Genomic DNA, 72,089 nt, shown 5'->3' on the forward strand with positions numbered 1-72,089 from the left:
TAGTCAATAGTATAGATCAGCTATCACTAAGTAAAGGTACTAACTGTAGTCAATAGTATAGATCAGCTATACCTAAGTAAAGGTACTAACTGTAGTCAATAGTATAGATCAGCGATCACTAAGTAAAGGTACTAACTGTAGTCAATAGTATAGATCACCTATCACTAAGTAAAGGTACTAACTGTAGTCAATAGTATAGATCAGCTATCACTAAGTAAAGGTACTAACTGTAGTCAATAGTATAGATCAGCTATCACTAAGGAAAGATACTAACTGTAGTCAATAGTATAGATCAGCGATCACTAAGTAAAGGTACTAACTGTAGTCAATAGTATAGATCAGCTATCACTAAGGAAAGATACTAACTGTAGTCAATAGTATAGATCAGCTATCACTAAGTAAAGGTACTAACTGTAGTCAATAGTATAGATCAGCTGTTAACATTGCTCTCAGCGTCCTCAGGGATTTTGGCCCCTTATATGCCCCAAAGCCAGTGCAATAAAGTTTAAAAATAAAAACGTGAAGTAATGTTAAATAAAAAAAAAAGGCGCGCATTTTTTACAATAAACATTAAAATAAGTCTCAATACATAAAATATTCACATATTCGGTATCGTCGGGAACGTAATATCACATTTATAGCATCATTCATGTTTACGCTGGTTTATAAAATAAACTTTCTTTCACTTATTAATGTTGGGCACGAGGTGTGATGAATTTTGAACCTCCATGTGCCTCACATTAATAGTAATTGACCCCATCATGTACCTCACACATTAACGCAATGTTGCCCATTATGACTGTGAGAAACATGATGGGGTTAATTACTATTAATGTGAGGCACATGGAGGTTCAAAATTCATCACACCTCGTGCCTCACAACAGAAACGTTTTCTGATTGTTGGAAAAGTATAGTTTTGCTATCGACTATCGCAATACTACACCAAGTATCCGTATCGAAGTCCAAATTCTGGTATCGTGACAACCCTGGACCACACATGTGCACTACTCTCTCCATTCACTTGTTTGGGAGTTCCAGAAACAGCCGAGCACGACCGGAGGTGGAGCCGCATCCATCAGACATTTCTGGCATATCCTGGGGAGAAATATCCATGTTGGGAATACCCCTTTATTCCATGTGGTGACGGCTCTGAGAAGATGTTTCTCTCAATGATGAATAAGTGAGGTTCTGTATGTCACACATGATGTTGTCCCCTGTATGATTTCCATCTTCTCCTTTCTTCATAAAGACGTCTGCAGTACTAGATCCTCCAGTTCCTCCAGTTTTCTCATCTTCTCCTCCACAACGTTCCTTCTCCTGAATGACCCACCAAGGATGGACAAGGACAGGAATGAGACGAGCAGAAGAATATTAGACTTCACTTTGGAGATCATCTACCTGTTGTGCGGAGAGGTAAACTTTTCTACATTATAGAACAAGTCCCACATAGGGAAGGGACAATACATAATAGGAAGAATCCAGTGTCCTGTATAACAGCGTCCAGACCTTCCAAGTGACGTCACGAAGCCACCAGCAGAAAAGCTGAAGATCGGCCACCAATATGGTCAGTTATGTGTCATGTCACCAATGCAGCAATAGTAATGTTGTAGAGCAATGAGAATGACCAGGAACAGGAGGATCAGGATGACATCGATATAGAAACATAGAAGATGACGGCAGGAGGAGAACACATGGTCCATCTAGTCCCCCCAATATTATTTCCTTTTTAGTTTTGGCCTCGTTCTATTTTCTCAATGTCTTTTTGTAGGTGAGGTCTCCAGTGTTACAGATGTGGGGTCACTAGAGCTCTATACAGCGGGGTCACAATCTCCCTCTCTCTACTGAGGGGGGAATACTGTGTTCACTTCTCTAAGTGTCTCTCTCCATACACAGGAGTACACAATAGTGAAGAAGACATCGGGTGACTGTACGACTCCCATCATCCATGAGTCAGGAGGATGGAGCAGTAGTCAGAGCCCCATCACAGAGCCTCCCCCTCACTCCCGGATACATGAGAGGAAGATCTTAGAACTGATCTACAAGATGACTGAGCTGCTGACTGGAGAGGTGACACTGCTGGGAAATTCTACAGTAACAGCACTGGAGGTGTCTGGGTGATGACTGTATCATTGTGTGTGTCAGGTTCCTATAAGGTGTCAGGATGTCACTGTCTATTTTTCGATGGAGGAGTGGGAGTATCTAGAAGGACACAAGGATCTGTACGAGGAGGTCATGATGAAGGACTACCGGCCGCTCACATCACAAGGTGGGAAGAGACAGATATGTTTTTCCCCTAATGAGACAATTGTCATCCACCTCATGGGGGGGGGGGGGGTGGGTTCTCTTCCTCTGGATCAACACGGGATTATAGGTTGGACTTGATGGACTGTCTTTTTTCATCCTTAGTAACTATGTAACACAGAATGTATGGACCAAAATTTACCACTAACATAAAGTACAATGTGTTCCCGAAAAACAATCTCACAATGACTTGGATAAGTAAAATCTTATTCCCGCTTATGTTACGTCCACACACGGCGTAATTCGTCTGATCGCTGATGATCCAGCTTCTGTGTATAGAGGAGACGTAACAGCTGTATCGTAAAAACGAAAAAAAAATGTTTATCATCACCTAAAAGAATATATGTATTAATAAAAAACAATTAAAAAAAAAATATTGCCTACGAAGGTGTACACAGCCTTTAAGAGGCTAATAATCAGGTGACGCCCCAATATTTTTTTTTTTTGTGTCCCGCCACTTTCAAGTGTATGTTCACACTATGGCGGAGCAGGGAGATGTTGGCATCTTGCCATTCGCTCTGTTAGGCCACAGTCTACTTTAAACCTGTGACTTACAAGGCGCAGGAACATCGACACAGGGAGTGAGGACCTCAACATTGTATTTTCGGCTGTGATCAGTAAACCTAGAAGTGTAGAGAGAAGTGTCTGATATATAGACAGATATACAGTAGTCATGTATTCAGTCACTGTGTGTTTCCTACAGATGGATCCAGTAGGAGAAATCCACCAGAGAGATGTCCCAGTCCTCTGTATTCCCAGGACTGTCCAGAGGAAAATCACAATGTGCCAGAGAATCATCAGGTAGATGCGCTAAAGTCTCATCAAAATATGGCTATAAAGTAATTAACCGGAAGTTCATGCTATATTTATTTTTCTTGTTTGATTAGGGAAAAAATCTGATTGATATTAAGGTTGAGGTTAAAGATGAAGCAGAAGAGGAGACGGATGTAGTGGCCGATCAGCAGTGTAAGGAGGGGGAGACTTTCATTAGTTGTAAAAAAAAAAAAAAAAAAAACTGTCATGAGGGTCACATAGATACAACTCCCATCATCTCATTATCCCATGTAAATAATCTATTCCATCACTGTGTGTTTCCCACAGATGGATCCAGTAGGAGAAATCCACCAGAGAGATGTCCCAGTCCTCTGTATTCCCAGGACTGTCCAGAGGAAAATCACAATGTCCCAGACAATCATCAGGTAGATGAAGCTGAGCCCTATACCAGATCTATATAGGGGGGTGTGGAGATTTTTGGTCCTGCGGTCATAGATGTGGTTATAGATTTTGGTGGTTTCTTATGTTGATCTGTTAGATTCTTCGCACTCTCTGCTGTATTGTACTGAATTGTTACATATGTGAAATCAGGGGGAAGATCTCACTAATAATAAAGCGGAGGATGAAGAAGAGCGGGTGAGGGGCGATCAACCGTGTAAAAGTGAAGTGGCGGAGGAAATTCCAGGAGGTGTTACCAGAGGTCAGTAATGCTAATTTGCATAAATGTAATAAAGGCTTTTTCTCTTCAAAGGAGGCGCTCTGTGGAAAGACCTAATACACGTCAGAATCAGGTCAGCCTAATCTATAATACCCTCTTTGTAGTTCAGTACGGACATCTGGTGACAGACTCTCGTTAAAGAGGCTCTGTCACCAGATTATAACTGCTCTATCTCCTACATAATGTGATCGGCGCTGTAATGTAGATAACAGTGGTTTTTATTTTGAAAAACGATCATTTTTGAGCAAGTTATGAGCAATTTTAGATTTATGATAATTAGTTCCTTAATAGACAACTGGGCGTGTTTTTACTTTTTACCAACTGGGCGTTGTACAGAGGAGTGTATGACGCTGACCAATCAGCGACCAATCAGCGTCATACACTGCGTTCCAAATTATTATGCAAATGTTATTTTTCGCCGATTTTCCTAAATAGTCGATGCAAATGACAGTCAGTATAATCTTCAAGCCATCAACCGTTGGAGTATAATACGAATTTTATTGAACAAATCTCCTAATGATAAGATTTTTTTTTTTTAGAAGTAAAAGACTCAAAATGCTTCACATTATTATGCACAACAGAGATCAAAACATTTTAAAGGTTGTAAAGAGAACTAAAATGGTCATTCGTTGAATTTGCAGCATCAGGAGGTCATATTTACAGAAATCAAAAGCTCTTTCAATCAAAAATCAACTTAACAGGCCAAGTTACATGTTAACATAGGACCCCTTCTCTGATATCACCTTCACAATTCTGGCATCCATTGAATTTGTGAGTATTTGGACAGTTTCTGCTTGAATATCTTTGCAGGATGTCAGAATAGCCTCCCAGAGCTTCTGTTTTGATGTGAACTGCCTCCCACCCTCATAGATATTTTGCTTGAGGATGCTCCAAAGGTTCTCAATAGGGTTAAGGTCAGGGGAACATGGGGGCCACACCATGAATTTCTCTCCTTTTATGCCCATAGCAGCCAATGACACAGAGGTATTCTTTGCAGCATGAGATGGTGCATTGTCATGCATGAAGATAATTTTGCTATGGAAGGCACAGTTCTTCTTTTTGTACCACGGAAGAAAGTAGTTAGTCATAAACTCTATGTACTTTGCAGAGGTCATTTTCACACCGTCAGGGACCCTAAATGGGCCTACCAGCTCTCTCCCCATGCTTCCAGCCCAAAACATGACTCCGCCACCTCCTTGCTGACGTCGCAGTCTTGTTGGGACATGGTAGCCGTTCACCAACCATCCACTACTCCATCCATCTGGACCATCCAGGGTTGCACGGCACTCATCAGTAAACACGGTTTCAAAATTAGTCTTCATGTATTTCTGAGCCCACTGCAACCGTTTCTGCTTGTGAGCATTGTTTAGGGGTAGCCGAATAATAGCTTTATGCACACTTGCAAACCTCTGGAGGGTCCTACACCTTGAAGTTCGTGGGACTCCAGAGGCACCAGCGGCTTCAAATACCTGTTTGCTGCTTTGCAATGGCATTTTAGCAGCTGCTCTCCTAATCCTATTAATTTGTCTGGCAGAAACCTTCGTCATTATGCCTTTATCTGATCGAACCCGTCTGTGCTCTGAGTCGGCCACAAATCTTTTCACAGTACGATGATCACGCTTAAGTTTTCTTGAAATATACTATGTTTTCATACCTTGTCCAAGGTATTGCACTATTTCACGCTTTTCGGCAGCAGAGAGATCCTTTTTCTTTCCCATATTGCTTGAAACCTGTGGCCTGCTTAATAATGTGGAACGTCCTTCTTAAGTAGTTTTCGTTTGATTGGGCACACCTGGCAAACTAATTATCACAGGTGTCTGAGATTGATTGCAATGATCCAAAGAGCCCTAAGACACATTACCATCCATGAGTTTAATTGGAAAACTAATAATTAAATGTTTGACACTTAAATCCAATGTGCATAATAATTTGGAACACGGTGTACACTTCTCATTGTTCAGTGAAAGAGGCTGGCCTGGAACAATCACACTAATAATGGGCTGGAACAATGAGAAGTGTATGACACTGATTGGTCACTCATTAGTCTGATCGGATTATGTAGGAGATAGGGCACTTAAAATCTGGTGACAGAGCCTCTTTAAAGGGAACGTGTCGCTAGAAATGTTTTATTTTTTTAGTTTAACAGTTAGTATATACATGATTAGACATTGTTCTAATTGTTTTCATTTTTTCACAAGTCAGGAAATATTATAAATTAGATTCTAATTTATAACATTTCCATGTGCTGGTCACTAGAGGGAGCAATTCCCAAAATTGCAGCATTGGCATGTGGTAAAGCAACCTCATTGCTTTATGCTGCAAAATTGGAGAAGACACAAACTCAATGAATCCCCTTCCTTTATCCTGGCTAGTGCCAGGAGAAAGGAGGGGTTTGTATGTTCAAACCTCCTACACTGTGTGCCGCCATTTTTTTGAGCGAATGCACAGTGTAGTAGGCTTACATACAGTGGTAATCTCACAGTAAAACACAAACATAACTTACCTGCTCCTGCCGCCGCTCTGTCCGCTCGCTCCTAGTACTTCTGATCACATGTCCGGAAGCCGCGTCTGGAAGTAGTCATCTTACTGTCCGGCCGCGGCTTCCGGTCCACATGAAAATGGCGCCGGATGTCGCTCGGCCGAAGACCTTCCTTTTGGACTGTGTGGGAGCAGCGCATGCGCCGTTCCCACACAGACGGCGTACACCATAATGAATGGAACGGCTCCCGTTCGCATTCTCTATGGGGATGTATATGCCGTATTCCATCTCTGTATGTGTCGTTAATCGACACATACAGAGAAGAAAAAAAAAAATGGCAGCCCCCATAGCGAAGTAAAAGTTAGAAAAAATAAAAAAGTAAAACACAAACACACAAATAAATAAAATGTATTTAAATAACACAATAAAAGCAAATTGATATAGAATTTTTTTTTTTCGCAACACCTGTCCTTTAACCCCTTCAGGACGTAGCCACTTTTGGACCAAATGACAGAGCCTCATTTTTTTAAATTTGACGTGTTACTTTATGTGGTAATAACTTGGGAATGCTTTTACCTATCCAAGCGATTCTGAGATTGTTTTCTCGTGACATATTGGGTAAATTACGGACTATAGGTTTAGAAAATATAGTTTGTAATTGGATTGAGAATTGGCTCAAGGACCGTATCCAGAGAGTTGTGGTCAATGATTCCTTCTCTGAATGGTCACCGGTTATAAGTGGTGTACCCCAGGGTTCAGTGCTGGGACCACTATTATTCAACTTATTTATTAATGATATAGAGGATGGGATTAATAGCACTATTTCTATTTTTGCAGATGACACCAAGCTATGCAATATAATTCAATCTATGGAAGATGTTCATGAATTACAGGCAGATTTAAACAAACTAAGTGTTTGGGCGTCCACTTGGCAGATGAAGTTTAATGTAGATAAATGTAAAGTTATGCATCTGGGTACCAACAACCTGCATGCATCATATGTCCTAGGGGGAGCTACACTGGCGGATTCACTTGTTGAGAAGGATCTGGGTGTTCTTGTAAATCATAAACTCAATAACAGCATGCAGTGTCAATCAGCTGCTTCAAAGGCCAGCAAGATATTGTCGTGTATTAAAAGAGGCATGGACTCGCGGGACAGAGATGTAATATTGCCACTTTACAAAGCATTAGTGAGGCCCCATCTAGAATATGCAGTTCAGTTCTGGGCTCCAGTTCATAGAAAGGATGCCCTGGAGTTGGAAAAAATACAAAGAAGAGCAACGAAGCTAATAAGGGGCATGGAGAATTTAAGTTATGAGAAAAGATTGAAAGAATTAAACCTATTTAGCCTTGAAAAAAGACGACTAAGGGGGGACATGATTAACTTATATAAATATATTAAAGGCACATACAAAAAATATGGTGATATCCTGTTCCTTTTAAAACCCCCTCAAAAAACAAGGGGGCACTCCCTCCGTCTGGAGAAAAAAAGGTTCAAGCTGCAGAGGCGACAAGGCTTCTTTACAGTAAGAACGGTGAATTTATGGAATAGCCTACCGCAGGAGCTGGTCACAGCAGGGACAGTAGATGGCTTTAAAAAAGGGTTAGATAATTTCCTAGAACAAAAAAATATTAGCTCCTATGTGTAGAAATTTTTCCTTCCCTTTTCCCTTCCCTTGGTTGGACTTGATGGACATGTGTCTTTTTTCAGCCGTACTAACTATGTAACTATGTAACTATGTAACTTTATGTTAGTGAAAGAACGTGGTCGATATATTCAATAGTTTTGTGTGAAAAACACCAAAATTTAGAGAAAATTTGCAAAAAATTAGCATTTTCTAAATTCAAATGTATCTGCTTGTAAGACAGATAGTTATACCACACAAAATAGTTACTAGCTAACTTTTCCAATATGTCTACTTTAGATTGGCATCATTTTTTGAACATGTTTTTATTTTTCTAGGACTTTACAAGGCTTATAAGTTTAGCAGCAATTTCTCCCATTTTCAAGAAAATTTCAAAAGCCCATTTTTTTAGGGAACAGTTCAGTTTTGTAGTGGCTTTGAGGGCCTTATATATTAGAAACCCCCACAAATCACCCCACTTTAAAAACTGCACCCCTCAAAGTATTCAAAACAGCATTCAGAAAGTTTTTTTTAACCCTTTTGGCGTTTCACAGGAATTAAAGCAAAGTAGCGGGGAAATTTACAAATTTCACTTTTTTTGCAGAAATTCCATTTTAATCCATTTTTCCTGTAATACTGAAGGTTTTTACCGGAGAAGCACAACTGAATATTTACTGCCCTGATTCTGCAGTTTTTTAGATATATCCCACATGTGGCCCTAGTGTGCTACTGGACTGAAATACCGGCCTCAGAAGCAAAGGAGCACCTAGAGGATTTTAGGGCCTTCCTTTTCTTAGATTATATTTCAGGCACCATGTCCGGTTAGAAGAGGTCTTGTGGTGCCGAAACAAGGAAACACCCCAAAAAATACCCCGTTTTGGAAACCACACCCCTTGAGGAATTCATCTAGGGGTGCAGTGAGCATTTTGACCCCACAGGTGTTTCATAGATTTCATTATAATTGGGCAGTGAAAATGAAAAATGGAATTATTTTCCAATACCATGTAGCTTTACCTCAAAATTAAAAATTTTGTTCAACAAATAAATGAGGAAAAGCACCCCAACGTTTGTAAAGCAACTTCTCCAGAGTACGGAAATACCAAACATGTGGTCATAAACTGCTGTTTGGGCAAGCGGCAGGACTCGGAAGGGAAGGCATGCCATTTAGCTTTTGGAGTGCTGGATTGATTTCTCTGCACCATGTCGCATTTGTAAAGGTACCAGTGCAGTGGAAAACCCCCAAAAGTGACTCCATTTGGGAAACTACACCCCTCAAGGAATTTTTCAAGTGATGTAGTGAGCATTTTGACCCCACAGGTGTTTCATACACTGGGCAGTAAAAAAATAAAATGTAGATTTTTTTTTTCAAAAAAAATGTTGCTTTAGCCCCAAATTCAACATTTTCACAAAGGGTTAAAAGAGGAAAAAGCACCCACAGTTTGTTACGTAATCTCTACTGAATACGGCAATACCCCATTTGTGGATATAAACTGCTGTTTGAGCACATGGCAGGGCTCAGAAGGTAAAGAGCACCATGCAACATCTGAGGCCTAGTACGATGGCATTTACTCCTCTGTGTCATGAAAACAGAGGATCTGGGGTATCAAAACATTAGAAACCCAGAAAAGTGACCCCCATTTCGGAAACTAAACCCCTCAAAGAATTCAACTAGCGGTGTAGTAAGAAGATTTAGATTGTAATTTAACACCTTTCAAGGTATTCATCTAGGGGTATATTGAGAATTTTTTAATTGTGAAGTGACAACCCTCTAGGTATTCATCTAGGGGTATAGTAAGAATTTTTAAATTGTGAAGTGACAACCCTCTAGGTATTCGTCTAGGGGTATAATAAGAAATACGTTAATTTTAGTAACTAAGGAGGGCAACCTGGAAAACCCGCTATGGAGGGAGAGGGAATGGCAGGTCCCACTACCAACCTACCCACCATTCCATAAAATCCAGCCCAAAAAATAAATCAAAGGCCTCAGCAAAAAACGGATGTGAGCCCGTAATCGCTGTCTTAAGCTAACATTTCGAAGTAGATGACGGTTGCGAGTAGTGACTATGAACCAAATGTTCCCGTAGATTCTTCCCCCTCCTATATGTAACACTAGGGACTGGGGAAATCCGGTCATGTAGGTCAGGATCTGCTCTTAGAATAGGCCAGTGTTTCTCCAGGATCTTTCGAAGTGGGTACATCAGAATTAGCATTTTTGATAGATACCGATCCACATAGGAGATCCTGTCTTTTTGTCGCCCTGGCCCTGGCATAGGCCCTATGTAAATGTTTTTTAGGGTAACCACGGGCTGTGAATTTCTGAAAATGACCATCACACTCAGTCTCAAAGGATGCTTCATCGGAGCAGTTCCTTCTAGCTCTCAAGTACTGACCCACTGGGATACCCCTTTTCAAAGCCGGGGGATGATGACTCTCCCAGTGGAGAAGACTGTTAGTGGCCGTAGGCTTACGGCTAATCTTGGTCTGGATACTACCATCAGGGTCCAGAGATATCCGAAGATCAAGAAATATGATTTCTTTTTGGTGAATCTCATACGTGTACCAATAGCATTGTTGTTCAGTATAGACATGAAGTCCAGAAAGGTGGTGGAATCTCCCTCCCAGAGTATAAATATGTAGTTTATGTAACGACCCCAAAATAATATGGCTTAAGACAGCGATTACGGGCTCACATCCGTGTGGCAGATGTTCATTCTGCCCCTATATGCCCGTCACAAAAAACTTTTTGAACACCTCTGATGGTAAGACCTATCAGATAAAACAATTTATGAACTGTCAGAGCAGTGGTCTAGTGTATGCGGCTCAATGCCCATGTCCGAAACTGTACATAGGAAAGACTATTCAGGAGCTTAGGAGGAGAATCTCTCGACACTGTTTTTCCATCACCGGGAAGGAGGATACGCCACTGTCGAGACATGTCCGCTCTCTGCATGGTGGTGATACCCGGGTACTGAAATTTTGGGGAGTGTCTTTGATCAGGATGGGCCCACGTTCGGGCAATCTTGACCGCAGATTATTGCAGGAAGAGGCTAGATGGATATATCGCCTCAATACTTTGAGTCCCACTGGACTCAATGAGGGCTTTAACTTTGCAGCTTTCATCTGATGGAAGGACTTTTGTCTACTTTGGATACGTATGACACATGTGGATGGACGTATTCGTAGGCAGTGTGGTTGGGCTGACCACCATATTATACATTATACGTATTTACTAATTTTATTGGAGGGTATAGTGCTTCATAGCACACCTTCCTGTTCGGGGAGGAGGGGGCGGGGACTGTGTCTCTTCCCCCTTGCGTGGCGCTGAGTGTAGGCACAGGCTTCCCTCCTATTGGCCTTCGGTGTCGTATCACCGATTGACCAGTTAATTTGTCAATCACGGCGTCATGGGGGCCCGGCTATGATGATGCCTTGTGATTGGTGGCAGTGATTCTCCGGCGGTTCCGTTATGACAGCTTAAAACAACGTGTCTTTTTCGGCGCGATCTCATTAAGCCCCTGAAGACGCTGTATAGCAAAGCGAAACATGTCGGGGGGGCTCTAACACATACTTTTTAACCTAAATACTTACCTCCATTGCTTACCAATAACGCAGAGTGTCTGACTCGCTGGGCTGCAGCCAGGAGCAGCACTGCAACTGATATATACATATGTGGTGCACAGCCAATTCAATTTCAAATGGAGGTGATATTTCTCATTTTAAACAAACTAAGTGTAGTTAGTCCTTTCTTGCTCCAAGAAGCATAATAAAATGCAAATTTATTTAGTTTATCTGTTCACACATTCATCATTGGCAGTTGATATTAGAGGAATTGCTCTGCTGGTAGCAGCTCTTTGTAAATATATGGTCAATAATTCCTACCAACTGCCGGGGTCTTCTTTTGTTCATATAATATAAAATATCAGGGGACCAATAGTCTCTAATACTGGGCTTTTTTATGAGCCCAAAACTTAAAAATAAGCCCCAAAACTTCCGCAATTCCACTGCGTTTGTGGGGGTCCAATTTTGGCCTCTCCCATAAAATGAGTCGGGATTCTGGGCGATAAATTGTTCCGCATAAATGTTGGTCTGCTGGTCCATTAACTCTAAAAGGGTGTCTGAATTTTTATTTTTTTTAAAGTAATCAATGGGGCTAAAATCCGTAGTGTCAATTTGAATGCCTGAGGGGGCTGTAAACTCGGGCACCTGGGGGGTATAATTGTCAGCAGCTACCCATGCCATATCAGGCAGAGCAGGACCTACGGCTGTTCTGCGCCGACTGGGGGGTGCAGACTCAGAGTCACTGGATTCAGAGGAAGATGGAAGCACGAACTGCTCTTCACCCTCACTCGCGCTGTCCATATCAGAACACATCATTTGATACGCTTCCTCGGCTGTGAAGACTCTTTTGGCCATAATTTTGTTCAGCTACTAACTAACTAACTTTTTTTGTAACTTTTTTAAAAAAAAAATTTTTTTAACAAAAAATAAACAGCGCTACTCTCAACTGCGCAATGAGAACAGCAACCCTGCTGTATTCAAACAGTAAGCGTACCCTACCTACCAGGGGGAAAACTAAATGAGGAGTGGCATTGCTACCTAACAGGGAACTTGGGCAGTGGGCAATCTAGCGACACAGCAGGGTGATGGCGACCAGGTACTGCGACAGGTGATCGCTGGGCACAGATCACACTGCAGAAGGACACTGTGGGTGACTGAAATTATATAATTATATATCTTACAACCAGTGGGCACCAAAGGTGGTGATCACTCGTTAGTGGGCACAAAAGGGCAGAAAAGGGGCAGATCGCTGGGTTTTTTGGTTCTTTTTTTCACTTTTACACTGTATTTCTTCTTGTCTCCGACTCTGACAAGCTCTCGGACCGGAATGAGCTTGTCAGAGACGGAGATGCCGGCAAACCACTGCTCCTGCGCTGTGATTGGCCTGTCAGTACTGACTGGCCAATCACCGCTCGTACCGGCACGGGACCACTCTGATTGGTTCTGTGCCCGCGAGTCCTGCTCGGCAACTGTCTATGACAGTTGCGATCGGGACACTGTCACCATGTCTGTTGACGTGGTGACAGTTTGAAGCTTAGGCGCAACTGTACGCACTATTGCGGGAAATCACTTTGATTTCGGACGTACAGTCACGCCCAATCGCGGGAAGGGGTTAAACACTGAATCAATGCTGACGGGGCTCGCTGTGACTTTTCCAGCCTTTACACTATAAGGCCGGATTCACACGAGCGTGTGCGTTTATAACAGCTCCGTGTGTCAGCAGCATATGATGCGTGGCTGCGCAGCCGGCATCATTATGACACTCTGTTTGCATGTTTGAAGGAAAACAGAAAAGCACCACGTGCTTTTCTGTTTACATAGTTTTGACTACTGTAGCGCGCATCGCGCGCGGCACATGGAAGTTCTTCCGTGCGCGGTTTTCACGCACCCATTGACTTCAATGGGTGCGTGATGTGTTAAAAACGCACAAATATAGGACATGTCGTGAGTTTTACGCAGCGGACACGCTGTGTGAAAATCACGGACAGTCTGAATGGCCCCATTGACTAATATAGGTCTGTTCTCTGTAAAGACCACTCTACTGTCTTCTCACAAGTGATATGTAAGCTGGTGTTGTTTTAACCCCTTAATGACCGGGTCTGAAAAGACCTTAATGACCAGCTAAATTTTTCTGTTTTTGCCTCTCTGCGTTTTCGGCAGCCATAACTTTTTTCATTGACGTGGCTGTATGAGGCCTTGTTTTATGCGAGAGAAATAGTTTTTACGGCGTGAATATAGGAAAAAGCGATTCTCTGAATAGTTTTTGGGTTTATTTTTTATCCCGTCCACGTTTCACGCTAAATAACCCATTAGATTCATTCTTCAGGTTATTACGGGCGTGTAGATACCTAATATGTGTAGGTTTTTTGTTTTTATTTAGTGTAGGGGCAATAAAATGTATTTTATGCAAAATAAAGACTCTTTTTGGGACTTTTTTTATTTATTTGTTTTGTTACTTGTTTTTTTTTTTAATCCCATCAAGTGATAACTTTATTTGTAACTTTTTTTTACTTGTAATGTATTAGCATACTCCTGTACCCTAATACATTACACTGTGTCACTATGACACAGGCTGCTGATCGGGCAGCACATAGTGTGCCCGAACAGCAGGCAAACGGAACAGACAGCCCTGGTGTCCTTTGTAGGTCCCCAGGGCTGACTGCAGAGGGATTCCCCGGTGTTTGATCTCATCACCGGAATCCCGGTGATGCAATCAAAGAGGGAAATTCCCTTTTGATCATGCCACAGTCACGGACCGCGGTGATCAAAGGGTTAAAAAGCTGGGGTCCGAATGTTTGCCGACCCCCAGCTGTGTTCAGGAGGCTGCTCTAGGATCAGGAGCTGTAAGTTACAGCTCCTGCTTAGAGGATGAGCACTCACATGAGCGCTCATCAGCCTCTCCTACAGTGACGCCAAAAGACGTCCCTGTAAACTAAGCACCTGCACCGCCTGACGTCAAAAGACAGTGGGCGGTTGGGAAGGTGTTAAACTTGTTTTGTTTATTTTTGTACTGCTGTTCATGTGCTCATTTTACATTTTCTGAAAGTACTTATAAAGGTCGGAATATTCCACCCTGGCGACCAGTACACAAGATGGTAACGGATAATTGACCTGTCTTGATATATGTTGATTTAGGACAATGCACATTTCTTTGTTTGTTCATTATTCTGTAAAATCCTAATAAAAATCATTGAAACGAAAATCACGCGCATTGCACGGACGTATTTTACGTTCTTCTGAATAAGCCCTAAGAGTGGTTTCACGGTTTTTCCTTGCATGTAATAGGCAGGGCTGTACAAGCCCTGGGGCACTTTCCATTTCTCTCCTATCTTCCTCCATTAGTTAGATGTCGGTGCTGTTATATTTGGCGCCCGATATTTAAATAACCCCCTGAACTGTCAATGGGGCATGTAATTGGCAAGGGGGCGTGTAATATCGCTGTGACACTGTTCAATCAGCTACGCACAGTGTCACAGTAAGAGCTGGAGAGAGGAGACCATGTGCGCACAACTCCGATGCCGCTGCCGAAGATACTCCCGCCGCCATGGAACAGAAGAAGAAGCATTCACCTTCTCTCCTGTTCCGTGGCGGCGGCGGAGCTGCGAGTGCACACGCTCTCGCTCTCCTCTCTCCAGCTCTTGCTGTGAGAGTTTGTAGCTGATTGGACAGTGTCACAGCGATGTTCAGGCCCTGCCGGGTTAAGAGCTTAATAGGAATACAAAGATGGCAGTCGCATTGTAGGGGGCCGATGGGCCGTCGGAGGGGGCTGCCCCCTCTTTCTAACTTTTTAGATGCCCCGATCGCGATTCACCTCAGCATTTAAAGGGTGGTACGGGTGGAATCAAAGTGTTCTTTGATTCCGTCTGTTGCAGTGACCCGTCACCCACTAAGTATGGAGCGAGCTCAGCCTGTGAGCCTGCTCCATACTTCTCTTTAACGTTTATCATGTACAGTTACGTGATAATGCTTTACGGGGTTAAATGAGTTTTACATACAAAGATGTTTCCAGTGATGATAACCTGCCACTTCACTAGGTCCACCTTATTAGTACGTGATAGGACACATGGCCTGCGGTAAAAGTTTTTATTGACCTAGTGAGTGTTGATATACTCACTACAGCAGCAGGGAATACAGTACAACACCTCAAGTGATGAGTACAGGGCATTACTAGAGCTTCGTTCTTGGAAGGATGTTGTTTACAAACAATCTGATAAAGGGGGGAATGTGGTTATCTGGCCGAAGGATCAATACATACATGAAGCAAAAAGACAATTGCTTGATAAAAGATGTTACAAACCCCTGTAGGGGGACCCCACTGCACAATTTTTACAGGAGTACACAAACATGGTTGAAGAAGTGTTTTCATTGAGTGAGAGCCCCCTGTGTAAAAAAAAAATTCTATCAGTGACGGAGCCCAGAGTTTCCACATTTTATATGCTCCCGAAAATCCACAAGAATCTTGTAAATCCACCAGGCAGGCCTATTGTCTCTGGTGTAGGAAACTTAACGGAGAAATGCAACAAATGTTTGGATCAACATCTCCGAGAAATAGTCTACCAGGTCCCTTCCTACACCAGAGACACTATGCAGATTCTGAAGGAATTGGATGGGATTCATTTGAGTAAGAGTGAGACACTGGTCACCTGTGATGTGGAAAGCCTTTACACCAGCATTGACCACAATAAAGGTTGTGCAGCGGTGAACTTTTTTCTATCTAGAACTGAGGATCTCAATCACATCAAGAAAGATTTCATACTCAGAGTTCTAGAGATTCATCCTGACGTGGAACTATTTCCTTTTTGATGGTCGATATTATCTTCAGGTTGGAGGCACAGTTATGGGGGCGGCTGTGGCTCTCACATTTGCCAATATATACCTAGGATGGTGGGAAGAAGAGAGTTTTTAGTGACAATATGAACAAATACACTGATAATGTGAGCCTCTGGCGGCGCTACATTGATGATATTCTTTAATCTGGAGCGGCACTGTACCTGATCTGCAAAAATTCATTGGGGCATTAAACAACAATGACTTCAATCTCAGGCTGACTCTTACCTATGACCACCATCTTATTCCATTTAAAAGGCACTGCGGCCACTGTCTGGACTATCCAGGTACCCTTGTGCGGGACTTTATACTTCTGATAATCCCTGTTGTTTGGCCAGCTGCCTCCCTGCTACGGCGGTGTGGCCTAGTGGGTTCACATACCCACAAACCGTGACGTACGTTCAGGCCATGGACTCCGCTGGTCAACCTGAGACCTTGACGACACAAGCCATGCTGGCCGAGATGGAGGATCTCCAAGAACACCATTGCCCATCGGCTGCTTGCTCCAACCACAGTCATCACCGTACCCATTCCTGCTGTTCCTCCGGCTACACTTCCTGTCTGTACCAGTGCCGACCCCCTGTGCTTCTTGCCGCTACCTCCACGCTATGACGGAGACCCGAGGTCCTGCAGGGGATTTTTGAATCCGTGCCTGATCCACTTCAGACTACATGCCAGGTCATTCTCTTCGGATGACGTCAAGATCGCCTTCATCATCTCTCTCCTTACTGGCAAAGCCCTGGCATGGGCTAATCCTCTGTGGGACATCAGGGACCAGAGACCCGTGACTTGCAGTGCTTCTTACGGACCTTCCCCTCGATCTTTGAGGAACCTGGGAGAGTTTCTTTGGCTGCTGCATCTCTGCTGATCCTACACCAGGGAGACCTCTCTGTGGGCGAGTATGCCATTCAGTTCCGTATCCTGGCTGCTGAGTTAACCTGGAACAATGAGGTGTTGGTGGCCACATTCTGGCAGGGACTGTCTTCGGGGATTAAGGGCAAGCTGGCCGCTCCCGATCTGCCATCTACCCTGGACGATCTTATCCTACTTGCCACCTGGGTTGACATGAGGATCCAGGAGCGTTCCCAAGAGGTTCTCCGGGAGAGAGAACTTCTTAGGCTGGATTCTACTTTCTAGCAATCGTTACTATCTTCCTCAGTAGTCCCACCAGAGGATCCTATGTAGATGAACCATGTCAAATTGTCTATCCTGGAGAGACAACGCAGACGCACTTCTGGACTTTGTCCGTATTGCGGCCTCGGAGGCCATATTGTGAATCTGTGTCCCCAAAGGCCAGAGAGACCCCATTGCCTAGGATTGGTTGGAGAGACCACCCTAGGTGGAACGGTACCTAATAAAGCATTCTGTTCCAAGCTGACTATTCCTGTGACCCTAGTATCCGGCGAGAGGACGCATCGGGTTTCTGCCTATCTTGACTCTGGGTCTGCGGCAAACTTCATCCAAAAGGAGCTAGTGGATCATCTTCATTTACCCACAGTTCCCCTGGAGACATCTTTAGCTTTTGCCTCAGTGAATGGACTGCCTCTGCCTGATCCCATCGTTTCTAAAACCCATGCCGTTGAGGCTCCAGGTTGGAGTCCTTCATTCTGATCTAATTTCTTTCCTTGTTTTGCCCAATGCCATCAATCCTGTTCTGCTGGGCCTGCCTTGGCTTCGACTGCATGCCCCAGTCCTGGACTGGAATTCCAGAGATGTTCTCCAATAGGGCTCCAATTGCCTTGGTCGTTGTCTGTTGCAGATCCATCCTGTCCAGCCTCCTCTACCTCAGTCATTGGCGGGACTGCCCCGCCAGTTTGCTCAGTTTGCAGATGTCTTCAGTAAAAGGGAGGCTGAGATGCCTCCACATCGGACTTATGACTGCGCCATTGAACTGGTTCCTAATGACTCTCTCCCCCGTGGCCGAGTATGTTCTCTCTCCTTGCCAGAGTCTCTATCCATGTCGGCCTATATCAAGGAGAATTTGGAGAGGGGTTTCATACGAAAGTCTTCCTCCCCGACCGGGGCTGTGTTCTTCTTCGTTAAAAAGAGGGATGGATCTCTTCTACCCTGCATTGACTACCGTGGTCTCAACCAGATCATGGTCAAGAACAGATACCCATTGCCACTTATATCTGAACTGTTTGACCATATACGAGGAGCTAGAATTTTTGCATGGGGCTTATAATTTGATCCGAATTCGTCAAGGGGATGTGTGGAAGACGGCGTTCAACACTCGAAACGGGCACTATGAATACCTGGTGATGCCATTTGGACTGTGTAACGCTCCCGCAGTGTTTTAGGAATTCGTTAATGATCTCTTCCAAGATCTCCTCTATATCTGTGTTGTTGTTTATCTCGATGATGTTTTGATTTTCTCCCCAGATCCGATGACTCATCGGAGGCATGTCTGTCAGGTTCTACTACGATTAAGGGAGAATCGTTTATACGCCAAGCTGGAGAAGTGTGTCTTTGAGAGGAGTTCTCTGCCCTTCCTGGGCTACATCATCTTGGATCAAGGTCTCAAGATGGATGCTGAGGAAGTGAGAGCTGTCCTGGAGTGGCCACGTCCTCAAGGTCTGAGGTCCATACAGCGTTTCCTGGGATTCGCCAATTTGTTCTGGCAGTTTATCCCAAACTTCTCATCACTGACATCTCCTATTTCCACCCTTACCAAGAAGGATGTGAACACCAAGGTGTGGACCCCAGAGGCAGAGTCTGCATTTATTAGTCTCAAAAAAGCCTTCACTTCAGCCTCGATCCTCCATCATCCTGACGTATCTGCAGTTTTCCATTGGAGGTGGACGCCTCTTCTGTTGGTGCAGAGGCACTTCTGTTCCAGAGGAACTCCAAGAGAAAGGCAGTAGTATGTGGCTACTACTCTAGACTTTTTTTCTTCTGCAGAGCGCAATTACTCTATTGGGGATCGGGAGCTACTGGCCATCAAATTGGCTCTGGAGGAGTGGAGACATCTGCTGGAGGGCGCAGCTCACCCCATCCTGATCTACACGACCACAAAAACTTCACCTACCTTGAGTCCGCTCAACGACTAAATCCCGTCAAGCCAGGTGGACGCTGTTCTTCACCCGTTTCCAATTGTGCTCCACTACCGTCCCGCTGACAAGAATGTGGGAGCCGATGCCCTGTCCAGGTCATTTGAGACAGATGACACGGTGGAGTCCCTTCAAACTATCATAGACCCGTCCTGCATTGTCACTGCCAATCCTTTTCAGGTTAGTGACATCCCTCCGGCGAGGACTTTTGTTCGGTTGGCAGACAGGAGAAGAATTCTCCGATGGGGACACAGTTCTAAACTGGCTGGGCACCCTGGTGTTCGTAAAAACCTGAGACCTGATTGCTCGTCACTTATGGTGGCCCACGCTGCCCAAGGATGTTGTGGACATTGTCTCTTCTTGCATGGTGTGTGCCTCTAACAAGGTTACTCACTCCAAGCCTGCCGGTCTGCTTCAACCTCTGCCTGTACCCAATGCCCCCTGGCCGCATATTGCGATGGACTTAGTCACAGACCTTCCCCCTTCAGCAGGATGCAACACTGTCTGGGTGGTGGACCGGTTCTCAAAGATGGCACATTTTATCCCGCTGACCGGCCTGCCTTCTGCTCCCCAACTGGCGAGTCTCTTCATTCAGCACATCTTCCGCTTGCATTGCTTGCCCCTTCATATTGTGTCCGATCGGGGGGTTCCGTTTACTTCGAAATTCGGGAGGGCTCTCTGTAAACTCCTGGATGTGAGATTGGAATTTTACTCAGCGTATCACCCCCAGTCCAATGGGCAAGTTGAGAGGATCAACCAGATCATGGAGAATTATCTCCGTCACTTCATCTCTTTACAACATGATAACTGGGTGCTACTTCTTCCATTGGCCAAGTTCTCGTACATCAACCACACAAGCGAGTCCACCACTCCGTTTTATATTGTGTATGTTCAACATCCTAGAGTCCCTGTTCCAGTGTCTACTACTTCTCAGGTACCTGCTGCTGACTCTGCATTTGGGGACTTTTTGCAAATCTGGCAACCGACCTGGTCCTCTATTTTGCTGGCTGTCAATTGCATGAAGCGAGAATCGGAAACAAAAATAAGAGAGCCGCCTCAGTATCTTCCAGGTACCAAAGTCTGGCTGTCCTCACGGAACATTCGTTTGAAGGTACCTTAATACAAGTTTTCTCCCAGGTTCCTCGGTGCTTTTGAGATTCTACAACCGGTTAACCCCGTCTCCTATAAACTGCGGCTGCCTCCTACCCTCAGAATCCCCAACTCCTTTCATGTGTCCCTCCTGAAACTAGTGGTCCTGAACCACTACATCAGGACTTCCTGTTCCACAACTGCTCCCAGCGGTTCTTCTGATGTGTTCGAGGTGAGTGAGATCCTGGACTGCAAGAGGGTAGGAGGAAGGACTTTCTATTTGGTGGACTAGAGAGGGTTTGGTCTTGGGAGCCGGTGGAGAACCTCGATGCCTCTATCATCGTTAAGAAGTTCCTCTCTCTGGTCCCAAGAAGAGGGGGCGTAAGAGGGGGGATACTGTAGCGTCCATGGCCGCGTGCCGTCGGGTCTACTCCCTTCCTGACGCCCGCAGCCATGGATCTGTTTCCCAGGAGACTCCAGCGCTCACTTCCGCTCCGGTCCGCTGTGTCTCGTAGGAAATCATCATCATCAACACACATGATTTCCTGGGCTATAAGAAGGCCCCAGCCCGTCTGACCCTTGCCTGAGGGTTGTTAGTATATCCCAAGTCTGTCTTGCAAATGGTCCCTTAGTGTTTCCCGTTCCAGTTGTTACCCGTGACCTGTTCCTGTATCCCGTGCTGTGTTCCTGTGCCTACTAGTTGGAGTCGTATCTACTGCACCTTCTGTTGCTTTGCCACGTCCTGTGTCATCTGCCACGTCCAGAGGGATTCACCATGTCTGGCGCGACCTGCGGCACCTGCTGTCATCTGCCACGTCTGGCGTTACCTGCTGCACCCACGTCCATCCGTGCCAGAGCTGCGGCTACTGTCTGAACTAACCAGGTACCCTTGTGCGGGACTTTGTATTTTCTGGGGTTCCCTGTTTGGCCAGCTGCCTCCCTGCTACGGCGGTGCGGCCTTGTGGGTCCACATACCCACAAACCGTGACAATTGGCATGTTCTTAAATCGGACTTGGACCTCAAGAATATTCTAGGTGACGGTGCAAACTGGCTATCGAAAAGGGAAAAGCATTTCTAATCTCTTGGTTTCAAGCCATTATCCTAAAAAGGACATAAAATGGAACACCTCCACCCCAGGATTCTATTCATGTAAATTTTGTAAAGCCTGTAGATTCCTGAGTACCACAAAAGAATTTGTCGATGGATTTGGGAATACATTTTCTATTCGAGACCATATCCAATGTACGTCAGAAGGAGTTGTATACTGTTTGCAATGGCCCTGTGGTCTGAGATATGTGGGCAAAACAAGGAGGGAACTTAGGATCCACAGAGAGCATAGAGGAACCATCATCAATTTTGACAAAAATGAGAAAGAGACCCAGAATAAGCCATTCACTTCCACCCCAATTGCCAGGCACTTCAAGAGAAAACACAATCTGAATTGGACCACCCTCAATGACTGGGGCATATGTAAGATCAGTCTGGGCATTAGGGGTGGCAATCTAAACAAAGCTCTCTTGAAGAGGGAGAGCCAATGTATCTTTCGTATGAACTCTGTCAACCCCCATGGCCTCAATGAGCGCTTCACTTTTGGCTGTTTTTTTGTAATTATAGAAAACTTTTTGAAAAATTGTTTTTACTTTGGACCGTTAGTAGGGTCATATATGTCTCTTGTTTAACTGATTTTGCCTACTTTCAACAACAAAGGGTGATGCAGCGATATTTACATCACATAGTATTGTCAGCTCCCATATATTGATACTGCTTTGTTTAAAATACAATACTATTATACTGTTCCTCGCTGTACATTCTCTGTATTATCATCAATTAAGGAACATATAAATATAGGTGAGATCTGTGACTGATAGTGAAAAGCACATTTGGCATTGTATTCTGGTATACAATTTATGAACGCCATTGGCAAAAGTCATATGCAAGGTACTTTTTTACACTGTCATTCATTGATTCTATTCTGATTGGCCTGTTATCCTGTCAGTCAATTAGTCCAGTTACGTAGAACACTGTCACATTGCACTTTGTTTACAGTTTATTTGATTTGTTTGAAATTCTGTCAATCAATTCAACCTATTTGAAGACCGCTTGTCAGGCGGTCACCACCCGTAGAAGAAGCCGGAAATGCCGGCGATACGTGTGTCGGGTGTTTAAGACGCGGTTTTAGTTGGTCCAATGTCCGTTTCCAAATAACTGCAATAATTCGTTATATTGTCTAACCCTGACCTGGACACATGCCTGGCCTTAGACATACTAGTGTAGCTCGCAGCCGCCTTTGTGAACCACTTGGGTTCACTGGCACATGTGCTCACCGTCCTCCACATTCACTCTGCCTGGGTCTTGTGGAATTACGGTGGAGCCGTTGAGGCTGCTTGTACCACCACCTAGAGTAATACTCACCATAGGGTCCTCAGTCCGCCACCCTCTGTGTTCACTGTAACACAGACGGCATTGTTGCCTGTTCACATCATACTCCGCTCATACAGCGGCGTCCTTAGCAACATCAATCACGTGGTCCTTGACTTGCTGCCCTCTGTGTCCACTGTGACACAGACGGTACTGCTTCTGGCTGTGCACCTCACTTGTGTAGCGGGGTCCATTCACTGCTGTGCTAATTTACAGCCCGGTGAAGGGACTTAGTTATACAGTCAGCACCAGTAACATTGCTGTCCTTTTGATTTAAAGGCAGCAATTTCACTGATTACTCCCTTATGTGGTGGATACATAAGTACACAAAGTGTCAATTTTCAACACTATGACAAGACTTGATTCATTCGTCATCTTTAGCATGTCATAATTTTGAGCTTTCACTGTCCAACTCATAACGTTGCAGAACACTTTTTATATTGGGACCTTATTGTCCTTAGTGCAGAGTTAGGGGACATCTGCACGCAAACTGTACACAGACATTGGATTTTTTTTTAAAAATACCAATTTATTCACAATTAAGCTTTTTTATTTTGACTTATTAACTTTTGGATACATTCCTATTGGAGCCACACACCTTTCTCTCCCTCCTTCCCCTTTTCCAACCACACAGTAATGTCCGTGGCTTCGGGCCGCCATCTTCAATCTCCTCCTGACAGCCGCAGCCACGAGTCGGCAAGCGCTGGCCTCTGCCTCCTCCTCAGGAGACGCCAGTGCTCGCGTCCACTCACCTCAGCTGGATCCCGTAGGGTGCGTGTGCACGCTCGTATCCGCTCTTAAAGGGGCAGCGCGCAGCGGACTTCTGATGAACTTGAACCCGTGAGTACCCTGGACTATAAGAGTGCTCCAGTCCCCTGCTTGTATGCCTGAGCATTGTTGTTGTTTCCTAAGTTTGTCTATGTGATGGCCTTCTAGTGTTCTCCTGTTCCCTGAATTCCATACTATCCTGGTCGAACACTGTGCTTTGCCAAAATCGTGTCGTGCTGTATCCCTGACCTGCTTCACCTCACCTGACGTCTTACTGCTGCTTAGTCCCAGCCGAGCCTGTCCTGCTGCTGTCCGAGCTGCCACAGGTATCTATATGAACTATAGACCTGCGCCCTGTTGGCCAGCTTTCTTACCGCCAAGGCGGTACGGACAAGTGGGTCCACAGACCCTTCGTGACACAAACTTTATACAATTATCCTAGTGGTGCACACCAAGTGTGGCTCTTTTTGTCATTTATAGTTAAATCATTAAAATCTCAGGGCAGTTGCCCATTCTATCTATTAGGACCCTCTTTCCCCTTAGAACAGCCTGAATTCTTAGTGGAATGATATAACAAGGTACTGGAAACCTTTATTACAGATTATGATTGATAACTTCACTCTGTCTATTCCACTACATCCTAAAGATGTTCTATAAAATTGAGATCGGTGACTGTGCAGCCATTAGGACCTCACTGTCATGTCAGTGACTTCAGCCTGAGATGTGTTCTTTGTCTCATCACACATTATCTTGTTAAATGTAGCCTGTGGCCAATATTAGATTGTCTGTAACATTATTAAGTTGTTGTAATAAAGTGATTCCCAATTGGTATTGAAGGTTCAAATGTGTTGGCAGAGGACAGGCGAGATTGTCAGACAAGAAGATGCTTTTAACATTTTGGGATTTTATCAAGTCAAGATTTATGTAATAAAAGTGACCCAGTGTAGACCAGAATCCTTGATATATTTTTAAGTGTTTCAAAATCTTTAAGTCTGGAATTACACATGCAGTTCTTGGTGCAGTTTTCTAATTCAAAGACTAGAGCGGATTCAAAAGGAATGGCTTATAATTCTCCTTCCTGCTCAATTCACTTTTAGTTTTGACTTCAAGGGGTTGTCCAGGAATACATTTTATGTATATTTTAACTTAATGTGACATATACAATTAACTTCCCAATATAATGTCTGTTTATATCTTGTGGCGTTACTTACTTCTAATGTTCGATCACGTGACCGCACCCAGAGTACATTTTCCACTTCCTCTGACGTTCCGTGTCTTTGCTCATCCAGCACTTCCGGCAGAGCTGAAGCATGGCGCGTCGTTAACTAGGTTTACAGGCAGTGGGACCAGAGGTGGAGCTCTGAAGAGCTCATGAATCATCCGCCCGGCCCCCTGCCTGTAAACCTAGTTGAAGACGCGCCATGTCTCTGCTTAGCCGGAAGTGCTGGCTGAGCAAATACAGGGAATGTCATCTCTGCTAGTACAAGCCCCCACCTCTTCTCTGTCGGAGTTTCCACACTGCCTGCCTGTCCTCTCATCGCCCATGCCGCCCCCTTGTGGCGCCCCTCCCCGGCACCCATCCCTCGCAGCACCCCCTTTGATGGTATATACAGTTATTGCAGGGGTTATATAAATACAGGAATGATGGGGGTTATATAAACACAGGGATGATGGGGGTTTTATAAATACAGGGATGATGGGGGTTATATGCCGGGATAATTGGGTTATATAAAGGAATCATGGGGTCATCATCCCTATATTTAACTCTCATCATCCTCGTGTATTACGCCCATCAACACTATAACCCCCATCATCGCTGTGTATAACCGCCTTCATCCCTGTATAGGATGTTGGGGATAATACACAGGGATGATGGGGGTTATACACAGGGATGATGGGGGTTATACACAGGGATGATGGGGTTATATACAGGGATGATGGGGGTCATATAATGGGGTAATACACAGGGATGATGGGGGTCATATAATGGGGTAATACACAGGGATGATGGGGGTTAAATACAGGGATGATGAGGTAGTACACATGGATGATTGAGGTTATATAATGTGGTAATACACAGGGATGGAGAGGTAATACACTGGGATGATGGGGGTTATAAACAGGGATGATGGGGGTTATAAATGGGGATGATGGGGGTTATAAATGGGGATTATGGGGGATATACACAGGGATGATGGGGGTTATATACAGGGATGATGAGGTAACACGCAGGGATGATGGGAGTTATATACAGGGATGATGCCGATTTTATATACAGGGATGATGGAGGTTAAATACAGGGATGTTGAGGGTAATACACAGGGATGTTAGGGTTATACACACGGATGATGGAGTTATAAACAGGGATGATGAGGTAATACACAGGGATGATGGGGGGTTACATACAGGTTGTATACAGGTATGATGGAGTTATATCATCCCTGTGTATAACCCCCCCCCCCATCCTTCCTGTGTATTACATCATCATCCCTGTGTGATTATTAGTGGGTGTGTGTACCAGTGCAGGGAGCTGGGTGACTGGAATTAGAGCAGGGAATGACCCCGTCAACATAGAGGGGCGTGGCAGTATGCAAATAGATGAGATGCTAAGGGGGAGGGGGAATGTAAGCTGTCTCCTCAGATTCAGCAAGGGATCATGGGTATGGTGGATTACAAGACAGGAAACTGACAGGAGCAGAAGCAAGGGATGTAAACCAACAGAGCAGCAGTGACGATTGAAATAAAACTAAAACTGGTTAGAAGGTTAGTAGGGGGTTTTAGGGATGGCAAACCAAGGCTGGGGGACATATATAATTAACTTTGTAATATAATGTCTATTTACCTGTGGCAGCGTTACTTAGTTGTGATTAGCGGTCACATGACCGCACCCAGAGTACACTTTTCATTTCCTGTGACGTTCCACGTCTTTGCTCAGCCAGCACTTCCATTTATTCAGAGGCATGGCGCGCCATCAACTACGTTTACAGGCAGGGGCAGGGCAGATGTTTCATGAGCTCTTTAAAGCTCCGCCTCTGGTCCCACTGCCTGTAAATGTAGTTGATGATGCGCTGTGCCTCTGAATAGCCGGAAGTGCTGGCTGATCAAAGACATGGAGCGTAGTCTCTGCTAGTCAATGCAAGTGAAACAGACCATCGTTGGGCTGAAAAAAAAAAGAAGAAATCCATCAGAGAGAGAGCACAAATGTTAGGAGTGGCTAAATCAACAGTTTAGTACATTCTTGAAAAAAAGCGCACTGGTGATCTCGTGAACTTCAAAAGGCCTGAACGTCCAAGGAAGACTACAGTGGTGGATGATCGCAGAATCCTTTCCATGGTGAAGAAAAATCCCTTCACAACTACCCAAGTTAAGAACACTCTCCTGGAAGTAGGTGGATCAGCATCTAAGTCTACCATAAAGAGAAGACTTCCTGAGAACAAATACAGAGGGTTCACCACAAGGTGCAAACCATGAATCAGCCTCAAAAATAGAAAGGCCAGGGGCGTGGCTTGGACATGGCGCTGACCAGACGTGCTGCTTGAGAGCTCCGTTCCTGCACTTCTCTAACCCGATCATAAGCACATTAATCAGCAATATTCTACTTACCTGATTGTCAGGAAATCCAAGGCCTCCACGGGGACTCCTTATTGCACGAGGCAGATGTCTTCAGCCGGCTCCATCCAGCGATTCCTCACCGACGCTGCTGCTGGAACGTCTTCTAAGATGGCGCCGCTGGAGGGGAGACGAGATGAAACCGGGACTTCACTTACAGAGGGGCTGTCATCTGCGGCCGGCGCTGCTGCATCAGGTACCGACTGTACCTTCTCCTCGGTCTCGGGTTCTCCGGGGCAGTTTCCCTCCTGCTGGCTGGGGTAGAGCCGTGTTCTTCTGGGGCCATGATGGCACTGCCTGCTCGGGACTGCTCGCCACGTGGTGCCTGTCATGGCGGCCGGGTCTCTCCTTCTTCCTCCCTTCATGTGCTGGGGCCGGCATTGCTGCCTTCTAACTCTCGCAGAGATTTGGCTGTTCATCCCTCCTCTCATATAGGTGGTTCTGCTGTCCTAGGGGATGATTTTCAGGGTCTGAGACTACAGTTATCAGCATTGCCCACTAAACAGGACATGGAGCGTTCTGTAAACCGTCTGGAGACGACATACAAATCAGAGATACAATCTCTTACCAATAATCTCTCAATTGTCCGATAAAGTGCAGCGGATGGAAAGCGATGTTTCCGCTGTTACACAGCAGCAAGTTTCTCATGCCGACTGATTTGGATCAACACTCCCATCAGATTCACGCGCTATTTAACCTTGCTGAGGATCATGAAAATCGGAATCGCCGTAATAATATTCGGCTTCGGGGCATCCCTGAGGATATCTCTCCGGGTCAACTCATCCCTGCTTTATAGTCTCTGTTTAATTCATTACTAGGGCGCCCTGCTGATGATCCTCTGGAGCTTGATAGAGCTCACAGGACTCTAGGCCCTCGTAACCCGGATCCTGATAGGCCTAGAGATGATCTATGCCGTGTCCATTTCTTTTCTCTCAAGGAGCAGATCATGAGGAAGGCCCGGGATAAAGGCGAGGTTTTATTACAGGGGGTCAAGATCCAGCTGCTATCTGATTTGTCCAGGATGACTTTGGACAAACGCAGAGTGCTACGTCCTTTGCTGGATGTCTTGAGAGAACACGAGATCTCCTACTCATGGGGTCACCCCTTTCAGCTGCAGATTCGCAGGGACGGGGCACTGCAGAGTGTTCGGGACCCAGGGGATGTTCCGGATTTCTGCACTGCTCTCCATTTGCCTAGAGTTTCTCTTCCTGATTGGCCTTATGTTCCCGTCCCGCCGCCGCGTCCACAATCACACAGGCGAGGTCGTTCTCCTATGAGGCGTCATGATGGTCGTCCTGCTGAGCCGATGTGATACCTTCCTAATGTCTCCTTATGGCCTGCTGTCAGAGTTTAATTTCAACTGTTACTGTATTATCATATGAGGCGACCGTCTCCTGAGTTTCATGTAGACATTACTGTTTGGGTCTGCCTTTTGTTCTAGGTGATTACTGCTGGAGATCTGGTGGCTACTTGATGGTGGTTGATTGCTGCCGATGCACTACAAACGTGAATGTTTATATATTTTTTTTCCTTTATTGCTAACTGCCTGTATGTACATTTATGCTGACAATGAATGTTTCCAGGGGTGTTCTCTGCTGGGGTTTCTTTAGGTCCCTACTAATGCTGTATACCCTTGCTTAATTATTTTGGGGTATCATGATAAGTACCTTGGTTTTCCTTTCTCTTATGTTATATCGTTATTTGCTATGTAATAATTTGCTGGGTTGGGGGGTGCGGGGCGCTGGCTAGACCTTGTCCTGACACTTCTCCTCTTAGGGACTCACTGGTTGTATCCGGTGTATATTGGATTGTTTCTCCTTGATTATATCAAGGAGTGGGTGCTTGTTTCACCCGCTTGTTTGTCTCTGTTGTCGTGTCTCCCTTCCTTGTCTGTCTTGTCTTTCTCTTCATCGCTGTAGCACATTTATTGGTTTGCTCATTCTGCGTGCGTTGGAGATGGCACAGTTAAAAGTCTGTACCTTTAATGCTAGAGGGCTTAATGTCCCGGAAAAACGCTCGCAGATATTGTACAACATGCACAAAGAGCGTGTAAATATCTTGTTCTTACAGGAGACTCATTTTCAGGTGGGCCATACACCACAGTTTACGAATCGTTATTATCCGGTTTGGTTCCACAGTGCCAACCCAGAATCCAAGTCCAAGGGCGCTAGTATATGTATTCACAAGTCACTTTCACATAAACTGGTAGATGTCCTAGTTGAGCCGGGTGGTCGGTATGTGTTTCTTAAATTGTCCATTCGGAATAAGCTGTTCACATTGGCTAATTTGTACCTCCCCAATCAGGATCAGGCTCGGGTGTGCCGCGCGTATTTGCGGAAATTAGAGGAGTTCACGGAGGGAGTTTTAACTTGACATTCGATTACAGACTTGACACCTCCTCGGGCAGGTCTGCTGTTCCTAAGTCCCACTTGGGAGCCTTGAAGACTGTGATGCATTCCATGCAATTGATTGACGTGTGGAGGATTCTTCATCCTCCGGTAAGAGAATATACTTACTTCTCCCCGCTACACAATATGTACAGTCGGCTGGACGCCTTTCTTGTTAGCCACCATTTGCTTACCTGGCATCCTACTTCTCAGGTGGGCCCTATGGTTTGGTTGGATCATGCCCCCGTATTTCTGTCACTTACATTTCATAACTCGGTACCCAATTTCCAGTCTTGGAAACGTAATGATAATGATAATTTACTGCGTGTGTGTGTGTGTGTCAGCCCTTGAGGACTCGCTTACCAGCTTTTTTGAGGTTTATGTGCATGAATCCACTCCATTACCATTACAATGGGAGGCGCTGAAATGTGTAGTTAGGGGAGTCCTGATACAACATGGGGCACGTTTTAAGCGGGAAAAAGGGGTAGCTATTGCGCGGCTCCTTACTCAGGATTCCAGTTCCCGTATCCGTCATAAGCGCGTTCTTTCCTCACAGATTTTTGTGGAACTTACTACAGCGAGAGAATCATTGCGTTCTCTAATAGACCAGTCGCACGCTCGGTTCCGGGACCGGATGCGAAGGCATTCTTATGAATTTGCGGACAAATGTGGCAGGTCTCTGGCACGGATACTGCATCCTCGAACACAGGCGTCGTACATCCCTAAAATTACATCCCCCTCGGGCGGTAAAGTTCATGATCCGGTGGGCATCACTGAGTGCTTCAGACAATATTACTCGTCCTTGTATAATCTTAAAGGCCATTTTCAGGATATGCAGGCGGATGCGTTGCGGGATAAAATAGATCGTTATGTGCACGACACTGCGTTGCCGTCCTTGGGGGACGGGGAGGCTTTGGGACTTGAGGATTTTTTGGAAACGGAAGTGGAGCGTGCTATTGGAGACTCTCCCTTGGGCAAAAGTCCAGGACCCGATGGGTTTAATAATAAATTCTACAAGACATTCAAAGATCAACTGGCTCCATTCTTGACGAAAGTTTTTAATTCCGTGTCTTCCTCGTGTCCTTTTGCACCTCAGTCCCTTGAGGCCCATATTACCCTTCTACCGAAACCGGGCAAGGATCCGACGTCGTGCGCAAATTTTCATCCAATATCGTTGATAAATGTGGACGTTTAGATTTTCGCGAAGTTGCTTGCCTCTCGACTCTCACCGTTCTTACCTGGCCTGATCACGGATGACCAGGTGGGGTTTGTACGTGGTAGAGAAGCGCGGGATAACACTAATAAGACCCTTCTTTTAACATCATACTGCCAAACCCGTAAGATACCGATGTGTTTACTTTCGGTCGATGCCGAAAAGGCTTTTGACAGGGTGCATTGGGTGTTTCTCCGCAGTGTCCTGACACAGGTTGGCCTTGGCGCCACGATGGTGGATAGGATTATGGCATTATATCATGGGCCTACGGCCCGTGTTCGAGTTAATGGTAAGTTATCTGACTCTTTGTCTATTACTAATGGCACGAGACAGGGGTGCCCACTCTCACCTCTGCTATATGTTCTGGTCATGGAACACCTGGTCGTGGCACTGCGGAGCAACCCTAATATCAATGGCGTATGTGTAGGCGCACACCATCACAAACTGGCGCTTTTATGCTGATGATCTCCTTGTGTACATTACGACTACCATGATTTCCTTGCCATCTTTGACTGGAGAATTTTAGCGATTTGGTCATTTGAGTAATTTTAAAGTCAATTACTCTAAATCTGAGGCATTGAATATATCTCTCGATACTACTCTAGCTGCTCATCTCGCTCGGGTCTTCCCGTTTAAGTGGCAATCTAAATCTCTAAAATATTTGGGGGTGCATATCCCCACACAACAGTCAGATTTGTTTGCCTTGAATTACACGCCCATTCTGCAGCGTACCTTGAGGGATCTAATGTCGTATGGCGGGAACCGCATGTCATGGTTTGGGCGCATTAACGCGGTTAAAATGGATATTCTGCCCAAATTCCTATACATATTCCAGACCGTCCCTATTATGGTACCAACGAGTTTCTTCCAAACCTTGCATAGGGCCATAACTAAATTTGTGTGGGGCTCCTCTAAACCTTGTATTCATTTTGCTGTCCTTAGTCGGCCAAAAGTGGAGGGGGGCGCGGGTTTGCCGGACTTTAAACACTACCATCAAGCTGCGGTCCTCATGTGATTGGTAGACTGGTTCCGCTCGGATGCGAGTAAGCAATGGGTGCGCATTGAGAAGGCTATGTCTCCCCTAGCACTGTCGTCTCTGCCTTGGTTGTCTGTTCTCCAGCGACCTTCATCTTCTCTGCCTTCCCCCACACGTCAGTTTCTTGTAGTCTGGGAGCGAATCATTGCTGCGTTGAACCTTGTTCACCGTCCAGGTCCTCTGACTCCTCTTTTTGATAACCCTTCCTTCCCTCCGGCGGTGGGTGTGGACACATTCCTCTGTTGGGAGAGACAGGATGGTGGATATTTGGCTAAGACTCTTACACCTGAGGGTTCAATTTTGTCGCAGACTGTTGTCTCTGAGGCCTGCCCGGGGAGACGTTCAATATGGTGGTCCTATTTTCAGTTGCGCTCATATCTTTCTTCCATGGGCAATTGTCTTGCGTTGCTGCAGGATAAGACTCCTCTGGAACACTACTTGTTGACTTCTGCTCCTTCTCATGTGCTGTCCTATTTACATGGGATCCTCCTACCTAAATACGATTACTCTCAGTTGACATTCACTACAGCATGGGACGAGGAACTGGGGATTCAACATTCTGCAGAAGAGTGGGGCACTTCTTTCTTCCTGGCACACAAGTTACAGACCTCATGTTTCGCTCAGGAAAAAAATTATAAGAACCTCACCAGATGGTACCGCTGTCCTGCCTTGCTGCATAGGATATTTCCTAATGTATCTGATGAATGTTGGAGGTGTGGGGAGGCTCCTGTAACTATGCTGCACATTTGGTGGGACTGTCCCAAGCTCCGTCCCTTTTGGGAAAAAATTTTTTGATCTTGGTAACAAACTTTTTCATACTAAGGTTCAGACTTCGGCCGCCATTGGCTTACTCTCCATGGTTCCTGGATCACTCCCACACCTCAAAAAGGGTGTCTTTCGGCATTTTTTGACTGCAGCAAGAACGGTGATCCCTCGTCATTGGAAGTCCAGTACTGTGCCTTCTTTGAAGGAATGGGTAACGGAGGTGAACGGGATTATGAGGATGGAGGAGTTGATGTCCGCTGATCGGGGCAAATCTGAGCTCTTTGTCCGCACTTGGGCAGTATGGTCTGGATTCCGGGGTGGTACTGATCTACCTCTCTGGCTAGATGGCCTCTTTTGAAACGCTTATATAGCCAACTTTGGTGTGCTATGTCCGTTTGAGTTTCCCTTTGTTGTCTTGTGTCTGTGTAAGTCTAAGTTTTAATGTGCACCTGTATGTGACAATTCTTAACCAATTGTGGGGACTGGTTTCCCTAAATATTGCACTAATTACGCTGCACACATGGTACTGTTATTCTCATTGCATCTCTTATTTAGCCTATATCTGCTGGTTGGGAGGCTACCTCCTACTGCTGTCTCTATGTGTATGTAATTTTTATGCGATATTGAAGTTATTATATTGCACTACGTGCAAAGTTTTGCAAATTTATGAAACAATGTGTATGCTGTGTTATATTATATATTTTAAAAATAAAAATCTTTGATAAGGAATAAAAAATAGAAAGGCCAGATTAGACTTTGCGAAACAACATTTAAAGAAGCCAGCCCAGTTCTGGAATAGCATTCTTTGGACAGATTAAACTAAGATCAACCTATACCAGAATGATGGGTGGAAGAAAGTATGGATAAGGCTTGGAACAGCTCATGATCCAAAGCACACCACATCCTCTGTAAAACATGGTGGAGGCAGTGTAATGGCATGGGCATGCATGGCTACCAAAGGCAGTGGGTCACTAGTGATTATTGATGATGTGACTAAAGACAGAAGCAGCCGGATGAATTCTGAAGTGTTCAGGGATTTACTTTCTGCTCAGATTAAACCAAATGCAGCAAGGTTGATTGGACGTCGCTTCACAGGACAGATGGCCAATGACCCAAAACATACTGCGAAAGCAACCCAGGAGTTTATAAGGCAAAAAAGTGGAATATTCTGCAATGGCCAAGTCAATCACCAGATCTCAACCCGAGCATGAATTTCACTTGCTTAAGACAAAACTTAAGGCAGAAAGACTCACAAACAAGCAACAACTGAAGACCGCGGCAGTAAGGGCCTGGAAAGCATCACAAAGGAGGAAACCCAACGTATGGTGATGGCCATTGGTTCCAGACTTCAGGCTGTCATTGCCTGCAAAGGATTCTCTGCAAAGTATTAAAGAAAAAAATTTTTTTTTTACGGTAATGTTAATTTGTCCAATTACTTTTGAGCCCCTGAAATAAGGCGGCTGTGTAGAAAAATGGCTGCAATTCATAAACGTTTCACAGGATATTTTTGTTCAACCCCTTGAATTAAACCTGAAAGTCTAATTGCATCTCCGTTGTTTCATTTCAAATCCAATGTGGTGGCATCAGAGCCCAAATCATGAAGATTGTGTCACTGTCCAAATAATTCTGGACCTAATTGTACATCCCATCCTGAATAGTTTGGAGGGCGTGTAATAAATTTGATGACATTTTAATTAAATAAGATGGTCCTTTGCAGATATTAAGGCACCTGTTAGAGCGGATTCTTTACATGACAGTTTATTCTCTAAATATAAAATGCACTGCACACAATGGCTGTTTTTTTATTTCTGTCCTTTTGGTGCCTGTTTTGTTTCCCTATAAACCCTGAAAAACTGCAGAAAAAAATGTTACAAATGTATGTAAAAAAAAAACTCCAGATGAGACGCATGAAATTCATGGTGTTTTTTTACAATTCAAGAATTGACACGCAGCAAATTTTTTTGCAGAAATTTCTGCAACATTTTCCATTCATCGGTATGAGGTTTGCAGAAATTCATTCACAGACTATTCACACAAGTCTCATCTGCAGAAGTTTCTGTAAGAAATCTGCCGCATCTGAATTTACTATAAATGTCAGTACATTGTGGAGCAGCTACATATCGCCAATCACTTACCTTTTGCGGAAAAGTCTTAACCTGTTCGTGACCGCCAATACGCATTTTCCCAGCGGCCACTTTAATGGAACTGCATCAGAATAAATCAGCGCCTCCGGGAGCAGTAAAGCTCCCTGCTCTCAGCTACCTCCGGTAGCTGATGGCTTGGAGCAGCGCTGCTCGAGTGGGCGGATCGAGATCCACGAGTTTAACCACTTAGATGCGGTGCTCAATAGCGAGAGCCGCATCAAAGTGGTTTTGGAGAGAGGCCAGAGGCATGACCTAGCAGATGCCTGTCAGTTTTACACTGACAGGCAATAATTCACTGCAATACAGAAGTATTACAGTGTATTATAAAAGCGATCAAACGATTGGATAGTAAAGCCCCCTGGTGGGACAAAAAAAACTGTTTAATAAAGTTAAATAAATAAAACCCCCAAAGAAAAAAAAGAAAAAACCCACTTTTTCCCCACCTATAAAGCTATTATGTTATTTAACCCGCTCAGTGAACGCCGTAAAGAAAAACAAAACAGAATTGCTTTTTTCTGTTCATCCTGCCTTCAAAGAAATGATAAAAAGTGATCAAAAAGTTGCATGTACTCCAAAATAGTACCGATAAAAACTTCAAGTTGTCCCGCAAAAAATAAGCCCTCATACAGCTGCATCGGCGGAAAAATAAAAAAGTTATATCTTTTCAGATATAGAGACGCAAAACCAAATAATTTTGAAAAAACTGTCTTTTTATTGTGTAAAAGAAGTAAAACATAAGAGAACTATATAAATTTGGTATTTTCGCAATTTTAACGACCCGCTGAATAAAGTTATTGTGTTATTTGTACCACACGGTAAACGGTGTAAATTACGGATGCAAAAAAAGAGTGGTGAAATTGCGGTTTTTTTTCCTATTGCCCCCAAAAAAAGTTCATCAATTATATGTACCCCAAAAAGGTGCTATTTAAAAAAATACAACTTGTCCCGCAAAAAACAAGACCTTATACAGCTATGTTGACGCAAAAATAAAAAAGTTAAAGCTCGTTGAATGCAACAATGGAAAAACTTTAAAAAATAGCTTGGTCATTAAGGTTTAAAATAGGCTGGTCACTAAGGGGTTAAACACCATTTCGTTATAGTCAACAACAGACCTCATCGTCATGTCCGTGAATTCAGTCGGAGATGTGTGTTTTGTCTCATGACGCAATATCTGTGGCCAAGATTAAATTGTCAATGACAATATTAGGTTCTTGTAATAAAGTGATACCCAATTGATATTAAAACCCTTTAAGAACACCGCCTGTTTTGGCCTTCAGGACACAGCCGATTTTTTTCAAATCTGACGTGTTAATTTATGTGGCAATAACTTGGGAATGCTTTCACCTAGCCAAGCGATTCTGAGATTGTGTTCTCGTGACATATTGTACTTGATGGTAGTGTAAATATTTGGTCGATTTTATTTTTATTTTTTTTTATTCAGTATTTATTTGTGAAAAACACAAATTTTGTGAAAATGTGCATTTTTCTACATTTAAGTGTATCTGCTTGTAAGACAGATAGTAATACCACACAAAATAGTTACTAGTTAACATCCCCCATATGTCTACTTTGTGTTTGTATCGGTTTTTGAACGTCCTTTTATTTCTCTAGGACGTTACAAGGCTTCGAACTTTAGCAGCAATTTCTCACATTTTCAAGAAAATATAAAAAAAGCTAATTTTACAGGCACCAGTTCAGTCTGAAGTGGCTTTGAAGGCCTTATAATTTAGAAAACCCCCCCATAAATAACCACATTTTAAAAAATGCACCCCTCAAAGTATTCAAAACCGCATTCAAAGGCGTTTCACAGGAATTAAAGCAAAATAGATGTGACATTTACTAATTTCATTTTATTTTTTGCCAAAATTTATTTGTAATTATTTTTTTTTGTACCACAGAAGATTTTAGCCAAGAATTGCAACTCAATATTTATTACCCTGAATCTCTAGTTTTTAGAAATATCTAACATGTGGCCCTAGTGTCCTCTTGGACTGAAACATGGACTTCAGGAGCACCTAGAGGATTTTGGGGCCTCCTTTTTTTTAGAATATATTTTAGGCAGGTTTGAAGAGGTCTTGTGGTGCCAAAACATTGGAGAGCCCCCAAAAGTGACCCTATTTTGGAAACTACACCCCTCAGGGAATTTATCGAGGGGTATAGTTAGCATTTTAACCCCACAGGTTTTCTACTAAATTTATTGGAAAAAGTCTGTATAATTGAAAATCCACCTTTTTTTCTGAAAAACCTTTTTTTTAATTTTTACAAGGAATAAAGGAGAAAAAGAACCCAAACGTTTATAAAGCACTTTCTCCCGATTTACGGGAATACCTCATGTGTGGTAATAAACTGCTGTTTGGACCCACGGCAGGGCTCAGAAGGGAAACCGCGCCATTTAGATTTTGGCGTCCAGATTTTGCTGGATTGGTTTTCGGTGACCGGTCGTGTTTGCAACTTCCTGGAGGGGCCAAAACTGTGGAAACCCCCCAAAAGTGACTCCATTTTGGAGACTGCACCCCTCAAGGAATTTTCCTAGGGGTATAGTTAGCATTTTGACCCCTCAATTTATTTTCTGAAAAAACAGACATTTTTAATTTTTACAAAGAATAAAGGAGATAAAGCACCCCAACATTTGTAAAGCAATTTCTCCCGATTACGGCAATACCTCATATGTGGTATTAAATTGCTGTCTGGACCCACGACAGGGTTCAGAAGAGAAGTAGCGCTATTTGGAGCTCAGATTTGGCTGGAATGGTTTTCGGGTCCCATGTCCCGTTTGCAGAGCTACTGAGGTACAAGTACAGCGGAAACCCCCAGGAAGTGACCCCATTTTGTAAACTACACTCCTTAAGGAATTTAGGGGAGTAGTGAGCATTTTGACTTGAAAGGTGCTTCTTAGAAGTTATAAACACTGGCCCATGAAAATGCAGAATTGAATTTTCTCCAATAAAGCGTTGCTTTATCCTCAAATGTTTCTTTTATACAAGGGTAATAAAAAAACTTTATTAAAAAACCACCCCAAAATTTATTGTGCAATTTCTCCGGATAAGGCCAATACAAAACATAAACAGCAATTTCTCATATTTTTAAGGAAATTTCAAAAGCCTTTTTTTTTTTTTACGGTACCTGTTCCGTTCCGAAGTGGCTTTGAGGGGCCTATGTATTAGAAACCCCAATAAAACACCCCATTTTGAAAACTAGACCCCTCAAAGTATTCAAAACAGCATTTAGAAAGTTTCTTTAAGCCTTTAGGCATTTCACAGGAATTAAAGTAGAGGTGAAATTTGCAAATTTCATTTTTCTTGATGAATTTCAATTGTATTAAAAAATAATTCTGGAACACAGGTTTTACCAGAGAAACCCTACTAAATATGTATTGTCCAGATTCTGCAGTTTTTAGAAATGTCCCACCTGTGTCTCTAGTGCGCTCGTGGACAAAAGCCCCAGAAGCAAAGAAGCACCTAGTGCATTTTGAGGCCTCCTTTTTTTATTAGAATATATTTTAGGCAGAATGCCAGGTTTGAAGAGGTGTTGAGGTGCCAAAACAGTAGGAATCCCCCAAAAGTGACCCCATTTCAGAAACTACACCCCTCAAGGAATTAATTTATGGTTGTTGTTACCATTTTGACCCCACAGTTTTTACACGGCACATATTTGAATTGGGCTGTGAAATATAAAAAATGACTTATTTTTCCAAAGAAAATTCATTTTTCATCAAAATTTCTTATTTCCACAGGGAACAAAATACCCCATTTTGTTGCCTAATTTCTCCTGAGTGCAGCAATACCCCATTTGTGGTGATAAACTGCTGTTTGGGCCCATGGGAGACCTCAGAAGGGAAGGAGCGCTTTGTGTTCTTTGGAGTGGAGATTTTGCCGGATTGGTTTTTGGGTGCCATGTCGCACTTGCAGAGCCCCAGAGGTATCAAAGCAATGGAAACCCCCCAGAACTGACCCCATTTTGGAAGCTACACCCCTCAAGGAATTCATTTATGGGTAATGTGACCATTTTGACCCCATAGTTTTTTCACAAAACTTATTTGAATTGGGCTGGGAATTAAAACAAAATAAATTTTTTTCCAATAATATGTCGTTTTAGCTCAAAATTTCTTATTTTCACAAGAAATAAAATACTCCATTTTGTTGCCCAATTTGTCCTGAGTGCGGCAATACCCCATTTGTGGTGATAAACTTCCGTTTGGGCCCATGGGAGGGCTCAGAAGGAAAGGACCACCATTTGGCCTACTGGGGATTTTCTGGTGCAAAGTCATGTATGCAGAAGCCCCTGAGGTACCAATACAGTTGAAACCCCCAAGAAGTGACCCCGTTTTTAAAACTACACCCTTAAGGCGTTCATCTAGAGGTGTAGTGAGCATTTTGACCGGAGACATACACCCCATAAACTGTAATGTGGGTTCTCAGGGGTATGGCAATACCCTCAATGTGGCTGTTATCAGCTGCTTGGGCACACAGCAGGGGGATAAGCTGTGTGGAGTGCATCAGGGTAAGTAAAACTGGGGTAGATTAAAAATCAAGGGATGTATGATAAATTTTAAAACACTTTCATACAGAGCCTTAGTTTTTCAGGACACGTGTCACATTGATATATTGTGTCCTCCCTTATCCCCCTCTTATAGCAGACTTTGCACCTCTTTTGACTTTTTCCCTTGTTGCCAGTTTGGGGAACTTCTCCTGGAAAGTGTTGCCCTAGTACAATGTGTGTGGCGCCTCGCTTCCAGAAGTACTGGGTGCCCCCCCCTTCCTGGTCCCTAAAAATCAGTTTCCTGATAACCACCTCTTGAAATTCCAGGAAAGTTCCCGTCTGGCCTGTACATCGACGTAGCACGTACGCATTGTATAATGCCATCGGTATGATGTGCACGGCCAGCTTCTTATACCACACCGCATGGCACTGTAGGGCTTCAGGACTTGATCTGACAAGTCCACCCCTCCCATGTACCTATTGTAGTCCAGGATACAGTCTGGTTTGGGGGTCTCTGTACTGGTACATCTTACTGGTACATGAGTACTGGTGTGGCCATGTATTGTCAATACAAGGACATCTCTCTTGTCCTTGTACTTGACACACAATATGTTGCTGCTAGAATGTGCCCTGCTCTCACCCCTTTTGTTTGCCCAAGCAGAGTCTTAGGGAGGCCTCTCAGTGCTACAGGCCGCAGTACTTCTGGAAGCGAGGCAGTTGAAGAGTGAGACGCTGGTATAAAAATTATCCAGATAGAGGTGGTAACCCTGGTCCAGAAGTGGGTGCACCAAATCCCACACAATTTTTGCATTTGGTCCCAGTAAGGGGGGGGGGCATTCTGGGGGCTGAATACTGGTGTCCTTTCCTTCATATATCCTAAATTTGTAGGTATACCCTGATGCACTCTCGCACAGCTTATACATCTTCATGCCATACCTTGCCCTCTTACCCGGCAGGTACTGTCGAAATGGAAGCCTCCCTTTAAAATGTACCAAGGACTCATCAATAGCAATACACTTCTCGGGGGTGTATGCTTTGGAAAACCGGGCACTGAAACTGTCTAATAGGGGTCTCCGTTTATACAAACGGTCAAAACTGGGGTCATCTCGGGGTGGGCACGGCTCATCAGTATAATGTAAGAAGCGAAGTATTGCCTAATTATAATTTTTTTTTAGGTTCCAGTTCAGTTCTGAAGTTGCTTTGAGGGGCCTATATATTAGAAACCCCTATAAAACACCCCATTTTAGAAACTAGACCCCTCAAAGTATTCACAGTTTAAAGTTTATTTTCCCTTTAGGTGTTACACAGGAATTTAGAGCAAAGTAGAGGTGACATTTACATTATTTTTTTTTGTCAGAAAATTCATTTTTATAACTTTTTTTTTTTTTTATAACACAAAAGGTTTTACCAGAGAAACGCAACTCAATACTTATTGCCCAGATTCTGCAGTTTTGAGAAATATCCCACATGTGGCCCTAATTCGGTAATGGACTGAATCACTGGCCTCCGAAGCAAAGGAGCACCTAGTGGATTTTGAGGCCTCCTTTATATTAGGCACCATGTCCGGTTTGAAGAGGTCTTGTGGTGCCAAAACAGTGGAAACCCCCAAAAGTGACCCCATTTTGGAAACTAAACACCTTGAGGAATTCCTTGTAGTTTTCATGGGGTGCATGTGGCTTTTTGATCAGTTTTTATTCTATTTTTAATTGGCGTGGTGGCTAAAAAACAGCAATTCTACTATTGTTTTTTGTTCTATTTTTTTTTTTTTACAGCATTCACATATTCACTTTATTCTGCGGGGTGATACGATTACGGCGATACCATACGTTTATAGTTTTCTTATGTATTATGGCGTTTGCACAATAAAATACTTTTTGTAAAAAATCATTTACTTTTTGTGTTACCTTATTTTTAGGTACATGCGACTTTTTGATCTTTTTATTCAATTTTTTGGGACCTGAAGTGACCAAACAATTGTGATTTTGGTATGGTTTATTTTTATTTTCTGTTTATGGCGTTCACCGCGGCGATACCAATTATGTATAGTTTGCTTGTTTATATATTTTTATTAATAATAAAGGACTGATAAGGGGAAAAGGGGGATTATTACTTTTAAAACTTTTATTTTCTTATTTTTACACAACTTTTTTTTTTTAACTTTATTACTTTGTCCCACTAGGGGACTTGAGGGCAGGAGGCCCTGATCGCAATTCTAATACACTACACTGACTGACAGCAAGCATAGTGGGTCCTGACTTCTGTCGATGGCATAACCGAACGCCATTGTTAGGTGTCCGGTTGCCATAGTCACCATCGCCGGCCGCTATTGTGTAGCAGGCCGGCGATGGTAGCTTAACCCCTAAAAAGCTGTGATCGCTATTGAACGCAGCTTTTAAGGGGTTAATCAGCGGGGACACAGCGATCGGTCCCCGCTGTAGGAGCTGCGGCAACCGCTGTACAAGACAGCAGCTGTCACAGCTCCTGTATGTGTCGGGAAGACGGCCGAAATGGCCATTACTCCCACAACGTACTATTCCGTCACTGAGCGTGAACGGGGCGGTCAGCATGACAGAATAGTACGTCGCTGAGCGTTAAGGGGTTAAGCAACACCTTATGTTTGCAGAGGCTCCAGAACATAAAGTAATTTCAAGAAATGCCTCGTTTAATAAAATTGCACCCTTCAAAGCACAGTATTCCTCTAGGGGTATAATGGGAATTTGTATTTTTTTTGGGGGGGGGGGGCAGATGTGGTTTTATTGAGATATCAAATTAATTTGGAAAATAAATGCCCATGGGGTATTTAAGAAATTAATGGAATGGATGTGATGTCCATTGGAGTAGTAAAAATTAGATTTAACGAATATCAACAGAGGTGTGATAAAAACTGAAGCATTCTCCGATACAGAGGCCTGGTTTAGAGGGACAGGTCATACAGTAGTGAGTGGTGTCTTTCCTAGTCCCTCTGCTTGAGCAAACTCGACACCTTTTCTGTGTTTTTTTTTTTCTGTGGGGGGAGTACTCTAGGGAAATGCTGGCCATGTATTATTCTGGAGATCCCAGAAGTGCTGCTACCTTCACTGCTGCCCTCTGCTTCCTGGTCTCATAGTTACATAGTTACATAGTTACATAGTTAGTACGGCTGAAAAAAGACATGTCCATCAAGTTCAACCAAGGGAAGGGAAAAGGGAAGGAAAAATTTCTACACATAGGAGCTAATATTTTTTTGTTCTAGGAAATTATCTAACCCTTTTTTAAAGCCATCTACTGTCCCTGCTGTGACCAGCTCCTGCGGTAGGCTATTCCATAAATTCACAGTTCTCACTGTAAAGAAGCCTTGTCGCCTCTGCAGCTTGAACCTTTTTTTCTCCAGACGGAGGGAGTGCCCCCTTGTTTTTTGAGGGGGTTTTACAAGGAACAGGATTTCACCATATTTTTTGTATGTGCCATTAATATATTTATATAAGTTAATCATGTCCCCCCTTAGTCGTCTTTTTTCAAGGCTAAATAGGTTTAATTCTTTCAATCTTTCCTCATAACTTAAATTCTCCATGCCCCTTATTAGCTTCGTTGCTCTTCTTTGTATTTTTTCCAACTCCAGGGCATCCTTTCTATGAACTGGAGCCCAGAACTGAACTGCATATTCTAGATGAGGCCTCACTAATGCTTTGTAAAGTGGCATTATTACATCCCTGTCCCGCGAGTCCATGCCTCTTTTAATACACGACAATATCCTGCTGGCCTTTGAAGCAGCTGATTGACACTGCATGCTGTTATTGAGTTTATGATTTACAAGTACACCCAGATCCTTCTCAACAAGTGAATCCGCCAGTGTAGCGCCCCCTAGGACATATGATGCATGCAGGTTGTTGGTACCAAGATGCATAACTTTACATTTATCTACATTAAACTTCATTTGCCAAGTGGACGCCCAAACACTTAGTTTGTTTAAATCTGCCTGTAATTCATGAACATCTTCCATGGTCTGAACTATATTACATAGCTTGGTGTCATCTGCAAAAATAGAAATAGTGCTATTAATCCCATCCTCTATATCATTAATAAATAAGTTGAATAATAGTGGTCCCAGCACTGAACCCTGGGGTACACCACTTATAACCGGGGACCATTCAGAGAAGGAATCATTGACCACAACCCTCTGGATACGGTCCTCGAGCCAATTCTCAATCCAATTACAAACTATATTTTCTAAACCTATAGTCCTTAATTTACCCATTAGGCGTCTATGGGGGACAGTGTCAAATGCCTTTGCAAAGTCCAAAAACACTAAATCCACAGCGGCCCCTCTGTCTAGACTTCTGCTCACCTCTTCATAAAAACAGATTAGGTTAGTTTGACAACTTCTGTCCTTAGTAAAACCGTGCTGGCTGTCACTTATAATGCTATTTATTGTCACATAATCCTGTATATAGTCCCTCAATAGCCCCTCAAACATTTTCCCCACGATGGATGTTAAGCTTACTGGTCTATAATTACCCGGGGAAGACCTAGAGCCCTTTTTGAAAATAGGCACCACATTTGCCCTGCGCCAGTCCCTCGGCACTATACCTGTCACTAGAGATTCTCTGAATATTATGAAAAGGGGGACAGAAATAACTGAACTAAGCTCTTTAAGAATTCTAGGGTGTAACCCATCTGGTCCCGGAGCCTTGTGCACATTTATTTTATTTAATTTAGCTTGGACCATCTCTACATTCATCCAATTCAGTATATCAACTGATATATTAACAGCACTGGCACCGGCTACATCAGCTGCTCTTTCTTCTGTTGTATATACAGAGCTAAAGAACCCATTTAGTAACTCTGCCTTCTCTTGATCCCCTGTGATCAACTCCCCATTACCATTATCTAGGGGTCCTACATGTTCAGACCTTGGCTTTTTTGCATTTATATGCTTGAAGAATTTTTTAGGATTTGTTTTACTATCCTTGGCCACCTGCCTTTCATTTTGTATTTTTGCTAATTTTATTACATTTTTACAGATTTTATTAAGCTCTTTATATTTTACAAAGGCTACAGCTGTACCCTCAGATTTGTATTTTTTAAATGCCCTTTTTTTGTCATGTATTGCCCCTTTCACAGAAGGTGTAAGCCATGTGGGGTTTAATTTGAGTCGTTTATACTTATTACCTGTAGGAATAAATTTTGCACTATAATAACTCAAAGTAGATTTGAAAATCTCCCATTTATCATTTGTTCCATTATTTGACATTAGTTCTTCCCAGTCTATATCCTGAATTGCAGCCCTCATCCTGGGGAAATTGGCTTTCTTAAAATTAAATGTTTTTGCCCTCCCAGCCTGCGTTTGTTTTTTACAGTATAGGTAAAATGTAACTATATTATGATCACTGTTACCGAGGTTTTCACGAACATTGACATTCCCAACAAGATCTGCATTATTAGAAATGACCAGATCCAACAGAGCTTCACCTCTAGTCGGGTCTTCCACAAACTGGCCCATAAAATTTTCCTGCAACAGGTTGAGGAAATGTCTCCCCTTTGCAGTTGAATCCGAACCATGACACCAATTAATATCCCGGAAATTAAAATCTCCCATTATCACTACAGTACCCGCCTGTGCAGCCCGCTCCATCTGTTTATATATCTGACCTTCCATCTCCTCAGTTATATTGGGGGGTCTATAGATTACACCAAAAGTAATTTTTTCAGTGTTTACCTCCCTTTCTAGTTCCACCCACAAGGTTTCAACCTCCTCACAGTCTTCACCCACTATTGTCTCTTTCACACTCGCCTTCATATCACTTCTCACATACAGACATACACCACCACCTTTCCTATTTGTCCTGTCTTTACGAAAAAGTGTAAAACCCTGTAGATTTACAGCCCAGTCATGTGAAGAGTCCAAGAATCATTTTTTTTAATCATTTTTTCCTGGAATCCCAGGAAAGTCTCCGTATTGCTGGATGTTCTGTAGAGAACAAAGGCGTTATAGAGTGCCACTTGGGTGAGGTATACCGCCAATTTTTTATACCACACCTTAGATTTTCTTAAGGCACTGTAGGGCTGCAGTACCTGGTCCGAAATATCCACCCCTCCCATGAATTGGTTATAGTCCTGGATGCACACAGGCTTTGTGGTCTGCTCTGTGGCTCCTCTGACTGGAAGTGAGGGTGGATCGATCAGCATGCAGTGTGGTCAAAACAAAGACATCACGCTTGTCTTTATATTTGACAAGCATTAAATATTCGGAGCAAACAGCCCTGCTTTCCCCACGGTGCAGTGTCTACTCTAAAAAAGACTTGGGGAGCCCCTTTTGATTTAGCTGAATTGTGCCACATGCTAGTGTGCCCCTGACAGAAAGGCACTTCAGGAGGGTGACGCTGTTGTAAAAATTGTCCACATACAAGTGGTATCCTTGGTCCAGTATGGGTTGGAGCAAATCCCATACTATCCTCCCACTTATTCCCAGGACAGGGGGACAGTTTGGTGGCTCGATCTTTGAATCCTTCCCTTCATATACACGAAAGCGCAGTGTATACCCAGACACGCTTCCACAGGCCTTATACAGCTTCACGCCATACCTAGCCCTTTTATTGGGCATGTACTGGTGGAAGTGTAATCTGCCTTTAAAGTGGACTAGGGATTCGCCCACTGCTAGGCATTTTTGGAGCGTATAGACCTAATTGTGGTTGTTTGGGGGTGGGCACTCATCATTATTGTTGTAGTGAAGGAATTTTAATAAAATTTCAAAATGGATCCTGGGCATAGCAAGAAAATAAAGACGGGAATGATAAAGGATGTCTCTGTTCCAATAGGAACGTATTGTGTTTTTTTTTGGTAATGCCCATACGCAATAGAAGGCCCCAGAACTTGCGGATTTCAATGGGGTTTGTGGGGGCCCATTTTTGGGGCCTGGCATGAAAACTATTTGGATTGCGGGAAAAAAATTGCTCCGCATATGTTTGTTTGTGCCACCATCAAATTTACAAGGTCATCCGTGAAGAACAGTTGGAAATAGTTCATTTCACTGAAACCTGCGGTATCTACATTGATGCCTGAAGTCGCAGTGAATTCAGTCACCTGGGGCACAAAATTATCTGCGGGGATCCATGTGGAGTCAGCTGTACTGGGCTGCGATTGTGCACTACTGACGCCTAAACTTGGACGCCTACGTGGCGTTCTTCAGTAGATGAGTCACTAGATGAAGAGGACACTAAAAATGTCACCTCATCCCCACTACTAGATTCCGAGTCCTCAAAGAGCATGGCACATGCCACTTCGGCAGTATACAGATGCTTAGTCCATTGTTTTGTTTTTTTCTTCTGTAAATTTAGTGCCAAGTGTCACAGGCGTTGAAAGTATCGTAAAACGTGTATTTTTTTTTATTTTTTATTATAGAATAGCGAATTCCCTAAAACCAATGTGTTTTATTTATCCATCTACAAAATCTCCCGGGTAACCGGTGTCAAACGCAGGTGGATGGAGTTTGGTATGTCCCAATTAGGCGCAGAATACAGGAGGGTAGCGATGAGACAATGAAGGGGTGAATTTATTTTACACCCCACTTTTCACACATCTCACTGGGCAGTGATTTGCAGGTATTACAGGTGGGCAGTGATTTGCAGGGATCACAGGTGATACTGGTGGCAGAGTGCTGATGAGGCTGATTGGTGCCAATTAGGCACAGGAGGGTGGCGAGTCAATGACGGGATTATTTTTTTTATTTTATACGCTGGGCAGTAACCGATAGCTTAGTGCACCAGAGCCTGAATGCGGCACAGGGGGCTGGATGCGGCACACGAGGCTGGATGCGGCACACAAGGCTACTAGTCTTATGATAGGGCACCAAGGGTACTGTGACGCAGATGGCTGGTGATGGACACCTATATCGGGCACAGGACACCTGTATAGAGCACAGGACAGATATAAGGCACAGTAGATCGGCTGCTGGGTGATCCAGGGGTTAATTTATACGGTTAATTAGTAATTTACACTTTCACTAGCAATAGCGCCTTCTCTGACCGCTTCACTTCTGTCAGGGAAGCGATCAGAGACGGAGACTACACTAAACTCCCCCCCTCCAACTGTCATAATAGACTGTGATTGGTCCATCAACACTGATGGACCAGTCACAGCGATCGCCGGACGAGGACTGTTGTGATTGGTCCTTGGCTGGCATCCTCTGTTACTAGGCTGTCTTGGACAGCCGTATTTTCTAAAGTTGAATTAATTCTAAGTGTCAAACTAAGTCATACTAAGCTGTGATTGGTCCATCTGCACTGATGGACCAATCACAGCGATCGCTGGCCGAGGACAGCTGTGATTGGTCCTTGGCCGGTATCCACAGTTGCTAGGCTGTCTCTGACAGCCGTCTTTTTTAAACTTCCGCCGCACCAGAATGTGCGGTGGCAGTTTAAATCGTTCTAAACGTCATACTAAGCTGTAATTGGTCCATCTGCACTGATGGACCAATCACAGCCATCACAGGCCAAGGACAGCTGTGATTGGTCCTCGGCCGGCAACCACAGTTGCTAGGCTGTCTCGGACAGCCGTCTGTTTTAAACTCCCGCCGCACATCCCGGTGCGGCGGCAGTTTAAAGTGTTCACGTAACTTACGTGGAAATGCGGGAACAGACCACATCCCATCACGTACAGTTACGTGAAATTTCAAGAAGGGGTTAAAGGGTCAAATGTGTTGGAAGAGGACAGGTGGGATTGTCAGACAAGGTTATGGTTTTTTTAAATATTTTTGTTTTTTCAAGTTAAGGTTTGTAATAAAAGTGGTGACTGGGTGTAGGCCAGAATCCTGGACTTTATCATTGATAGATTTTAGAGCACACCTATGTTTTTATCAAAATAGTCATGATTCTCAGTCCCCTAAGATGTTGTACCCGCATTGTAGAGCTTTGAAACTTCTTGCAAATAAAAGCAAAACTGTACAATTCCGCAATTTTTGTGAAGTCACAAATGCTACGATTTCCTGTGTTTCTCTGCAAAAGACAAATTTTTAGCGTGACGTGAGATCCGTACATGCAGCTTCTTCGTTATTATTGAGAGACTTTCAGCAACCATTAGACATCTAGGGCAAAGTGCACATGGGAGTCAGATAAATGCTGGGACTTTGGAAAAAATCTATAACAAAGCGGACAGAGATGCAAGAAGCTACTGCAAGGATTACGTGAGAGTCAGGCAGGCTATGAGTACAGGGAGCTTCAGCAGAGAGAGGCATTCCCATTTTCTGCAGTCTGTCTACTCTTCTCTGTAACTAGAGACTGAATTAGTAGGACAACCGAGGGTGGACAACAAATTCTAGAAAAGGGGTCACCTTTTGGCAGTATCTTCATACAGGCTTTGCAAGGATAAAACAGAATTTTTTTTAAGAAAGCAAATAGCAAAATTAGGTGTACTATTAGATTAACACAAGTATTTAAGGAGCAGTTATTGTCCGTTTATTGTGTTTTTCAAAAATTTATAAGGCTGGAATTAGGCAATAAATTCCTGTGGCAGTATTTCGTGCAGTTGTTTGAGCCAAAGCCACTGGTGGTTTTGAAGGGAATGACTCAAACCTTTCTTCCCTGTTTTGTCCACTTCTGACTGACTATAAAAAAAAAAACTGCATGCAGCCTAATTTTTATATATATATATATATATATATAATTTACAGTGAAGGAAATAAGTATTTGATCAGCCTTGTGGAGGTCTATGATCTTGTCCCTGACATCCTTAGAAAGCTCTTTGGTCTTGCCCATATTGTAGAGGTTAGAGTCAGACTGATTAATTGAGTCTGTGGACAGGAGTCTTTTATACAGGTGACCATTTAAGACAGCTGTCTTTAATGCAGGCACCAAGTTGATTTGGAGCGTGTAACTGGTCTGGAGGAGGCTGAACTCTTAATGGTTGGTAGGGGATCAAATACTTATTTCTCTGTGCACAATGCAAATAAATATATATAATTTTGACTGTGATTTTCTGTTTTTTTTTAAATATAATCTCTCACTGGTAAAATTAACCTAGCCTAAAAATTCTAGACTGTTCATGTCTTTGACAGTGAGCAAACTTACAAAATCATCAAGGGATCAAATACTTATTTCCTTCACTGTATATATATATATATATATATATATATTAATTTCTGATTTCTGTTGCATGTTCTTTATACACGGCCAAACGACTGGACCAATCTGCACCAAATTACACACACTTCTGAAGGTTTAGACAGGGTTTCAGGTCTCTAGGACCTACCGTTCTCGACATTCACAAAAGCGAATATGACATTACTGGCTTCCACATCAATGACCTTCCTCCATATTTCATCACATGAGCCGTATTAGCCAATAGAATCTCGCAGGTCCTTCATTCTTTGCCTCACACACATAGGCACTGTTTTTAGACCAAGTTTCCATAACAACCAAGCGATATTTCTTTACCAAACGTGTTACTCATCGTAAACTAACTGTACCTATACTGAATTTGAGCATTCTCATAAATTGAAACCCTTTCATACCAGTCATGCCTCCAAAAAGAAACACTGCACTTATATGAAAGACTCCTGCGGTACAGCGTATGGCTGCTGCCCGAGCTGCTGAAATCTCTCAACAGAACCAAGCCCGTGGATTTCAGCATTCTCATAAATTTAACCCCTTTCAGACCAGTCATGCCTCCAAAAAGGAACCTGGGCTTTCTCCGCAACAGATCAGACAGGTGGCTCTCAGAAGCGCAGTAACTCCTGCCCGAACCCAGGCCAGAAAGCAAGCTGATAACATGTTCAGCGTGCTAAGGAGTGGGCTTTAATGCACGATGCTGTTTTCATGATCCAAAGATCGTCTATGGGCAGCTGGTAATAAAACTGCCAATGTTAATTAACAGGCTCGGTCACAGTCTTATTGACCATTTCCTCCCGGTTTAGCTGTTCGGTATTTAGGAAGTTAAAATTTAAATAAACAGTGTGTAACTGTCGGGATATATAGGGCTACAAGCGATTTCCCCGTAAACCAAGAAAATATTAGAGCATGGATTGGCCCCCTGGGCACCCTTGGAACAAATCCAATGAACACAAACAGACAGACTGACATGTTATACCCGGGCAGCGCCAGGTACTTTTTCTAGTATGTTATAAATTTGTCTACTTTATGGTTTAAAAAATATAAAAATCACAAAATACATTTTTAATCCTAACAGAAGATGCCAGTAAGAACTCTGAGGGAAACTTCATGTTTTCGATAAATTATGAAGCAGAAGATGAAGATATCATGCAGCAGTCTTCAGGAGAAAACCTCATTACTCTTAATGTACATCCAGGAAGTCACATTACAGATCTATCATATAATTCTCCAAATCATGAGGAAAATTCTCCTCACCAATCCCAGATTGTTACCACAAGTACAGCTCAGAAAGAGGGTAAAAGGTTTCAATGTGGTAAACAGTTTACAAAAATCTCAGGTCTTTTTACAAACAGAAGAATTGACACCGTAGAGAAGCTGTATTCTTGTCCACTATGTGAGAAATGTTTTTCACAAAAATCAAGTCTTGTTAAACATGAGAGAAAACAAGCAGGAGAGAAGCCATATTCATGTACAGAATGTGGGAAATGTTTAAATATTAAAGCCAAACTTAGGATTCATCAGAAATGTCACACAGGAGAGAAGTCAAACTCTTGTTCAGATTCTGGGAAATGTTTTACAGATAAATCAAGTCTTTTTAAACATGAGAGAAGTCACACAGGAGAGAAGACATATTCATGTTCAGAATGTGGGAAATGTTTCGCAAAGAAATCCCATCTTGTTAGACATGAGAGAAGTCACACAGGAGTGAAGCCATACTCCTGTTCAGAATGTGGGAAATGTTTTACACGAAAATCACATCTTGTTATACATGAGAGAAGTCACACAGGAGAGAAGCCATATTCATGTCCAGAATGTGAGAAATGTTTTACACATAAATCCGATCTTGTTAGACATGAGAGAAGTCACACAGGAACGAAGCCATACTCATGTTCAGAATGTGGGAAATGTTTTACAGTTAAATCAAGTCTTATTGCACATGAGAGAAGTCACACAGGAGAGAAGCCGTATTCATGTTCAGAATGTTGGAAATGTTTTACACATAAATCCGATCTTGTTAGACATGAGAGAAGTCACACAGGAGAGAAGCCGTATTCATGTCCAGAATGTGGGAAATGTTTTACACGTAAATCATATCTGGTTATACATAAGAGAAGTCATACAGGAGAGAAACCACATTCATGTTCAGAATGTGAGAAATGTTTTTCACAAAAACCAAGTCTTGTTAAACATGAGAGAATTCACAGAGGAGAGAAGCCATATTCATGTTCAGAATGTGGGAAATGTTTTTCACAAAAACCAAGTCTTGTTAAACATGAGAGAATTCACAGAGGAGAGAAGCCATATTCATGTTCAGAATGTGGGAAATGTTTTACAGATAAATCAAGTCTTGTTAAACATGAGAGAAGTCACACAGGAGAGAAGCCATATTCATGTTCAGAATGTGGGAAATATTTTACATATAAATCCCATCTTGTTAGACATAAGATTAGTCACGCAGGAGCGAAGCCGTATTCATGTTCAGAATGTGGGAAATGCTTTTCGCAGACATCAAATCTTGTTAAACATGAGAGAAGTCACACAGGAGAGAAGCCATATTTATGTTCAGAATGTGGGAAATGCTTTTCAGAAAAATTAAATCTTGTTCAACATGAAGAAACTCACAGACTGGAAAAGCCATTTTGATGTTCTATATATCGAAAATGTTTTACATTGAAATAAAATGTTTAAACTTATCAGAGAATTTGCGTAATAAAACATAACGTATTCTTGTTTGGAATGTGGGCATAGACAATAAGCCGGGCGATCTAATGTATCACTTTGTGGGATTTAAGCATCCTTTAACTTTTCCCTATATCTGCTGCGGAGATACAGCACTGTTGGAAAAGCATTTCCACAAACCGCTGTACATGTATGACTGGGAGTCTGCACCATCAGCAGTGGGTGTCAGCTGCACAGTCCTGGCCAAATAATTTTGAGACTGACACAAATTTTGTTTTTCACAAAGTTTGCTGCTCCAGTTGTTATAGTTGCAATTTGCATTAACTCTAGATTGTTATGAAGAGTGATTGTGAATTTAAATTAATTGCAAAGTCATTCTTTGCCAGGAAAATTAACTTAACAATTCCACTGCATTTCAGCCCTGCCACAAAATCATCTGCTAACATAATTTCAGTAAACTTCTTGTTAGCTCAGAAGAAAGTGTTAGCGAGGACAAGGCGGCTGATATCACCCCGTAATGCTCATTGAGTTATAAGAGCAGTTATCATTGCTTTGCATCAAAAGGGCTTTACAGGCAAGGACATTGCTGCTTGTTAGATTGTCCCTAAATCAACCATTTATGGGATCATCAAGAACTTCAAGGTTCAATTGCTGTGAAGAATGGCGCTCAAATAGTCCAGCAAGTGCCAGGACCGTCTCCTAAAGAGGATTCGCTACCGAATCAGTTCAACAGCAGTGCAGAGCTTGCTCAGGAATGTCAGGTGTCAGTGCATCAGCACTCACATTGAGGCTAAGGCTTTTGGAGGCTTGCCTGGTGTCAAGAAGGACAGCAAAGAAGCCACTTCTCTCCAAGAAAAACATCAAGGACAGACTGACATTCTGCAGGAAGTACAGGGTTTGGAATGCAGATGATTGGGGTAATGTTATTTTCTCTGATAAAGCCCCCTTCTGACTGTTTGGGACATCTGTAAGAATGATTGTCCAGAGAAGGAAAGGTGTCCTGTTTCATGCCAACATAAAGCATCCTGAGACCATTTATGTGTGGGGTTACTTTTTATCCAAGGGATTGGGTTTACACAATTTTGCCTAGGGACACTTCCATTAATAAAGAATGTTATCTAAACATCCTCCAAGAGCAACTTCTACCAAACATCCAGCAGCAACTTTTCCCAACCATCCAGGAGCAACTTCTCGTAACAATCCAAGAGCAATTTGGTGATGAGCAATGCTTTTTCCAGCATGATGGAGCACCATGTCACAAGGCAAAAGTGATAACTAAGTGCTCGGTTATCAAAACATTTACATTTTGGGTCCGTGGCCAGTAAACTCCCCAAATCTCAATCCCATTGAGAACCTGTGATCAATCCTCAAAAAGCGGGTGGACCAACAAAAACAATTGTGATAAACTCCAAACACTGATTAGGCAAGAATGGGTTGTCCTAAGTCAGGATTGGCCCAGAAGCTGACATCCAGCATGCCAAGACGAATTGCAGAAGTCTTGAAAAAGAAGGGTCAACGCTGTAAATATTGAGTCTTTGCATAAACTTGATGTATTTGTCAATAAAAGTTTAAAAACCTATGAAATGCTTATAATTGTACTAAAAGATCTAAAAACACTGAAGCAACAAACTGTGTCAGTTTAAAAACTTTTGGTCTGTACTGTACACTACTTCTGGCACTCTGAGCTAGCAACGAATCTGGCTACTTAACCCCTTAGATGCCGGGATCAAAAGCCACCATGGCTTTTAAGTGATTAGAACATTTCCACACCCCCCCCCCCCCCACCCTGTGGATTTTGCATTGTTGCTTTGGCAACAGGAGGCCTAACAATGGCCTCCATTACTGTTTCTATGAAAGACGGTTAGTGTAAAGCTGACGAGCATAATGAACTGCAATACATAAGTATTGCAGTGTATTATACCAGCTATCAGCAAGTAGTCCCCTAGTTGGAATAAAAATCAAAAAGTTAAAAAACAAATTAGTAAGAAGAAATACATTTCAAGCACAAAATCAAAAATTGCCTTTTTTTCTCATAATAAGGCTTTTATTATTGAAAAAAAATGAACAAATAGAAAAAAGAATTATTGGCATTGCCATGTCTGTAACAACCCAAACTATAAAACAATCCCGTCATTTATACTTCATGATGACTGCCGTGAAAAAAAATTAATAATTAAAAAACAATGCTGGAATCAGTTTTTTTTGAGACCTTGCCTCCCAAATTTAAAAAAAAACTGATCAAACATTCGTATGTACCCCAAAATTATAAAAAAAAAATGTAAAACACTGTTTGCCCCACAAAAAAAGCGCTTATATGGCTATGTCGATGGAAAGAAAAAAAAAAAAATGTTTCGGCTCTAGTAAGGCAGAAATTAAAAAATACTCTGGTTTGCAGGCCAGAGGGAAACATTCCTATAGTTTTAAGAAGTGGATAGCAAAGTCCTAATATTTGTGAGCTAGAAAGGGAAGAACCATAGCACATTGTCTGGAAGTGAGGGCCCCTGTATTGTCACAGGGCAAAACTCTCCCAGTGAAGAAGGAAAAGTCCCAAAAAAGTGCAGAGTTTGTTCCAATAGGAGAATAAGAATGTACATCATCTATCAGTGCTACACTGGCCTGTGCATAAAGGATTGCTTCATAGCGTAACACACATCCATGGATAATTGTATTATTTTCCCCATTATACCCCCTTATTATGCCCTGATGTACTCCTCACAGATTACATATACCCTGATGTACTCCTCACAGTTTACATATACCCTGATGTACTCCTCACAGATTACATATATCTTGATGTACTCCTCACAGCAGGGCTGGCATCAGCACCCGGCAAACCTGGGCAAGTGCCAGGGCCCACTCCACTTTGGGTGGCCCACTCGGCCGCCGGGTGCTGACGCCGCCGTCGTTAAGGCATCTGTCCATATATGGACAGTGATGTAAGGAGGAGAGGAGTACCAGGCAGAGCGCTAGCGGCTCTGCTCCGGGGCTCCATCTCTGGGAAAGCCCCTGACATTGCTGTCCATGTATGGACAGTGATATCAGGACCAGACCAGAGCAGTGTCCCAGCCTGGCGTAGCTAGCAACTGCGACCGGGCCCCTAAGCCCATTGCTACACAACGCTGACCGCGCTGGTCCCGCTTCCAACTGAGCCTGCATCTATTAGGTACATATGGGGGCATTATACTGTGTATAGAAGATGGGTCATATTGTAGCTGCTAAGGGGGCATTATACTGTATGGGGGGAATTATACTGTAGGGGACAGCTATGGAGGCATTATACTGTGTGGCAGCTATGGAGAGCATTATACTGTATGGGGCAGCTATTGAGGGCATTATACTGTATGGGGCAGCTAGGGAGGGCATTATACTGTATGAGGCAACTATGGAGGGCATTATACTGTTTGGGGGTATTATACTATAAGGGTCAGCTATGGGAGGCATTATACTGTATGGGGGCATTATACTGTATGGGGCAGTTATGGGTGGCATTATACTGTATGGTGCAGCTATGGTGAGCATTATACTGTGGTGGTCAGCTATTGTGGGCATTATACTGTGGGGGCAGCTATGGGTGGCATCAAACTGGCGGGCAGCTATGGGGGGGTCATACTGTGGGGCATTATACTGTGGGGGCATACATGGGGTCTGTCGGGCAAGGCAGCTGGGCATAGGCGTGTGCAGGGGTCTGGTGGTGTTGCGGATTGGTAGAGGGGCCTGAGCTGAATTCTTGTACCAGGGCCCATAAGCCTTTAGCTACGTCACTCCCAGGCAGAGTTCTAGTAATGCTCTGCTCGGGACTATGGCTCTGGGGTTGCCCCTGACAACACTGTCCATATATAGACAGTGACGTCAGGGGCTGTGTGGCACTACCTGGGAGGAGGGGGCTGTGTGGCACTACCTGGGAGTGGGGGGGCTGTGTGGCACTATCTACAATGGGCACCAAATTTATGTGGGTTACAAACTGGGGGCCTAACTTCTATATGGGGGCATAAACAGGGCCTAAAGTCTATATGGGGGCACAAAGTGATGATTTTTGGCATTTTGCTGCCTGCCGTGAGTTCCCCCGCAAAGGGGCCTACTAAGTCTGTGTCGCCCAAGGGCCCACATAAACCTGATGCCGGCCCTGCCTCACAGCTTACATATACCCTGATGTACTCCTCACAGATTACATATATCCTGATGTACTCCTCACAGTTTACATATACTCTGATGTACTCCTCACATATTACATATACCCTGATGTACTCTGCACAGGTTACTTATACCCTGATGTACTCCTCGCAGATTACATACACCCTGATGTACCCCTCACATATTACATATACCCTGATGTGCTCCACACAGATTACATATACCCTGATGTACTTCTCACAGATTGCACATACCCTGATGTACTCCTCACAGCCTACATATATCCTGATGTACTCCTCACAGCTTACATATATCCTGATGTACGCACAGCTTACATATATCCTGATGTACTCCGCACAGCTTACATATATCCAGGGGTGTAGCTAAAGGCTCATGGGCCCCGATGCAAAGGTTCTTCTTGGCCCCCCAAACTACTCAGGGCCGATGACCCGCAGCTTTCAGCTGCATCGCTGGGTCTCCAAAGTGACCCTACAATGCAGCACCAGCAGCCAGGGGCGTCACTAAGGACTTAAAACATCAGGGGGAATAGCCCTAATACATATGTGACCACCCAAAAAAAAAATGTGTGCGTGTATGAATATGTGCATACACCGTGCTCCAAATTATTATGCACATTGGATTTAAGTGTCATAAATATTTAATTATTAGTTTTTCAATTAAACTAACTCATGTATGGTATTGTGTCTTATGGCTCTTTGGATCATTGTAATCAATCTCAGACACCGGGGATAATTAGTTTGCCAGGTGTGCCCAATCAAAGGAAAACTACTTAAGAAGGACGTTCCACATTATTAAGCAGGCCACTGGTTTCAAGCAATATGGGAACGATAAAAGATCTCTCTGCTGCCAAAAAGCGTGAAATAGTGTAATACCTTGGACAAGGTATGAAAACATTGGATATTCCAAGAAAACTTAAGCGTGATCATCTTACTGTGAAAAGATTTGTGGCTGATTCAGAGTACAGACGGGTTTGTTCAGATAAAGGCATAATGAGGAAGGTTTCTGCCAGACAAATTAATAGGATTAAGAGAGCAGCTGCTAAAATGCCATTGCAAAGCAGCAAACAGGTATTTGAAGCCGCTGGTGCCTCTGGAGTCCCGCGAACCTCAAGGTGTAGGATCCTCCAGAGGTTTGCAAGCGTTCATAAAGCTATTATTTGGCCACCCCTAAACAATGCTCACAAGCAGAAATGGTTGCAGTATTTCTGAGCCGAAATACATGGAGACTAATTTTCAAACCGTGTTTACTGATGAGTGCCGTGAAACCCTGGATGGTCGAGATGGATATAGTAGTGGATGGTTGGTGAATGGCCACCATGTCCCAACAAGGCTGTGATGTCAGCAAGGAGGTGGCGGAGTCATGTTTTTGGCTGGAATCATGGGGAGAGAGGTGGTAGGCCCCTTTAGGGTCCCTGACGGTGTGAAAATGACCTCTGCAAAGTATGTAGAGTTTCTGACTGACCACTTTCTTCCGTGGTACAAAAAGAAGAACCGTGCCTTCCGTAGCAAAATTATCTTTATGAATGACAATGCACCATCTCATGCTGCAAAGAATGCCTCTGTTTCAGTCGCTGCTATGGGCATAAAAGGAGGGAAACTCATGGTGTGGCCCCCATGTTCCCCTGACCTCAACCCTATTAAGAACCTTTGGAGCATCCTCAAGCAAAATATCTATGAGGGTGGGAGGCAGTTCACATCAAAACAGAAGTTCTGGGAGGTTATTCTGACATCCTGCAAAGATATTCAAGCAGAAACTGTCCAAATACTCACAAATTCAATGGATGCAAGAATTGTGAAGGTGATATCAAAGGAGGGGTCCTATGTTAACATGTAACTTGGCCTGCTAAGTTTTTTTTGATTGAAAGAGCTTTTGATTTCTGTAAATATGGCCTCCTGATGCTGCAAATTCAACAAATTACCATTTTAGTTCTCTTTACAAACGTAAAAATGTTTTGATCTCTGTTGTGCATCATAATTTGAAACAGTGCATTTTGAGTTTTTTGCTTCTAAAAAAAATCTGTTATCATTAGGAGATTTGTTCAATAAAATTTGCATTATACTCCAATGGTTGATGGCTTGAAGATTATACTGACTGTCATTTGCATCGACTATTTAGGAAAATCAGCGAAAAATAACATTTGCATAATCATTTCGAATGTGGTGTATATGTATATATATATATATATATATATATACATACATACATGAGACAGCATATCTATAGCACTATGGCCCTAAAGCTGTTAATAAGATTAGATACAGTGGCTTAGCAGACAGTATCACGCATGATAGGTTTAGATATAGGGCCCAGCAGACAGTATCACACATGATAGGATTAGATACAGTGGCTCAGCAGACAGTATCACACATGATTGGATTAGATATAGGGCCCAGCTCGCTGACATTGCATCTCCAGCACTGGACCCAGGAAAGGTAAGAATAATAATTATTTTCCTTTTTGACGTGATACTAATTATTTTTGTGTGTTTGTTTTTTTACAAGTTCGGTTGTTGGACTGGTTCAGATTTGAGGATTACTTCGATAACTGCGTTTTTTTTTAATTCTAACTGAAAAGGATAATGAGGGTTGTGTGGAATTTTTATTTCAATAAAATATTTTATCTATGTCTTTGTATTTGTTTAAACTTTATAACTACCACCCTAGTAATTGTCGCTGGCTGATTCACAACGCCCATTACTAAGGGGAGACTTAATGTTAGACATGAAGAGGTTAACACTAATCCCCATTATTACCCTGGTACCCAGCGCCACCAGGAAGATTTGGGTATGATCTAGTACCCGACCATCTGTAGTGACAATGGAGCACTGGGGCAGCCGCAGTCTGGTATTATTGGGCTGGGAAAGGCCAAAAACTGTGACCATTCCCACCCTTGTAATTCTAGGCTGCTGCTGCTATGTTGTATCTGGCTGGTTATAAAAATGGGGGAACCCCACATCGTGCTGTCCAATTATTTATAAAAAAAAATGATGTGGGTTCCCCCCATTTTTCATAACCAGCCAGATACAACACAGCAGGAGCAAGCTAGTATTATCAGGGTTGGAAGGGCCACTGTTTTTGGCCTTTCCCAGCCTAATAATACCAGCCTGCGGTTACCCCAGTTCCCGACCATCACTACAGATGGTCAGATACTGGATCGTATCCGCCTCTTTCTTGCACCCCTTGTGGCGGTGGGTATCGGGGTAATAATTTTGGGTTAGTGTTAGCCATTTCACCGGCTAACACTAAGCCCCGCCTTCGTAATGGACGCTGTCAATCTGTCAGCGGCCATTAGTAAGTTGGCAGTGATAAAGTAAAAAATAAAAATACAAAGACATAGAAAAAATAGATTTATTGAAATAAAACACCCCCACACAACCCTCATTAACCATTTTATTGAGAATAAAAAAAGCTGTCATCGAAGTAGTCCTCGAATCCGACGTAGTCCAACAACCGAACCTGTAAAAAAAACACAAAAAAAATTATTAGTAAGGGCTTGTACATCACCGCTGCCCTTCCGTTGATGAGTTCCGTCTGGTTAACCCCTCAACAGAAAGGCAAACTGAAACCTCCGCTTTAGTTTCCCTCACCATTGATCTCAATGGTGACGGAAACGTTGCTAAAGATTTCCGTTTGTCACTGTTGTGGCAGGGTTCTGTTGCTTTGCATTGTCGACTGCGCTATTGATTCCGCCAAAACTGAAGCGGAGGTTTCAGTTTGACTTTCTGTTGAGGGGTTAACCAGACGGAACCCCTCAACGGAAGGGCATCGGTGATGTGAACAGTGCCCATGTGCATGTGTGATACTGTTTGTTGGACCCTGTATCTAAGCCTAATGTAGGCTTAGATACAAGGTCCAGCAGACAGTATTCCTATGCAGTATATGCTGGGGCCCTGTATCTAAGCCTAACACACGGTAGGCTTTAAAGGTTGTCCAGTCCCTAAACATTGATGGCCTATCTTCAGCATAGGCCATCAATAGCTGATGGGTTGGGGTCAGACACTCGGAACCCCCGCCAATCAGCTGTTTTGAAGGGTTTGAAGCTGCTCGTACGAGTGCTGCTTCCCCTTCATTTCCCTCACTTGCTCACACTGTGAATCGCTGACACGTCTGTGTCGGCGATTCAGTGTGAGAAAGTGACCGGAATGAAGGGGATGTAGCACTCGTACGAGCGGCTGCAACCCCTACAAAACAGCTGATTGGCGGGGGTCCCGGGTGTCGGACCCCAACCCATCAGCAAGACACTAAAATTAAACTTACCTCCTCTTCGGCCGCAGGTCCTCCATCAAGTGTCGGGATGCTGAGCGCAGCGCATAGCATCGTGAGGTTATGCGCTGCGCACAGCGCTGTGACGTCAGAACCTCTGATGCGCTCCAGGAAGAGGAGGGTGAATACTGTCAGTTACTATAGTAACAGGGGCCCATGTAGTTTATCACATAGGCCCCAGTTACTATAGTAACTTTTCATTGATGTGGTGCGGGGGGCTGCGGGCCCCCCTCGCTTCTGGGCCCGGTCGCAATTGCGACCGCTGCGACCCCTAAAGCTACGCCACTGCATATATCCTGATGTACTCCTCACAGATTACATATATCCTGATGTACTCCTCACAGATGACATATTATCCCACATTATAAACTGAAATACCGGTAAAACCCAAAACAGAACTACTACCAAGCTATTACAGCTGACACCCGAGACTAATGGACAGGAACAGCGATCGCGCTGTTACAGAAGCCTGTAAAAATGACAATCTACTGCAATACATTAATTACTGATAAGAACCGACTCGTTCTGAAGTACAAAACGGCTGCACAGTGGCTTTCCAAATCCATTCATCTTGGCTGAGGTGTATCATTAAGAGATGACTATCTGGGCTCAATCTATATACTACTGCTCATGGAACTGTGCTACTGTATTTATGGACACAATGTAACCAACCATTATTAGTTCTGAGCATTCCTCCAGAGCACAGATGCATTCCCTTTCTCAGGTTACCTCATGGGTATCTAACAATTGTTGTTTTTTGTGTATGGAGTAATATATACTCTTTCATGAGGTTTATATATATATATATATATATATATATATATATATATATATATATATATATAAAACACTACTTGGTTATTAAATGTATTACCTATTTAGTGGTTACAGTTACCCGGCTGGGGGTGTGATGTCTTAATTAGGATACAAGATCTCTGTTTGATATTATTTTTTCATATAATATCTTTTTTTTTAATTAAATAATACATTTTGATATTTTTATAAATCTAGAGTTGAGTGCCCTCTCTTTACAGGCTTTTCTGTTTTTTCTAATACAAATTACCCTGGTGGTACCGTACTACCTGTGCTGTACTCCGATTATTGTGATGAGAAAATCCTTTTTCTTCTTTTTTTGCAGTGTATTGTACCACCGATCTAATGATCGCTGGTTAAAGTCCCCTAGAGGGACTAATAAAATGTGTAAAAAAAAAAAGTTAATAAAGCTATTAGTGAAAAAATTTTAATAAATATTTAAATTACAAAAAAAAAACCTTTTCCCATTTTCCCTCTAAAATAATGTAAACAATAAAAAAAATTGGTATCGCTGCATCCATAAAAGTCTGAACTATTACAATATACCATTATTTAACTTGTACGGTGAACGCCGTAAAAAATAAAGAATTAAAAACGGTAAAATCGCTGTTTTTTGGACACCTTAGCTCTAAAAAAAAATGTAATGGGACTTCCGGCGCCGACATGTGAAGAGGCAGGAGACGAGTTCTCCAGATGTTCTTTTCACTCTAACCTTGGCTCCCCTACCAAACATCACAAAAACAGCCTCTCACAGGGTGACTGCTTCACTCCTGAAGAGAAAGAGAGTGTTATACACTGAAGGGGAAGCTATATTAACACGTTAAAAAGAGGATATGTCACCGACCAAGCATACTTAGAAGAAGCCGTTCTTCAGGCACAGACGGCCCTGAGCATATCTTCGATGATGCAAACTCAGAGGATTCTAAACTGGATACGCAACAATTTCATATTGACTATAAAAAACTGGCCATAAAAGTGGCTAGACGGATCTCTCCAGATTTACAGACCACACTGGCCACAACTATTAATGAATCTTTACATGCGTTGCAATCATAGATTGCCGGACACGCTACTCGACTTGAAGCAGAACATCGTATCTCCACTGCGGAAGATGACATGGTGAAAGCCCACACCCATATTAGAGATCTGCTATGGGAAAACCACCGAATTCTGGAGAAAGTTGATGACATGGAAAGTAAGTCCAGACGCAGTAATCTCAGGTTGGTGGGCCTCCCTGAGTCTGTACCCACAAGTGCACTATTTCACATTTGTGTAGTCCAGATACCTTTACTTCTTGATTTCTAGGGCCCGTTTAGAATTAAACATGCGCACCGCCCTGACAATTTACAATGGAACACTGTGCATCATACTAGGAGTCAGCCTGACAGTCCTTGCCAGGTTATTGTCAAGTATCTAGATTATTCAGAAAAATAAGCCATTCTACGAGCTTACAAACTAAAGGCAAAACCCTTACATCTCGAGGGAGCGAAAGTATTACTATTTGGGGACTATTTTGTCGAGCTTACATGTAAACGTTGCGCTTTCAGCAAGATATGTACAGCGCTCCATCATAATAAATGGCTAACGTATCCAAAGATAAGACATCAGCAGCACATCACAGTCCCAGAGAGCATTCACAGGGAGCTTTTAAACAGGAAAGAATTTTCTCAATCGGTGCAGGCAGTGTCGTGTTGCAGCCAGACAACTCCAAAACAGGCACAAAGAGGTAAAAAAAAAACATAGCACACACGTTATCCAGGTAAAAAAGAGGTGTCTTTATTTCACCAAAATTGCGACGTTTCGACCCCAGAAAGACCCTGGTTGGGGTCGAAACGTCGCAATTTAGGTGAAATAAAGACACCTCTTTTTTACCTGGATAACGTGTGTGCTGCGGTTTTTCTACCTCTTTTTGTCATAATAAATGGCGTTTTCACCTACAGTATCCTGTGACCCTATGCCTTACTCGCTGTGATGGTACTATATAAACCTCGAATCCTGAAGAAGCAGCAGCTGCTTCTAGTCGTACCAGGTCATCAACCACCGCCATTTCTTCAGCGAAGACACCGTTGGAAAACCGCTAGAACTCTCAACGAACATGACTTCCAAAACTGTTCAGAACTTATTCCTTTTCTTTGGGAGACCCGATTGGACATTTCTGAGGTTCTTTACAGTAGACAGACATATTTTCTTCTTTGCTACCGTGCGACTGAGTGAGTAAATGAACCTCATGTTGAAATAACATACTGTATTACATTATTGAAAGTTTAAATGAGGGGTTTGACATAGTTCATGTGTACTCATGATATTTAACCTTTCACAAGCTAAAAATCAGTTATGTTCTACACAATGGTAATTCATTGAATTCTTCTTACATATAGCTTTAACGGAATATAGCACCAGGTTCTGCTTTATTACTCATCTAACTTTCTGGACTTTCCTCTGGTCATAAGGATGCTCCGCATGTCGGAAAAAAGAGAAGTATAATTTATGGGAATCGATCTCTTACGGGAGTGGTGTCACTTAATTGTTGATGTTAATGTCACGTACTCCCTTCCTGCGGCTCCCTCGGTCTCCAGGATGTCGAGAGTCACCTCCCATCCCAGTATTGACACCCGAGGGACAGGAGTTCGAGGTGGCCAGGTTGCTGGACAGTAGAAAGGTTCAGGGGTCTATCCAGTACCTAGTCCATTGGAAAGGATATGGTCCAGAGGAGAGGACTTGGGTCCCAGTCCGAGATATCCACGCTCGGACCCTTATAAAAAACTTTCATAAAAAATTTCAGAATAAACCTGGTTCAGGGCTGGAGGGTCCAGTGGCCCCTCGTAAAATGGGGGGTACTGACACATACTCTCTTCCTGCGGCTCCCTTGGTCTCCAGGACATCGAGAGTCCCTCGCTCAGGCTTCGCCCAGCCTGGCAGACTGAGGCAGTCTGCAGCCAATAGGAGCTCAGGAGCGTCAGGCCAATCAAAGCTTGGCTGATGTTCCTGAGCTCCCGCCCTCTCCTTATTTAGTTCAGCCTTGGGTAGTAGGCATTTGCCTGTAATTAGAGTTACCTAGCCTGGTGCTTTCCCTTGTTTCAGACTCCTTTGTGACCCCTGACCCCGGCTGGACTCCTGACTTTTCTTTGCCTTCTGACTTTTTGTTTTTCCGCACTCTCCCGGTTTGACCCTGCCTGACTCCGTCTTTTGCGCCCGGACTTGTCTGTGGCGCAATTGCCCTGCCTCTCCCTCTGTGTACTTCCCAGGTGTCCCTTTGTTATTTCGTATTATCTCTGTCTTATCCGTTTGTCAGTTTCACTTGTACTAGTATAGGGAACGCCGCCCAGTTGTGCGCCGTCATTTAGGTCGGGTCGTACAAGTAGGTAGGGATAGAGGTTTGGGAAGAACAGGGACCTCACTGTTTACCATGTATTTGTTCATGACAGAATTACAGGCCCTTTACCTGCTGTTCCCTGTTGTCTGGCTTTGTTTGCCATGGACCCCTTGGTAGGGTTAACAGAGCAAATGCAGGGTCTCACCCAATTGGTGCAGTATCTGGCCCAGAGAGTCTACCAGCAGGAGCATGCCCGCAGGTGGCCGCCCCTGTTTTACCTGTGGCAGCCTACCCTCCCGTACCTGTGCTGGAACCCAAAATCCAGTTACCCGATCGTTTCTCTGGCGATCAAATTTTTTTTGCATCTTTTCGTGAGAGCTGCATGCTTTATTTTCAGTTAGGCCCCATTCTTCTGGCTCTGAGTCTCAACATGTGGGGAACATCATATCCCGTTTGCTGGGGGACCCCCAGGATTGGGCATTTTCCTTATTTCCCACTAGTCCCCAACGCTCGTCTGTTGACTCTTTCTTTTCCGGTTTGGGACATCTCTATGACAAACCCGACAGGACAGCGTTCGCTGAAACTCAGTTAAGGTAAGAGGCCGATAGAGGAGTATTGCTTAGAGTTTAGGAAGTGGTCAGTAGAATCTACCTGGGGTGACTCAGCCCTGAAGTACCACTTCAGGCTAGGACTGACTGACGCCCTTAAAGACATGCTAGTAGGATACCTCCTCCCTAGATCAGCTCATGAATCTCGCTGTCCGTCTCGACCAACGCATCCGGGAACGTCGGCAGGAACGGTCCAATCCTCCTACTCCAGTCGCTCCTCCTACGTCTCGAGCTGTCCCAGTGCCATCTTCTTCAGCTGACGGCCAGGAGGAACAGATGGAGATAGGGATCACAGGTGATCGGAAAGTTCGCAGGGATTTCAGCCGCAAAAATGCCTTATGCTTCTACTGTGGAGATGCGGACCATCTACTTAGTGCCTGTCCCAAACGCAAAAAGAGGATTCTGGAAAACTTCCACGCCTAAGTGGTCATCGGGGAGGTCACTTAGGCGCACAGGTATTTCCCGTTCGTTTTAATAAGGTCTTGTTGCCAGCCCAGGTGTAATTTTTGGGCAAGACTGGGATAGGTTCTGCGTTTGCCAATTTTATTTCCCACAGTTTTGCCTTGTCGATTGGTTTACCCCTTATTGATTTGTCTGTTCCTATTCCCCTGGTAGGGGTAGACTCCTCCCCGTTAGCTTGCGAGCACATTTTCCAGTCTACCCCTGTGTTTTGTTTAAAGACTGTTTCAATTCACTTTGAGGAATGTACTATGTTTGTCCTTAAAGGGGCTACCCACCTCGATTTTATTAGGTCTCCCCTGGTTGCGCAAGCATAACCCCATCTTAGATTGGGTAACGGGGGATCTTGTTACTTGGGGTAACAAGTGTTTGTCATCTTGTATGTCCACCTTAAGGGTCAGTCTCGTTGAGGAGGGGAACACTCTTCCTGAATTTATTCAGGAATTCAGTGACGTCTTTTCTAAAAAAGCCTCTGAAGAGTTACCTCCTCATCGAGTACACGATTGCGCAATCGACCTGGTACCTGGAGCCAAGCTCCCCAAAGGTAGAATCTTTAATCTATCTTGCCCTGAGCGTGAATCGATGAGGGAGTATATCCAGGAGAGCCTGGCCTAGGGGTACATCCGCCCCTCCTCATCACCGGTAGGTGCTGGTTTCTTCTTTGTGGGGAAGAAAGACGGGGGACTCCGACCCTGTATCGACTACCGTCAGCTTAACAATATTACCATAAAGAACCAACACCCACTTCCGCTCATCCCCGATCTCTTTAATCAGGTTCAGGGGGCCCAATGGTTCTCTAAGTTTGACCTGCGAGGGGCCTATAACCTGATTAGAGTTCGTAAGGGGGATGAGTGAAAGACTGCCTTTAACACCCCCGAAGGGCACTTTGGGTACATGGTTATGCCCTTCGGTCTATGTAATGCGCCAGCTGTCTTCCAGACTTTCGTAAATTATATTTTTAGAGACTATATGGGGCTCTTCTTGGTGGTATACTTGGATGACATTTTGGTGTTTTCCAAAGACTGGGACTCGCACGTCAAACATGTCAGGACTGTCCTCCACATTCACAGGGAGAATAATTTGTTCGCTAAATTTGAAAAATGTATTTTTGGTACTCAAGAGATGCCTTTCTTGGGACACATCCTTACCCCTGAGGATTTCCGCATGGATCCTTCCAAGGTCCAGGCGGTATCTGAATGGGTCCGGCCTGGTTCCCTGAAAGGCGTCCAAAGGTTTTTAGGGTTCGCAAATTACTACAGACGTTTTATCCAAAAATTTTCTGTAATCGCCAAACCCCTTACCGATCTCACCCGCAAAGGTTTGGTCTTTTTAGAATCAGCCAGGAGACTCAACTCTAGAAAGGCCAGATGGGCTCTATTTTTTACCAGGTTCAATTTTGTTGTTACCTACAGGCCTGGTTCAAAGAATATTAAAGCGGATGCTCTGTCCCGTAGTTTTCTGGCCACCACTCTGCCTGAGACCAAGCCCAAAGGAGTATTGCTTCCTGGTGCGGTAGTGGCAACCGTAGACTCTGACCTGACCACAGAGGTCACGGCCAGCCAGGACTCTGCCCCTGAAGCCCTTCCAGAGGGCAAACTGTTTGTACCCTTACACCTCCGGCTGAAGCTCCTCCAGGAGTGTCATAACTCAGTCCTGTAAGGTCACCCAGGCATCTCTGGTACCAGGAACCTTGTCACCCGTGGTTTCTGGTGGCCAGGGCTGCTACGGGATGTCCGAGCCTACGTGGTCTCATGTGAGACCTGCGTCCGGTCTAAAACTCACAGATCCCAACCTGCAGGCTTGCTGTGTCCTTTGAGAAAACCTATATACACCTCATATATGTATATAAACGAAAAAATATCCTTCAGACATGTGTTAGTCCAAAAATATAAACTTTATTGTTCCACAGATGGAATACACTCCCAAAGATGCCCATACAAAAAACATACAAACTTAAAACATACTTAAAATCAAACAAAATCCGAGATGATCAATACACCACCATAGTCTATCTGTTATAATGATGCATAGTATACAGCAAGTGAATGTCAACACCAGGGAGGAATATAGAGTCTCCAAACTAGTCAGAATCATATAGGATCAGTCTCCCCACTATCTAAGTGCAAGTCTGTCACAGTAGTAATACTAACTGCCATACATAAGTACTACACATAGTAGCATGGTTGCATATCAATTACCTGTGGCTGACATGATGGCTATTGATGGTCTCAGGATAAGCACCTCGACGCGCGTTTCGCACCCTTCATCAGAAGGTGATGATAGTGTAAAGAATTGTGGTATAAGTACTATGCCTGTATATCGGTGACCAATGGCGCATGACGATTAATTAGGTCATCCCACGATTAATTGTTCCTGACGCGGGACGTTCCGTGCAGTGACGGGATCCCCCATCATCTGCACTTCCGCCCTCACTGTGACAACTTCTGGCACAACATGTGGAGGGCCAATCAAGCGCATGCGCACGTCACCCTATGTGTCAAGTCGTCTGGCCGTACAGTATGAATCAGCCTTTCAAACTATTAGCAATTTAATTATACGGAGCAGAATTTAGAATGTTCGTAATATCCATCAGCAACCATCAATACATATTGTAATTTGTTATGCTCACCATGTATATATATGTATAGTAAGGTATTAGGTCCCTGCACCCACAATTTAGGTGCATCTTACATATGAATATGTAATGCAATGTACGATACACAGAGCACCAGCAGCGGAAGCACGGGAAAGGGAGACCACCACCAGTGCCCAACACCGGCGGTGGAAATCCCCCACCCGGACCCCCACAGCAGCAACACCGCGACCCACCATTCAGAAATACATATATCAAATCAAATTATTGGGACACATTATTGGAGGTGCATCACACCATCGTGCTACACAGGGTGCACCAGCAATGGGAGGATGGATAGGGGTCTGAGATTAGAGGACGACATGCACATTGTGACTAGTGATGTAGAGTCACGGTTTGTCTGGCAGGGTACGGAACAGGATCTTGGAGGCTTTTTGAGTTAACTAAATGAGAATGATGTCAATATTAAATTAGTAAGTAAATATAGCAATACTGCAATTGAATTTCTTGATATTCAGATCTTGATCGAGACTGGTGGAAAAATCAAAACTGATATTTTCAGAAAGGAAACCTCAGTTAATGCATATTTAATGGCAGATTCCTCCCACCCTAAACATGTCATAAAGGCAATCCTGAGAGGACAATTCCTCCGGGCAAGGCATATTTGTTCCTCTGACGAATGCTTTGAAGCTCGATCTAAAGATCTTATATCAAGATTTCAAAGAAGGGGTTATGATGAAACTCTTGTGACACAGGAGTTTCATAACGCCAAATCAAAAAATCGGACAGACCTCCTGAAACCAAAGGTAAAGAAAAAACCTGATGAAGTGGTAAGATTTATTTCAGGTTATAATAAACAATGGAATATAATGAGAGGTATCTTCCAGAAACATTGGGCAGTCTTGAAAACAGACAAAACTTTAGCCAAAATCTTATCCCCTTAGCCGGCCATGACACCGAGGTGTAGCCCGAATTTGCGAGATATCTTAGTACGGAGCCACTATACTCCGCCATCTACATATCTTTTTGGTTCAAGGGGACCTAGATGGGGGAATGTATCATGTGGTCATTGTGGGGAATGTACTGTCATGGAGAGAACTGATAGCTTTGTGGGTTTGAGCAGGGCCGCCATCAGGAATTTCAGGGCCCCATACAGCTAAATTTTCTGGGCCCCCCTTTTACTGCTCGCGGGAAAAAGACGCCGACGCCTCCCATTGAAATCAATGGGAGGCATTTTCGGGCTGTTTTTGACGAGTTTTGCGCCAGTTTCCGCGTCAAAAAACTCGTCAAAATACTCCGTGTGAACATAGACTTACACAGGGGGGGCTGTATAGCGTTACCCACAGGGGGGACTCTGTATGGCGTTCTCTACAGTGGGGGCTGTATGGCGTTATCTACAGAAGGGGCTGTATGGCGCTAATGCCATACAGCTCCCCCCTGTAGGTAACGCTATACAGCCCCCCCTGCAGGTAACGCTATACAGCCCCCCCTGTAGGTAACGCTATACAGCCCCCCTGTAGGTAACGCTATACAGCCCCCCCCTGTAGGTAACGCTATACAGCCCCCCTGTAGGTAACGCTATACAGCCCCCCTGTAGGTAACGCTATACAGCACCCCCTGTAGGTAACGCGATACAGCCCCCCTGTAGGTAACGCTATACAGCCCCCTGTAGGTAATGCCATGCAGCCCCAACCCACCAAAAAAATCTGACCTACAGTGTGTCCCACAAAAGACATGTATCCCCTATCCACAGGATAGGAATACATGTGTGATCGCTGGCAGCGATAGGGAGAACGGGGGACTGAAAGTCCCCAGAAGCTCTCCATGACTAACCTCTGACTTCCGGCATCTGCGCAGCTCAATAAAAATGAAAGGAGCTGGTCACGCATGCGCAGAAGCGCGACCGGTGCTCCATTCATTTCTACGGAGCTGCCGACACAGACCACGGAAGTCTGAGGTTTGTGATGGAGAACTTCAGGGGACTTTCAGTCCCCCGTTCTCCCTATTAATGCCAGCGATCACACATGTATCCCCTATCCTGTGTATAGGGGATACATGTCTTTTGTTTAATGGCAGAGTGGGGAGATACCTCCCTGCTCTGCCGTAGTGTTAAGTGGCGTCACGCTGTAGCAGCCATAGCGGCTGCTAGCGGAGCCTCCGGCCATGGTGGGGGCCCGTGCTGGCCGGGCCCCTTACAGAAGTACCCCTAATACCCCCCTGATGGCGGCCCTGGGTTTAAGTGATAATAAAAGATACAAGATTGTCCACTTTATAAACTGTAGTGTCAGGAATGTTGTCTGTGATAGACTTGCACTTAGATAGTGGGGAGACTGATCCTATATGATTCTGACTAGTTTGGAGACTCTATATTCCTCCCTGGTGTTGACATTCACTTGCTGTATACTATGCATCATTATAACAGACTATGGTGGTGTATTGATCATCTCGGATTTTGTTTGATTTTAAGTATGTTTTAATTTTGTATGTTTTTTGTATGGGCATCTTTGGGAGGGTATTCCATCTGTGGAACAATAAAGTTAATATTTTTGGACTAACATATGTCTGAAGGATATTTTTTTCGTTTATATAGATATATGAGGCGTATATAGGTTTTATTAATTGTAGACTATGTCTTATGGTTATGGTGCTGCCCAATGGGTATTATAGGTGCTAATTGCTGTGTCCTTTGCCAGTGCCCCAAGGACCCTGGACCCGTCTAGCCATGGGTTTTATCACCGATCTCCCTTCGTCCCAGGGCAGGTCCGTGATCTGGGTAGTGGTAGACCAGTTTAGTAAAATAGCCCACTTCATTCCCCTGAAGAAATTGCCCAATGCTAAAGAACTAGTTAACCTCTTTATTAAACATATTTTACGTTTGCAAGGGGTACCTGTTAACATCGTCTCTGACAGGGGGGTCCAATTTGTATTGTTGTTTTGGAGTGCGTTCTGCAAACAGTTAGGACTAGACTTGTCCTTTTCATTGGCCTTCCATTCAGAAACTAATGGCCAGACTGAGAGGACCAATCAGTCTCTGGAACAGTATCTCAGATGCTCAGGCTAAACGGTTCAGGTTTTTGGCGCTTGCGGAATTTGCCCTCAATAATCACATCAGCACATCATCGGGAGTTTTCTTCATTTTCCCCATGTGTATCAGATAACCCTGAAGAGGAGCTTCTCACTGGGAACTTGAGGGTCATCTGGGACCAGGTCCAGAGTAATCTCAGGGCAGCCCAGGACCGCCAGCGGCTTCAAGCCAATAAAAGGCGTTTGGCCAATCCTGATTTCTTGGTGGCAGATTGGGTTTGGTTATCTTCCAACAACCTCCGTCTGAGGTTACCCTCTAGAAAGTTTGCCCCAGGTACACTACCGTTCAAAAGTTTGGGGTCACCCAGACAATTTTGTGTTTTCCATGAAAACTCACACTTATATTTATCAAATGAGTTGCAAAATAACTAGAAAATATAGTCAAGACATTGATAAGGTTAGAAATAATGATTTTTATTTGAAATAATAATTTTCTCCTTCAAACTTTGCTTTCGCAAAGAATGCTCCTTTTGCAGCAATTACAGCATTGCAGACCTTTGGCATTCTAGCTATTAATTTGCTGAGGTAATCGGGAGAAATTTCACCCCATGCTTCCAGAAGCCCCTCCTACAAGTTGCATTGGCTTGATGGGCACTTCTTGTGTACCATACGGTTAAGCTGCTCCCACAACAGCTCTATGGGGTTGAGATCTGGTGACTGCGCTGGCCACTCCATTACAGATAGAATACCAGCTGCCTGCTTCTTCCCTAAATAGTTCTTGCATAATTTGGAGGTGTGCTTTGGGTCATTGTCCTGTTGTAAGATGAAATTGGCTCCAATCAAGCGCTGTCCACAGGGTATGG

General features: G+C 43.7%; 1 protein-coding gene across 1 annotated transcript; it reads left to right on the forward strand.

Annotated features, from left to right (window-relative positions):
- Window positions 1-3,824: 3,824 nt before the first annotated feature.
- LOC142666059 (uncharacterized) lies at window positions 3,825-52,141 on the forward strand. Its single transcript, XM_075845976.1, has 2 exons — window positions 3,825-3,866; window positions 50,399-52,141. Exon 2 carries the CDS (start codon window positions 50,431-50,433, stop codon window positions 51,964-51,966), a length of 1,536 nt encoding a protein of 511 aa, XP_075702091.1. The 5' UTR covers window positions 3,825-3,866; window positions 50,399-50,430; the 3' UTR covers window positions 51,967-52,141.
- Window positions 52,142-72,089: the final 19,948 nt, after the last annotated feature.

This window comes from Rhinoderma darwinii, chromosome 1, assembly GCF_050947455.1.
Source record: "Rhinoderma darwinii isolate aRhiDar2 chromosome 1, aRhiDar2.hap1, whole genome shotgun sequence".
Lineage (NCBI taxonomy): Eukaryota > Metazoa > Chordata > Amphibia > Anura > Rhinodermatidae > Rhinoderma > Rhinoderma darwinii.

Excerpts from the sequence above, each read along its gene's own strand:
- LOC142666059 (XM_075845976.1), top strand. The coding sequence starts at position 50,431 with ATGTTTTCGATAAATTATGAAGCAGAAGATGAAGATATCATGCAGCAG.